Source organism: Hydra vulgaris, chromosome 12 (genome assembly GCF_038396675.1).
Source record: "Hydra vulgaris chromosome 12, alternate assembly HydraT2T_AEP".
NCBI classification, from domain to species: Eukaryota; Metazoa; Cnidaria; class Hydrozoa; order Anthoathecata; family Hydridae; genus Hydra; species Hydra vulgaris.
Genome location: NC_088931.1, coordinates 44,934,360 through 45,006,448, shown reverse-complemented (window position 1 = coordinate 45,006,448; position 72,089 = coordinate 44,934,360). Strand labels below are relative to the sequence as shown.

General features: G+C 28.8%; 5 protein-coding genes across 11 annotated transcripts in view; 2 read left to right on the top strand and 3 right to left on the bottom strand.

The window, feature by feature from the left end:
• LOC100215163 (dTTP/UTP pyrophosphatase) overlaps positions 1-14,143 on the bottom strand; it is a 129,486-nt gene extending 115,343 nt beyond the window's left edge. For all 5 annotated transcript variants that reach the window (XM_065813412.1, XM_065813410.1, XM_065813409.1 and 2 more), the window contains exons 1-2: positions 14,020-14,143; positions 13,788-13,922 (exon numbers count right to left, since the gene is read on the bottom strand). In XM_065813412.1, the coding sequence (XP_065669484.1) occupies positions 13,788-13,922; positions 14,020-14,109 (225 nt within the window). In that variant the 5' untranslated portion in view covers positions 14,110-14,143. The remainder of the gene's footprint in view (positions 1-13,787; positions 13,923-14,019) is intronic.
• A 9,184-nt stretch (positions 14,144-23,327) lies between these two features.
• On the bottom strand, positions 23,328-30,028 carry LOC136088765 (uncharacterized). Its single transcript, XM_065813408.1, has 5 exons — positions 29,647-30,028; positions 29,167-29,275; positions 26,649-26,772; positions 26,445-26,543; positions 23,328-23,794 (listed from the first exon to the last, which is right to left on the bottom strand). Exons 1-5 carry the CDS (start codon positions 29,889-29,891, stop codon positions 23,430-23,432), a joined length of 942 nt encoding a protein of 313 aa, XP_065669480.1. The 5' UTR covers positions 29,892-30,028; the 3' UTR covers positions 23,328-23,429.
• Positions 30,029-43,179: 13,151 nt separating this feature from the next.
• Positions 43,180-44,093, top strand: LOC136087784 (uncharacterized). Its single transcript, XM_065811268.1, has 3 exons — positions 43,180-43,257; positions 43,288-43,444; positions 43,577-44,093. Exons 1-3 carry the CDS (start codon positions 43,195-43,197, stop codon positions 43,873-43,875), a joined length of 519 nt encoding a protein of 172 aa, XP_065667340.1. The 5' UTR covers positions 43,180-43,194; the 3' UTR covers positions 43,876-44,093.
• Positions 44,094-48,206: 4,113 nt separating this feature from the next.
• Positions 48,207-50,963, bottom strand: LOC136088764 (uncharacterized). 2 transcript variants are annotated; one of them, XM_065813407.1, is made up of 4 exons: positions 50,337-50,957; positions 50,102-50,226; positions 49,666-49,915; positions 48,207-49,583 (listed from the first exon to the last, which is right to left on the bottom strand). In XM_065813407.1, the coding sequence occupies exons 3-4, from the start codon at positions 49,718-49,720 to the stop codon at positions 48,436-48,438; spliced, it is 1,203 nt and encodes a 400-aa protein (XP_065669479.1). In that variant the 5' UTR covers positions 49,721-49,915; positions 50,102-50,226; positions 50,337-50,957; the 3' UTR covers positions 48,207-48,435. The 2 variants fall into 2 exon arrangements, with proteins under 2 accessions (XP_065669479.1, XP_065669478.1); XM_065813406.1 differs by having other exon boundaries at positions 50,102-50,963.
• A 4,384-nt stretch (positions 50,964-55,347) lies between these two features.
• Positions 55,348-57,455, top strand: LOC136087783 (uncharacterized). Of its 2 annotated transcripts, none has more exons than XM_065811267.1 (4): positions 55,348-55,786; positions 56,078-56,444; positions 56,746-56,875; positions 57,179-57,455. In XM_065811267.1, the coding sequence occupies exons 2-4, from the start codon at positions 56,335-56,337 to the stop codon at positions 57,185-57,187; spliced, it is 249 nt and encodes an 82-aa protein (XP_065667339.1). In that variant the 5' UTR covers positions 55,348-55,786; positions 56,078-56,334; the 3' UTR covers positions 57,188-57,455. The 2 variants fall into 2 exon arrangements, with proteins under 2 accessions (XP_065667339.1, XP_065667338.1); XM_065811266.1 differs by having other exon boundaries at positions 55,375-55,786; positions 56,746-56,879.
• The last annotated feature ends 14,634 nt before the right edge of the window (positions 57,456-72,089 follow it).

The window sequence follows — 72,089 nt, the reverse complement described above, 5'->3', positions numbered from 1 at the left end:
ACATCTTCGTCAAATAATTTCAATATTGATGGCTCCAAAACTTCATTTAGCATGGTAATGTAGCGCTCTGCATTCATCCTACCCTCACATAAAAATATTTCACCTACGCCACTGGAGGCCATGCAACCCCAGATCATTGTGCCACCACCGCCAAATTTGACTGTAGGGATGATACATTCCGGCTCAAATGTTTCGCCTGGTCGTTGTCTTACAAAGGTGCCTCCAGGTTGCCCGAAAATCTAGGTCAAAAAAGTAAAGGAATACAAATTTGATATTATAAATTTTAACATGTAAAATTTCAGGTACTTAAAGGAATAATTTCGAAATGATATTTTTATTTTATTTTTTGGTTACACCGTAAGTCATAATGATGCCTTACCTCTATATTTGATTCGTCTGACCAAATAATTTTGGCCCAATCTTCTGATGACCAATTTTGGTGCTGTTTAGCCCATTCTAAAAGAAGTTTCTTATGGTGCTCAGTCAGCAATGGTTTTCGGCGAGCCCTTCTTCCATGTAAATTACCTTCTTTTAAGTATCTTCTAACACTTGGAGCAGAAATTTGAATTTTTCTGTGCTCCCACAGATCGCTAACCAAGTCTTTAGAAGATTTGGTCCGATTTCGAAGTGAAATCCTGTTGAGGAAACGATGGTTTCTAGGAGAAAGTATACGTTTTCTTCCCGTTTTTGGTCTATTTTCGTATGAACCAGTTTCACTAAATCTATTTATAGCATTTTGCACTGCTTTCCTTGAACATTTCATAATTTTTGAAATTTCCACTTGGGAATGTCCTTGTTTATGGAGTATCACAATTTGGCTTCTTTCACTCACAGAAAGTTCGCGTGTTTTACTCATAATGAAAATAAATAAAGAACGATAAAAAAAATCACTACTTTTAAACAATAGATAATGAGCGGCTGACAATAGTTACGTTTAAGATAAGAATGAAATGAATATCTTAATTCGACAGAATTTATACTAAGTGAGTATGTAGACAAGTTAAGACAAGTCTAATCATGCCCAGACAAGCAAATTCAACATGCATTAAATGATTTACTAATGCTTAAACGTAAAAAACAAATAAAATACCATTTAAAAAAAAATTCATCATGTATATCTAATTTTTTAAACACAAATATATTTAAACAAATAGGTGCTCCATACATTTGAGCATAGCTGTATATATATATATATATATATATATATATATATATATATATATATATATATATATATATATATATATATAATATATATATATATATATATATATATATATATATAGTAATGGGACTATTTTATTGTCAAATAAAATCCATTTAGGTTCAGTTTTTTTAATTTTAGGATCATTTAAAGGCTGGACGAAAGTTGCACAAATTCTGAAATATGTTAATTCAAGTTTTTTTTTTACTTTCTGTGGTGTACGGTGTACTTGGACTCAACAAATTTTAAGTTTCAGTTCTGAAAAATAAAAAAATAATTGTTCAGCAAAATCTTTGACATTTTTGACTGATTTTGAAGTAATGGGGAAAAGAAAAGACCTGAGCCCTAGATAAAAAGGACAAACCTGTATTTTGTTGAAGAATAGTAGCCTCAAACAAAAGGAGCTATGAAATTGAAGATTTCAATACAAACAGTTGGTGCAGTGAAAAGGAAGCTGGATGAGGGTAGAAACGTTGAAGCTGGATGAGTTGGAAAATGCGGTTGTAAAAGAATTACTACCCCTAGACTTAAGAGAAAGATCAAAGTAATGGCCCTCAAATGGCAAATCAAAGTCCCTCAGAGATAGATAAGTTCTTGCAAGAAGATAACTATGGAATCAGGACATTAATGTAAACTGTAAAATAGTGAATAATTGATTGTTGGAGCAGGAACTGAAGGCATTGAGACCAAGGAAAAAGCCAAGACTCGCGAACAAAATGAAGTATGCCAGGTATGGATGGGTCGCTGAGCTTGAAAGTTGGACGCAAGAAGATTGATCCAAAGTAATCATTAATTTAGCTTTCTGTTAGATCTCTGATAAAATTAATTTCATCATATTTTTTGACTAATATTCATAGATGTTAACTTGTTAATCATGACTAATAATATAATGTTTGTACAATAATTTCTTTGAAACTTATCAGGCACTTTTTTTGTTCAGGTAGTATTCTTTGATGATCATGGTATGTGGAGCAATATCCATCATGGTATGTGGAGCGGTATCCATGGAACAAGCTGTCTACATATTATGGAAATGACGAACAAGAGAAAGTATATAGAGGTGTTGGAGAAACGTTTGGCTCCTCAAGTCAAAGACTGGTTCATTGATAAGGACTTTATATTTCAACAGGATTGTGTTCCTTTGCAGTACGTCAATGATATGGTTACAAGAAAATGGATTTCCTGTACTCGAATGGCCTGGGAATTCACCAGATATGAACCCAATTGAGAATTTATGTTTTATATTTATTTATTAAAAGTTTCAATAAATACAAAAGCACAGCTTGTAGAGAAGTTAATCCATGTCTGATTCCACAGCAAAACAATTATTAAGTTAACAGGTGATGCGGGAGTTATCGGATAAATCCTAATTTCATTATTTGAGCATAATAATTAGTTTTTGTGGTTTTATGCATAGGCATAAACGTTTTATAAAATATAAACTTTATTATTTGAAACACAATTATTTAAAATGAGGTTGAACGATATTATTATTTAAAATGAGGTTGAAATGCAGCTGAACGAGAATCTTTTCGAAAGCGACTAAAAATGTTTTTTGTAAATAAACCTAATATAAAAAAAAAAAATCGTAAATCATTTTGAAAAGGAAGGATTTGCTCGAAGTACAATATATGATAACCTAAAAAGACTTGAAACTGTTCAATCGTTTTCTGATAGAAAGCACCCTGGTCGTCCAACATCCTGGACTAGAGAAAAGAAAGCCGAATTAACGAGACTTGTCAACAATTGAAAAGGGGTCAGTCAGAGAAAAATAGGTATTAAATTCAGTGTAAATCAATCGACAATTGGTCGTCAGTTTAAAAAAATGAATATTAAATATAGAAAACATGAAAAGACTCAAAAATACACTATAGAACAACAAATAAAGGCAAAGAAAAAAAGCAGGAAACTAGTTAACCAACCCTATAACACAAAATCGCTTCTAGTCATCGATGTCGAAAAATACTTTTGTTTTGCAGGGGACAACATGCCCAGAAATTCTGGATACTACACAAACAACAAAAAGACATGCCCAGAAAGTGTTCGTTTTATAGGAAAAGAGAAATTTCCAAAAAAATTATTAATGTGGGTAGCCATATCTGACCGTGGTATGTCCGAGCCATTGTTTTGCACTTCCAAGGCTGTAGCGATCAATTCATCAATCTATATTAATGAATGTTTAGAAAAACGACTTCTTCCATTTATTCACAAGTATCATGAAGACTTTAACTATTTATTTTGGCCAGATTTAGCAAGTTCTCATTATTCTAAAGATTCTCTAAACTGGATGGACCAATATGTCTATTATGTTGATAAAGAACCCAATCTCCCAAATGTGCCTCAAGCACAACCAATTGAAAATTTTTGGGGACATTTGGCACAGAAGGTTTACGAGGGAGATTGGCAAGCTTCAACAGAGCAAGTTTTGTTTGATCGCATTAAACTAAAACTACAAGAAATTGATTTAAACTTTTTACAGTCGCATATGAAAGGTGTCAGAGCAAAATTGAGATCAATTGCAGATGGTAGTGTTTTTTCATATAAAAAATAATATATTTTTATTAAAAGATAAATGCTTTATTTAAAAAAAATATAATAGTAGTTTTTTTTTTTTATTTATAAATAAGTTATTGACGTTTTTATTTTGTCTTATAACTTCACCCGTTATGCCATGATTTAATCATAGGCATGCCCAAGAGCATTAAATATATAAAAGCATGTATATATATATATATATATACATATATATATATATATATATATATATATATATATATATATATATATATATATATATATATATATATATATATATATATATATATATATATATATATATATATATATATATATATATATATATATATATATATATGTATGTATAATATATAAGAAATGTAGTATTTCGCACATTAAGAATTTTAATGTGCGAAATACTACATTTGGCATAATTTTATCCATAAAGAAAAACAAAACAAAAATTAAGTTTTTAGCTCAAGGGGAAGGTTATTTAGGTGAATTTACTTTTACATAATAATTTATAATAAATAAATTATGATTAAAAATTGATTTTATTCTAGTCAATTTTTATTTGTTTTAACAAAAGCATGGCTTTTTAATTCAACAGTCAATATATAATTAAAGTAGAAACCAAGTTTAAAAGTTGTTTTCAACCAAGAAATTCATCTAAAACACAGGTTTGAATTTGTATATAAAACTTATTTACAAGTTTTATTATTTCATTATTAATTGTTTTTTGATTATTAATTGTGTACTATAATCCTGATTCAATCAACTGTACAATTTTTGTAGATTTTTTCATTATTAATTGTATACTATAATCCTGATACAATCAACTGTACAATTTTTGTACATTTTTTCATTATTAGTTGTGTACTAGAATCCTGATTCAATCAACTACAACTAAATGCGTCTAATGCGGATTTTTTAAATGAAATAAATTGATTTTAGAAAATGTCTTTAGACATAAATTGTCAAGCTAATTCACTCAGAATAGATATTGATGATGCCTCAAAAGCTACAAGTAAGAGAAGACAATTTTATTTGCTAGGGTCCCCTTTACAGAGTCTTGCCCCTAGACTTCCAATAAATGGAGAAATTCTCAGAATGTATTAGTAGCTTAATCTCGAAAAAAGCAATAGGTAAATCTGTAATTAATTACCAAAAGCATTACATTTTTTACATGTATAATCTTAACTTTTTGTGTTTTTTTTTTAATTTTTTCAGCACAACACAGATCAACATCAAAATTTGTTTTCCAGTTGCTTTCGGGAAGACGTACTTAAAATGCACCAGGTTCGCTGATGGAATGTGCAGAGAGAACTCTAAGCAGATAATTACTGGTGTCTGTATTCTAAGAGAGCTTGTCAATTTATGGGAGCAGGCTGGGTTTAACGATGTTTTCATTGTGACGGAGCAAACAATCAAGACTAGAATCACCAAGAAAGTCAATGAATACCACCCTTTAAAAATGCTAAAAACACTAGAACTACCAGAGGGGAGCTACAAAAAGAAGGTGACTTTCAAGCACAGATAGTGACAATCAAACTGAGTGCGACGAACTATATTTACCTCCAGCTATAGTCCAGAGAAAACAGAAAAGGTTTCAGAGTGACATCAAAGTTTTCCTTCAGTTAAGTATGGAAGATGTTCTTAACAATTGGATTCCAATTATGACCAGATTTGGGATTGGAGTCAGGCCGTGTATATGTCTTTTGTCTTCTCTTTCCAAGACAGTTAATATTGGTGCAGTTAATATTGATACTATATTGATATCAAGATCAACTCTAAACAGGAAAACTTATAATGTTGTGGAGTCTGAGGCACAGATAATTAGAGAGGAAAACATAGATAAAAAAAGAGGTTGAAAAATTAAGGTACATTTCGATACCAAGATTTTGAAGAAATACAATTGGGAAAAAGGAATATTTAAATATGAGGATAGAATTGCTATTGGTGCATCTTCTTTCTTCTTGACATCTTAAAAATTGAAAACTCCAAAGGAAGTGATCAAGCTATTGCAATTCAGACAATGCTTGAATACTATGAAATGTCGGATCAGATTATCAGATTGTGTTCTAACACAACATCCAGTAACACTGGTAAAAATAAAGGTGCCATAAGCATTATTATTTCCTATGCCCTTAAAAGACCCGTTCTCTAATTAATGTGCAGACATCACATTTATGAAAGGCACGCGGTACGCGGTTCATGTGATGGAAAAAATTTTTGGTCCAACATGATCGCAGATTTACGAAGATGTAAACAAACTTGAGAGAATTGTAAAGTTTGACTAGTCTCAAGATGCTTTCAGGCGCGGCTCTTTACTGTTCAAACTTGCCTTAGATACTATAGAGTTTTGTATCACAGCTCTTCATAAGAATACTTTTCAGAGAGGTGATTACAAGTATTTTTGTGAGCTTCAGACATTTTTTCTTGGAGCTGAGTTATTTAACTTTTCATTTAAACAGCCTAGAGCTCACATCATGAAGCAAGATTTATGGTTGACTGTATATATTTACTGGTTATTCAGATGACTCAAATGTACCACCCTGCTGATTCCAAGACAGTTGGAAACAAATACAATAAACCATCTGAAAGCTGCAACTGACTACATTGTATTTTTTCATAGACTCTTCTTTCTAAAAAGCCCTAATGCTTCTCAAGCACATTCAAATGATTTAATGGCATTCAATATTGCTTTTCAGCTACAAACAGTAGACGAGTTTAAAGAATTTGCAGCAATAAGAAAGATTCTTTACCAAAGTCTTATATAAGACCAACATGTTAAACAAGCTGCTTCCTATGATATCCCCGAGTTAAAAGATCTAATTAAAACGAGGCCTGAAACTAAGGTTGAAATTATTCCAACATCAAAATTAGAAGATTTTATCAATAAGCAGTCCTACCTTTTGTTAATTCAAGATTTAATTGAGAGTACACACAATGAAGACTTCAGGATACTCCCCAGGTATTTTGTTCAATAACACAAAATATAAATGTGATTTTTAGTTGATAATAATATTAATGATTATTAATATATAAGTAATACTTTTTATAATATTATGTATTTGTAATTTAGGTAGTTCAGAGGAAACAGCAAAAGATTTCAAAGAACGCAACAAAGAAAGATCTTAAAACTATTTAGTTAAATGTTATTTGTATTAATAATATTGGTTTATGTTATATTACAATATTATTTTTTTGTTTTAGATTTTGCTAATTTTTTATATGTTATAGAGTTTATAAAAATTTTTCAACTTTTCTAAATGTAGCAATATTTTATGAACCAAATGAGGTATCATCCTGAAATTTTATACATAGACTATCTTAAAGCCTACAAGTTTTGCCTTTCTCAATCCCTAACTCAAATAGTCAACTTTCCAACTCGCTTTCCAGACAACCCGAATCATTTACCTTCTCTACTCGACTTATGTCTTGTTTCTGATCCTAGTCAGTGCTCAGTTTCTCCACATTCACCCTTAGGTGCTTCTGATCACAGTTTGATCTCTCTAAAACTAATATCTCATTCTTCTTCATCACGTGAATCCCCTTATTATCGTACCTCTTACAACTACAGTAAAGCTGACTGGGATTCTTTCCATGATTTTTTTCGTGATGGGCTTTGGGTAGAAATCTTTCGTCTTCCTGTCAACAAATGTGCTTCTCACATAACTTCGTGGATTCAGGCTGGCATAAAATCTTTTGTTCCATCTCAACGATTCCAGGTCTCACTCTCCTCCATGGTTTTCCTATCACTGTCCTGCTGCGATTGCCAATCGAAACCGTTACTTCCATATTTATCAGCAAAACAATTCTCCAGAAAACAGGCATAAGTCACATATAACATGCTCTAAAGAGCTAGCGTCTCTTGTGCCATACTCTCAAATTTACTCTTGCGTTACTCGCCATTCAATAAAGTCTTACCCTTTTTCTGTGACTGTGCCTAAGTGCTCCAAAAATGCTTAATTGTCTAATTTTTTTCCTCGAACATCAGCTCTTTGGAAATTGCTTCCTTCATCTTGCTTTCCTGATTCATATAATTTGCAATCCTTTAAGCCGTCCATCAATCATTTCCTTGCTCTACTATCTTTATCTTTTCTCTTCCAGTAACTTCCAACTTTAATTAGTGGTTGCTTGTAGCCTTGTTGGAAGCAAAGATGTGTAAAAAAAAAATTTACCACATGGTGAATACAAATTTCATTTTGAAAATTTTTTTGACCACCATAATTACATGTAAATTAGATAATAAAGGCATATATTTTGCAGTATTTGGACAGTCAAAAAGGTGATGTCACCTTGATAATTTTTTTTAGGCATTATTATAACTTACAATATAGGTATCAAACATCACTATTAATAAAAAATATATTACTGCATTTTTCAACTTTTCTAAATGCAGCCTTTTAAGTAAAGCTTATAATATATGCTGAGTCAGCATAAAATTTATTGCTTATTTATAATAAAATTTATGACAAAGTTAGCTATATCTTAATTTTATGTTGTAAAAAGATATTGTTAAAGTCTTTCTGTAGGTAATAATAAATTTATAATATATTTATATTTTTTCGTGTCTAGGGTAGGCTCAAAGTATGGGGAGAGGGAGGAGGGTGTAGGGGAACCAGGCCTTTCTTTCCCCTTCTCTCACCTCCAAAAAAAAAAAATTATATTTTCCAAATTAAATATTTTTCCAAAATTGAAAATTTTTTTTGTTAAAAATGTTACTTTTAAGCATTTTAGAGGCCATTGGAGCAATAACTAGAAACATTATTTTTATTTATTTATATAATTATCCAATAATCATGTATAAAAGTCATATAATATGGCACATCCAACTATATGTATATTATAATAAAATGTATAAATAATTTACCATAAACTAAATAATGTTAATGGTATGTCTAAAAAATATTTATTTTGTAAAATATTTCAAAACTAGATTTTTTGAATAAAACTGAAAGTTGGAAAATATGGGAAAGTGTTCTATTGGATTAGAATGAAATGTTGACTGTCACAAGCAAGGTTTAACAAGAAGACAAGGTCTTTTAAACATATCAACATTTTCAAGTGATGAAAAACTTAAGTTATTATGGAGAGCTGGTTTATTTGATTGTGGAAAATTGTTTAAAACACTTTGTTATTATCATAGAGAACACTTTGGAGTTGCATTTGAAAGAAAATTTAAGAAATGCTGTAATCTATTTAAAAAACATGGAAATTAAAAGAAAAACAGAAAAGGTAATTTTGATATTATTTTGATGATTACAATGATTTAAATAGTAATTAAATAAACTAAAGAAATAATAAGACAACTAAATGCTTTTATAAGAAGAAAATTCAAATATTTTTATAAATTTAAAATCTAATTGTTTTATAAATTAATAAAAATACTAATATGTTCCTTACAATGATGCTAAGTTGATACTAGTTTTTAGAAATGATTATTTCTTTTTTTTATAGGAAATGTGAAGATATCGCTATCAATAGCAATAACTTTTAAAACACAAGATATTCGTGTTGTACCTGGGTGGAAATTATGCAGTAATTGTTACAAAAGGGTACAGAGTATAAAAAAAAATTAGAATCAAATGATCAATGCTATAGCAGGGTTGAGTCTGAACATGAACAATGTTCAGCTCTAAATGAAAGTCTCAAATCTATAGGTAAGTCACCTATTAAGCTTATTAAATCAGTGGTAAAACACCAATGGTTACCAGCTGCCAAAAGAAAATTTGATCAAATAAATAAAGCAACAACAAACAAAATAAATGGAGTTTGTAATATTGATCCACTAACTTCTTCAATCTAAACTCACTTTTAAATGAATTAAAAGATAAACTAAAAAATGTGACATCATACTCTGCAAAAATACAGATATTAACATAAACTCCAGAATCCACTAACTTCTTCATCTAAACTCACTTTTAAATGAATTAAAAGATAAACTAAAAAATGTGACATCATACTCTGCAAACATACAGATATTAACATAAACTCCAGAATCATGGTCACTCCCAAAATCTGCAGGATTTTTTAATGTATCTATTTACCTTATACGAGAGTCTAGAAAAGCTAAAAAAAAAACATGGAATTTTGTATAAACCATCATTAAAAAAAGGAAAGTCGCTTTTCCATGAAACCATTGATCTAGTTCATAGCTTTTATCAAAGTAACAAGTACACACGAATGATGCCTGGAAAAAAAAATTTTGTCAGCATAGGGTACAGGCAACACATGCAAAAAAGACAAATATTGATTAATTTAAAAGAACTTCATGAAGCATTTAAATCTGAACACTCTAATTTAAATGTTGGATTTTCAAAGTTTTGCAGACTTCGTCCAATATGGTGTGTAACCACAAACTCGTCTGGCACTCACAGTGTTTGTTTCTGTATCTATCATCAGAATGTTAAATTGTAAACTGATGCTCTTAAAATTGACAAAGACTATAGAGATTTAATGGAAATGATTGTTTGCATTCGGGATAATCTAGAATGTTACATCGATGTCTGCTATGTCCTGGAATTACTGCTTTAAAAAAAATTCTTAACAGGAAAATTTGACAACAGTGATAAAGAAATAACAATTAACAAATGGCAAGGTACCAATAGAACTACAATGATCAATCAAAAAACAATATTGAAGATGTTATTGACCTTATATGCAATAAAATAGATAAACTTACATCTCATTCACATATAGGTGAAAGTCAGGCCAGGTACCTTAAAGACTGTAAAGAGTTTTTAAATCATAATGAGTTTATAATATTGGGTGACTTTGCAGAGAACTTTCAATGCATAGCTACAACTGGAATAAAACAAAATGTACACCTTATCCTATTATTACATACTACAAATCAAATGGTAAACTGATATTTTGCTTTTTTTCTGATGAGGTTGAGCATGATGTATACTTTGTATATAAAATACAACAGCTCATTATAAATTACATTAAAGCAAATATTCTACAAATTAGTAATATTGAATACTTCACTGATGGATGTGCAGCACATTATAAAATCTTTAGGAACTTTATTAATCTTTGCCATCACAAAGAAGACTTTGATATTGATGCTGAATGGTTTTTTTTTGCCACAAGCAATGGTAAATCTGCTTGTAATGGTATTGGGGACACAGTAAAAATACTAACTGCACAAGCAAGTTTAAAAAGGACAATGATTTGACAGATTTTAGATGTAGATAAGATGTTTGAATTTTGTGTAACCAATATAAAAAACATTCAATATATTTTAATTTAAAAAACAGAAATAAATGAAGTTCGATCATTACAACCAAGGTTTATTATGGGAAGAACCTTGCCAAGAATAAGATGCTTCCAACATTTTATACCAATTAATAATTGTACAATTTCTTTTAAAAAGGATGAGTCAACAAACTGATTTTCAGACATTAAACATTGTGCAGATACCAAATGAGCTGGCTGTGCAGCAGGGTAATTATTATCATATGGATTATGTAGCTTGCAATTATGACAATTTTTGGTGGATTGGAATTATAATCAAAAAAGATGAAAGATAAGGAGATTATAAAATTCAATTTATGCATCCACGTGGTCCCAGCCCAAGTTTTTTTTAGCCCGCACGGGAAGATATGTGTTGGGTCCCATCAAATCATGCTTATGTACCATTGATCCGCCATCTAAAACAAACGGTAACATATATAAAATTTCAGAAACAGAGTTAGAAATAATTATTGAAAAATATAATAAAGATTTATAGAAAAATTTCTAATGCATTATTATTTTTATATTTGTTTGTTATTCTTTCAAACTTAGTTAAGATTTGGCTACAAAATTCTCCTAGTCACGTATCTTTATGTTCTTAACACAAAAAAAACAAGGGAAGGGGGGATAGTAAAATGCTTAATTGTCCCCCTCCCCTTTAGACCATGGGGGACCAATTGTCCTTCTCCCCATTAGCCCTCCACAAGTGCAAAAAAATAAGTAAAGTATAAATTTATTGTTGCCCTCAAAAAGATTTCAACAATATCTTTTTACAACATAATTTTAAGATATAGCTAACTTTGTCATAAATAAGTTAGCAATAAATTTTATGTTGACTCAGCATATATATAAACTTTACTTAAAAGGCTGCATTAAGGAAAGTTGAAAAATGCAGTAATATATTTTTTATTAATAGCGATGTTTGATACAGTTTTTTTGAGGCATTTTTATAACTTACATTTTGTAAGTTATAAAAATTCCTCAAAAAAAATTATCAAGGTGACATCACCATTTTGACCATCGCAATACCCCAAAATATATTCCTTTATTATCTAATTTGCATGTAATTATGGTGGTCAAAAAAATTTTCAATTTGAAATTTGTATCCGCCATGTGGAAGATTGTCTATGTACAAAATTTCAGGGTGATACTTCATTTGGTTCATAAAACATTGCTATTTAACAGCAAAATAGTATTTTATAAAAAATGATAGTCAGCATAAATAAGAAAATTGAACCCTGAACATCTCAAGAACCGTAAGGGGTCGGAGGTTCTAAATTTTAGATTCTCTTAATTTTTATAAACCCTATAACAAATAAAAAAAAATTAGCAAAATCCAAAACATGGGGTGACATTTTTTTTTTTTCTGCTGATTTGACATGGAATTACCCTATAAATAAGCTTGCTCAGCTGAAGATCTTGCAGTCAAATGGTATGACTGTTGTTAATTGTGTAAAAGAAATAGTATGCAATGGTTTGCAAGAAGTGTACTATTTGAAAACCTGTGAAATATGGCAACAATGGAGCACAATTCAGGAGAGAAGACTGATCAAAAATAAGGACACAATAGTAAAGAGAACTGTAAAATAAGAAATTAATGGGACTGTTGAAGAGCTTGTCTTCACATATTCAATATTAGCTACCAGTTTAATAATTATTGCATGCTGAAGTCTAGCCCTTCAGGAGAGCACTGCAATAATAGTTGTTGACTTTTCAGAAAACTATATGTGTAAGTTGGAGCGAGCTGTACAGTCATTGCACTTAAGTTTATCCAAGAATCAAAGAACCAATTATCCCTACACACCAGTATTGTATACTTGAAGGAAGAAATTGTAGCATTTTGCACAGTGTCAGATTGCACCATGAATGAGCCCGATGCAATATGAGCCTATTTGCTGCCAGTTCTGCATCATCTAAAAGAACATCATCCCACACTTACAACAATACATTTTTGGAGTGATAGGCCGACAACACAGTATATGAACAAGCATCATATGCTATTAACTTGCCATTACTTGTATGATGAATGATTTATAGGCGGCAGCTGGAATTACTTTGAAGCTGGCCATGGAAAAGCACAGCAGAAGTGATCGGAGGCACTCCGATCATACAGCTGATCTATTAGCCGACCATGGTGTCATGATAACTTCAGCTGCAAATTTTGTTGAAGCTTTACACTTTCTTTCTTTTTCACCAATATCTTCTTTCAGGGAAGAAGATTTTGATGCTATAGCTAAAATAATATCTGAAGTAGTGAAACCTTTTCAGGAACAATGAAGCTACATCAATTGCAATTCATTGAGAAAGAAACTGTTTCTGTTCAGAATTTTTCATGCTTTTGCCAGATTTCGAGCACATGTACTTGCCATAAAACACAGAGGGTTCAGTTTAATCTACTGAAAGTGTTTGCAGAAAATGAACATCTTGCTGAGATTTAATCCTATCTGCTCAATACAGCAGTAGATAATGTACAACTAATTACAGACAGACAATCTTAAATAGTTAGTCAGCCACATGATCTGATAAATGTTGATGGTGCTTTAAATGTAGAGCAACATCCAATGACAGCTGGACTTATTATGCTCAAAGTGCATGACTGGTGTATTAATTAATCAATAATAAGCATTACATGAGTAAGCGTTATATGAGCATTTATTGTAACACTTTATGATGATTCTATTTTCATTAATAAAAAAAATTTACAACTAGTAGCTATCTTGTTCAATTTTAAAAAGAAATGTTTAGGTGATATGCATTAGTTTAAGTATAAATTTAAAATATTAAGTATAAATATAAAAAACAAAATACAAAACTAAAATACCCCATTTAATCTTTTCTCAACACTTAAAGCTTTCTGTTTTGCACATTCCATAACAAATTCTTTTGGGTGTTTAAATTTCTTTTTATCAAGACTAGTTTCATCAAAAGTAGATGGTGTCACTGTAAATTCCAAACCCTGACAAAACATAGTAACAAAGTAAGAAGCATGTAATAAAGCAAAAAATGATGATAAAAAAAAATAACACAAAAACAATACAAAATTTTTCATTTACCACATGATTTAATATAGTTTTTCGTCTTGGAGAAGCACTTGCTAAATGTATTTCAAAATCTTTTAACAAATGTTTTACAACATGAATCATGTTAACTTTTTATTTATTTAATACACTCTAGAAATATTTAATTAATAATTATAATTATGCATAACATATGTGCTATAGTATACTAGTATGGTCTACTAAACTGTTAATATGTAGAAGTACAAATAATAGCGCGGTCATAATTATTCTGCCATTAGGTGTTGACATAATTAATCAAACTCTACCATTGTGTGGCTTGTGAGTCAATAATTGCATGGAATTAATGAAGTCACACAATAAATGGTTTAATTTTCTGGTTTGTTGGTTTCACAAGAAAATAATAAATAAACCCTTTTATTTGTGTTTAAAGTGTTTTTTAAAGTCGTTTTGAAATCTAATAAAAAATTCATTTTAAATTGAAATTTACTTATTGACATTTTATTATATATCCCATTTTAAACCATTTTTGAGGCAACTAAACTTTATATAACTTTAAGATCAGGGGAATAATTTTTTTCAAATGTAAAACCAGATTTTAAATATAGTAATAGTATTTGAGTTGTTAATAGGATATAAATTTTATTAAAATTACTATTGGCAACTGACTATTTAAATGATACATTCTGGTATGTTAACACATGTCAGAATAATATTCCACACCTGAGAAAAACCATAATTTTGATTAAAAAAACATGTTTCAGACAAAACATGCCAGAACAAACCTAAACATTTGTACAACTTGATCCATAGCACTAAATCCCTTGATATAGTTTTTTCTTAATAATTTACTAATGCCAAATATTATTAGGTATTCTGTTATTTCAAGCTTTATATCATTAAGCTAAATATTATTAGGTATTCTGTTACAAGCTAAATATTATTAGGTATTCTGTTATTACAAGCCTTATTACAAGCTGAATAGCTTGATGAAAATACTTAGCATCACTTGAAACATATACGCTGATATCTCTTTCTACATTTGATTCTTTCAATATGTGATTTAAATTGTATGTGTCGTGAATTATATAATTCAGGGGCGTACCCTCATAGTCGTCCTCATAGTCATAGCACAAGACAACTCGTTTTCTCCAAGGGCGATTGAAATTTTAAAAAAAATGCCTGTCAGTAATCCGGCAGGACGACCAGACAGTTTGTTACTTACAAAACAGGTCCGAAGTTACTTACAAAACAGCAACCCTTAATTCAGCACGGATTAAGGGTTGCTGTTTTGTAACAAAATCCAGATCAAAATGCAAAAAAACTGTTTTTAGAACAGCAACAATGCCTTTTCGGTACTCAACGCCGTTAATGCATGTTCTGGAAAATACACGAATTTTGCGTTTTTATAAAAAGGTTATGTTTGACTGCATTTTTTTAGCCCAAATAATTTATTTTTTTTAATTATTTTTTTTTCCCCGAGCGCTTTAATTTGTCTAAAATCAAACAAAGTTAACTTTTTTTTAAATTACTAAAGTTTAGATATAAAATTTTTCTTTATGGTTGATGAACCATATTTTGGTATAAAATGGTGCTGCGCTCAATGAAGATAAAACATTAAATTTAGAAAACAACTTTTTCAAACAAGTTTTAAGTTATATGTTTAATTTCTAACCAGTCATATGTCTGCAAACATAATAAAGGTCGAAAAAAATTAGTTATTTCAAGTTTAAAATCTGTTTTTTCCATTTTATATGAAAGTTTTTATTAATTTGAGTGTGAAGAACACACAAATTGACATGCGACCAGTTAGACTTTTAAAGTTAAACCTCTTAATGTTTATTTAAAAGTCTAAGCTCAAAATTTAAACATTACTTTGATATGAGCCACCCCTATTTTATAATGCCATAAAACTATTTTACTAAAATTCCGGTCTTTAAATTACCATAGATTAATGTAAACATGTAAAATAGCGGGCAGAATATAAATTTACTTAACCAAATTTAGAATACAAGTAAGCAACAGATTTATAATAAAATTAACTCAATTTTTTGTTATGTCAGAGCTGTCAATTGCTGATCTTTTAACTTGCGGTTTCTCTAAAGTTGCAGTATATATAGGTTTAATTGAAAAACATAGAATCAAACATTTAGTAAATGAAAATTATAAAGTTTTTAGATCAAGAGTGCTAAATCATCAATACAAAATTTATATTGAAAAAAATCCTACATTTCACTTTAGCTATGAACAAATAAAAAGAAAAAGCCGGGCTATTGTTAAACATTTAAAAAACTTAGGGAAGACCAGGTCAAAATTGTCTTTGAAAAATATTTTGCTTACCTTTTCCAAAGAAAGATTTAATAATTTAGGAAGCTCAAAAATGCTTCGTAGCCTTTTTAACTGTCAAGGATGAATAGCTAACAAAAGATTAAAATTAGTGTTAGAAATATTTCCTGCCAAATGTAAAAGGTTCAAATATAAAGAAGAAAAAAGAGCAATGTATAGGCAGAAAAAACTTTCAATCGCAACTCATAAAGCACTGAACAAACTAGAGCAGGATTTTAATAAAACATTTTCCTCCACATTCACAAAGGCTATGAAAATCAATATACCTAATCCACAAAATAAAAAACACAGATATGATGCAAATAAAATAAAAAATGGTATTGAAAATCAATGAAAAGAAACCTCAACAGATAGGTATTTATATACGAAAGCTCAGCAGATAAGTATTCATAAACACCTGAGTATTTAGATCTATACATAATAAATATTGTTTGTACATACTGTATATACTACACAAGTGTGTATGTGCTTGCTGCACCAGAGAGAGAGAGAGAGAGAGAGAGAGAGAGAGAGAGAGAGAGAGAGAGAGAGAGAGAGAGAGAGAGAGAGAGAGAGAGAGAGAGAGAGAGAGAGAGAGTACTCTCTCTCACTTTGTTTTACATGTATAATATATGTATATAACAAAAAGTATAATAAAAAATTAACTTTTTTACGGCATTTGGTGTTTCTGTATCATTAAGCAATAGAGATAAGCTCCGCCTAACCCATAGTTTTGAAACACAAAAAATTGCGAAAAAAAGAAGAATATTAAAACTATCAGCTATAAAAAATGTAAGTCAAGTACAAGCAAATGAGTTGGTTAAAAAAAGAATAGTATAACATCAAAACAGATTTGAATTAAGTCAATATTTATAATTACAATGCATCATTATGTTAAATTTAGGACTGGCATAAGTCATTAGTTCATCCAGTGATCCCTGGGTGAAGTAGTATGTAGGGATTTTTTTACATAAACCAAATAAAGAATCTAATAAAACCTAATAAATATCAAATAGAGGAAAATTTAACTTACACCATTATAGTTCTTACCAGCTCAAATGATCATTAATTATAAATGATGTATGAATTTTTTATAATTTGGACATTTAATTAATGTGTATTAATTAAATGCAACAGAGGGCCTTGGTATTATAATTTCAAGTTGTATATTTCAATATATATATATATATATATATATATATTTATATATATATATATATATATATATATATATATATATATATATATATATATATATATATATATACATACATATAGTCATACACACATACTTTAAAACTCTATTCACATCTAGAAGGAACCTACGAGATGTGGAAACACTCACAGAGCTCGTTTAACAATCCATATGACAAATGTGTTCTAAGTACAGAGAAGTACTAGCCATTCCTTATGTAGTTATGTTATATACCTTCTAGCATACTACAGAGAAGGATTAAGGATTGAAAGGTGCATATAGTGAGGCTTATACAAAGTTTTTTTTTTTCTACCACTAATTTAGGGAGAGAAAAAAGCAAAAAACCCTGTCGGTTCTGTTGAGAAATATTCCTGGAAACAAGTTGAGTGTTTGGATGTAATTTCATCCTACCGTAATGGTTTTAAAATAAACTTTTCTGAACTAGCACGTAAATTTTCTGTGACAAACAAAAAAGGTAATGGTTTTAAATGTCTGCGATATAGTATATTTACAAAAATAATAAACCAATAATAAAAGTATTATACTAATAAACTAGTTTTACCATTTTAACAGTAATAAGTACCAATAAAAAACAAGAATTTTAAACAAAATAATTTTTAGGTATTACACCCGCAAACAGAGGCCAAGTACTGAAAAGACTTTTAGAATCTATGAACTGTGATCTAAAAAGACTAAATCTAAAAAGGAAAATGTCAGACAAAACATACCCTGATGGCACTAATATTAATAATATACAGTAGAGAAGAAAAAAACGGAGATATTTATTACCTTACCTTCACTTATCATTAATAAGTTAACTTTTCAAATTTTATTATTCATTCATGTTTAAACTCATTTATAGGTTAAACATGCCATACATCAGAGATATATCTTTGCCATGCGAACCAACTAATAAAAAAATAAAGCAGCAACTCAAAAAAAAATAGACGATGGAACATATAATTCAGGGGAAAAGATTGTACCCCAAATATATGAAAAAGTATTTATATCATCTGAAAATCAAACAATTACAAAAAAAGAGGTTCATATTGAAAGCAGAAAAATTTCCTTGAAAGATATAAGACTAAATATGTTCAAAGACCATGAGATTTTTATGAAAGTTCAAAACGATAATGAACTAGAAGCACTTTCTCAAAGGCAAATTGTTGATGCTCTTGAATTCAGGAATATAAAGATGAATATGACACCCTAACTAAAAAAGAGCTGATAAATATACTTAAAACTTATGAAAGAACAAGGAATTTAATGTTTTGGTATGATTGCTCCAGTATATCTAATCACACTCACTTTCTTGTTACTGTTAGCGTAATGTATGATACAGCCATATTTTTAAGTAGCTTTGAATATAAACAAAAGTATGGAGAGAATATAAATGTTCAATCAGAGGTCGAAAAGCCTTATTTATACATACTTGGTAGATGTCCTTCCAATGACCAGCAACTTTTGTATAGCGATGACAGGATTAATGACATTTTGCAATTGAGCGATCCCTTAGAATTCAAGGGAACACCTATTTTAGATGTTGCACAAATATTCAAAGGTGACAATCCAGCAGCACAACTGGAAGCTGGTCATCAGAAGGGTGGTAATTATTTTTGTTGGGCATGCAACATGCATGCAGATCTTTCTAATAATATATCTATATCACTAAGCTTCCCATACACTTCCTTAAAAAATCGTATAGACCATATAAATGCAAGTAACACCTCACAGCTGGCAGTAAGCCAAGGAAAAACAAAATTATATTCATGTCTAAAAAAAAATCAGATTGAACGAGAGCTTTATGAAAGAAATATTCAATTTCCATTAAATACGTCTGTCAAAAAATTAAAGGAGCTATTGGCAAATGATGGAGTGCAAGGATTGCCTGCCCTTCTTTTTAAAAAACCAGGTTTTTCTTTAACACAACTAAATCTTTTACACTATAAAATTTTAAATAATGAACCAATGCATGATATTTCAAACCATATTAAAAATATATTTGATGAATTGCCATATTTAGTAGAAAAAAAAGATAAAAAAAATTGTAGAAAATATAATTGAAAGCTCTTTCAATGGCATTGAAGCAAAAAATGCTGCCAACTATTGAAAAAGTTGATTAATAGTTACTAACTGTTCCTAGAACATTACAAGGTTGGTCACTTTGTTTTTAAATTTTTACTAACTTGAAATACAAAACATCCTTTATATGCCAGAAGAATCTAGATCAACATACAGTATTCTTCGTTTAATAAATACCACATTTGTGCATGCAATAATTATAAAAGAACATTTAGAAGCAAATCTAAAAAATAGCAAGCGAAAATTCTTTGGTGCATACTATCACTCAATCACATCCCATGCTCCACTACAGTATAGATTGTTTGCAGGTCGTACGTCTAATGTGGAAAAAGAAGAAGCAATGTTTCAAAATTTGAAACTGTCTACAAAAACATCTTCTAATCATCATTCAGATAATGTTATTTTTAATGCAATAATCCGCAACCAAGCAAAAAAATATTTAAAGGAAGGAAAAAAGTTATGTGATGGCGTTTCAATACTTCACAAATTCTACCAACTATTACATAGTCTATTTAATGACACAAAAATATCAATTACTTGGATTGAAAAGAATAGCAATGAATATCAAAAACTTTTAGAAAAATCAGCTGACTATTTAGTAGAAGGCATTAATGTATGGTGGAAAGAAGTTGAAGATGGAGTAGTATTCTTTGATATAAACTACCCCAATAATTCGAAAAAAATATTTTCCCATTTTCGTTCCTCCTCAATGCAACAACAGTCAGAGTACTTAGAAAAATGCTGAAAACATTGTTTGGAAAACAAACACAAAATTCCTGCTTATAAAATCACAGTTAATGCATGTTTTTTATTTAGACACACTTCAATATTTTCATATTTTTAACACTGGGAATATATCTAGAAATAATATTATACCACTAGATATAATTTTGATTTGATAATATCAAAGTTTTTCAAATTAGTATTAAAAACAGTTATATAAATAATACTATTATTCTTAATGACAACATCTAATGTTATTATTATTTTATTAAAAAAGAACTTAAATATTATAAAAAATATGTTTATAATGTGTTTACAACATTACCATTATGTAGTACATAGCCATTGTATGTACAGTCAAGTACACAATCATTGTGCCATAATTTTAGCAGTATGCATACCATATTATGCATATTAACGTTATTATATAATATATAATAACGTTATTATAGTTATAACTAGTAGTTATAACTACTAGTTATAACTACACATATAATATTTGTATATATATACGCAGTGGCTACGGGTACGTCTAGACGTATTCCTAACAAAAAAAGTTAAAGATACGTCCAAACTTTCGGACGCGGTAGGAAGGTTTAGACGTATTCTTAACTAAAAAAGTTAAAGATACGTCCAAACTTTCGGACGCGGTAGGAAGGTTTAGACGTATTCCTAACAAAAAAAGTTAAAGATACGTCCAAACTTCCGGACGCGGAAGGAAGGTTTAGACATATTACTTACAGAAAATGTTAAAGATACGTCCAAACAATCGGGCGCGGTAGAAATGTTTAGACCTATTCCTAGCAAAATAAAGATAAAGGTAATTCGAAACTTTTGGACATATAGAAAAATCTAGATGAATTACTAAGAAAAAAAAAATTAGAACAGGTTCAAACTTTCTGACCTGAATTTTAGCAATGAACCGTAGCGTAGTAGGCAACCATTGCGTAGAGGTTAAGCATTTGGACCCCGACCGCAAAGCCGTTCGATACGGTTGGAAATGGAGAGCTAATCTATTAAATGCTATTCTATATGGGGCGGTGGTCTGTGAAAAGATCATTAGGACTAATAAAGTAAATAATAAAAAAAAAAACTTAAGCCATTTTAACGAGAATTAAGAAAAACATTCGGCGATGGATGGATAAATACCGTATCCATATAATATATCCGAATACATCTAATTACCGAAGCCATAAAACAGATTCGGGTAATTCCGTGTCAAAACAACAACAAAAAATCAAAAAAAAAATAACCCACTATCTCTAAATGACTTAATTTTTGCAACAAAAATACTTAACTACGCTAAAAAGAATTCCCCAAAGTTGTTTTAAACAAATATTTTAGAAGTTATGCTAGTTTGAAATTCAAAACTTAGTAACATTTTTACTTATTACGATCCCCTAGCAACGTCCTTAGTAACAAGTAAATGTCGATACATACGTTGTTACCTTAACTATATTATTTCATAATTTGAAATTTTCCACATATTATTAGATGCTAAACCATAAAATTATACTAAGAAATAATATTTTTTTATATTTATTAATAAATCAATAAGGGTAAATCGGCGTTTTTAACAAAATTTAAAAGTAAACATGCTTACTTTAAGAAGGATTACAGAAAAGGTTATGATCTATATATTTCCAAACTTTATATTCCTAAAGTATATACAAATATATAAAAAAAAAACTGAGCTGTTTTTTTGACTTACTAATCTAAAAAATTTAATTTTTATTTTTGATTGAAAGTATATTGAGACAAAAAATTAATAGATATTTATGTTTAGACACAACCAGAAAGTAAGAGTTCTCACTTATGTGTAAAACTACAATATGCATATTTAATAAACTCAATTAAAAATATTTAAATATTAAAAACAGGTATTTTCACTCAGAGCTAGTCAAAAAAATAAGAGGTATTCCCTGAGGTGTAAAGCAGCAATATCCATGACAATATCCATAAACTCAGTTTAAAATATCAAAACGAATTAACTCTTTGAATTCCGTGTTTTTATGAATTGACAAATCTTTATACAAATTAGTGAACTATAAATATTTTTTTGTTTATCTTTGAACTGTAAAACAAAACAAAATTTGGTAATTTTTTTTAACAAATGAAAAATATTGTCATAAACATATCATAGACATACACAAACTGTCGATTCTAAGTAATAATTGATAAAAAGAAGCAAGCAAATATCTTTCAAGATTCAAGGGCCATGTTGGTAAATAAATTAAAATTCCACATCAACTTTGCACAGCAACTTGCATCTCACAATTTTTAAACTTGTAAGTCAAACTAGGCACAGTGTCATCACTGCAGTATCTTATCTTAACTTCATTTTGACATACAGGAATAAATTCATGAAAGTCTCTAGTTCCTGGTAATGTTTTTACATTTTTAAATCGTTAAGATTGTAATAATCTTGTTTCTACTAAACTTTCACTTGAAATAAAAATAAAGTTTATACCTATGATGTTGTTAGTGCAATATGTAATCATATCATGTGAGTTCAATATTGGATTTGTAGAAATTCTCTGCAAACTAGCATTAGCTACAAGCCGTTTAACAGTTCCTCCTATACTATTACAAGGTTGCTTTCCATGGCTGATTGCAAAGAAAACCCATTTTGCATCTATTCCGAAGTCTGATTTATGCTAACATAGTTATAACAAATATAAATTTCTGAGGGGCTACAATAATATTTTCTTTTGTCAAAGAAAACATAAAATTTCAGTTTAAAACAGTCGTATTACTGTCAAATTGTCGATAAAATTTTTGAAAGTATTTTTAAATTTATTTAAAAAAAATCTTAGTGTATTGTCAGCACATGTATACTATATTTCTAATATATTTTATCACTTTATGTAAATTAAATCGACTGCTAAGCTTTGCTACTATTACTAAAAACCTAAACCCAAACCCCCAACGACCTTGTTACGTCACATTTAGAATAAAAATTATAAACTACTAAAATTATTAAAACTACTAAAACCTTGTTGAGATAAAACAACTAAACTGAATAAGTATTAATTATTCCATAGATATTTTATAAATAGCCATTATAAATATACATAAATAAGAAAACTTTTTTTAATATTACAAAATAATTTTAATAAATTTAAGATTCAGCATTCAACAGACAAGTACCACAGTACCAATTTTTATTTATCTTGGATGTTACTTTTACACAATTAAAGTGATACCATTCAAGGCAACTGCTACACTCAATCGATTCTGTAGGAGCATTGAGAAGACAAATTGGACAATTCCAAACTTTCATTTTTTTGCGTTTTAAAAAAGAAGCTCTTAAAACCTTCCACGCTTGTGCTGTAAGAAATGGCTTTAGAATTTCAAAAACTACTATCTCATTCATTAGAGATGATGGAAGATCCTTAGCATCTAAATTAAGATCTACAGTATCAGCAGGTGTAACAACTGTAACATCATTAGGTCTTCCTCCTTTCAGCAAATGCCGCAACAAAACTAAAAAATAAGGAAAGAAGGAATTAGAATTTAAATTCATCATCTCTTGTAAAAAAAACACTATGAAGTTTGTCAGAGTATTTTTAAACGGTGATCTTGTTATTAAACTTAAACAATGCAATTATAGGTATTTCTTAAATTTGTAGATTTTTTTAAAGGTTTCCAAAAGCAAATTCATAATCATTGTCATATTAAAATCTGAACATTGACAATACATTGAAAAGAAAATCTAAATGTTGATGAAAAAATGTAAATAGATACATCCATAAATATTGAATTCTAAACTTTAAAAAAAAAAGACAGAATACAAATTATAAATATAACAGTTTACACTCTGAATCTAAGCACTAATAAACACAGTAATTTGAAACTTTCCATAAACTAAAGACTTACAAAATACCAAATAAGTTAACATTATTATCGCATAACACATTTTGCTATCTTCTTTCATAGATCTTACAAAATCATCCAACATGTCAAAAATTTCACTCACAATTGTAATGTTCTGACAAGTCAGAAAAGTCTGCATCAAACCTCAAAAGCAACTTGGCATGGTAAATTATGCATTTTCTCAATAGCTTGCTGATCAGATATAGAATATGATGCACCAGCACCCTGCCTTAATTTACCAAGAACTTCCTCTAAATGATCGGTTAAAAAATCACCAAGCTTAATAAACTGATTATCTTTACTTGTTTCAAGTAAAAAACTAGTGAAGTCTTTAAAACCTTTTAATGTGTGTAATATTGCATCTGATGTTGTCAAAGTAAAAGTTTTTATTATTTTTTACCATTAATTGCTCCCATATTTTCACACATTTGTTTAATTTTCAATAAATGTTGCAAGCGAGTATCTTTAGCACTTCAAATCACAGCTTGCAAAGGATGATGTAATCTTACATCATCAGAAAATCTTTGCACATTTATAATTTTCCATGCATTTACGTATGCAGAAAAACAATAGTAACTTTAACTTTTTCCTGATTTATTACTGGAAATCAGAATCTAAATAAGATACTGGTACCATACTGACAATAAATGTAGATCCTGCAAATAGACATTTAACCAATACAGCAAAGAGTGTTTTAGCAAGCATTTCTGGGTCACTCTTAGCATGACCATAGATTTTTCACCATGATATGTAATAGTTGCCTTAACATAAACCTCATCAACCAATAAAAAGCATGAACTCTATTTGTCTTCCAAACTGTGATGTGTTTTGGAAATTAACAATAAAGTATAAAGTTTACTTGCTTTTGAGATCAATTTTGTCAAAGATCAAACACAAGGTAGCTGAAAGTCATTTTTCTAATGCTTATATAATGCTCAGGATACAATCATATATTCAAAGGGTTGAACAATATTATCTGGTGAGTACAAAGGTCTTCCAACAGTGGTAGTGTTAAAAAAATCAGCCTCCATCTTTCTGCTCGATTGCGACGCCTAGAGTTAAGACTTAAAGCCTTGGTGAAATAATACAAATTATCTGCAACCTTTATTTTTTTTTAATTTTAGTTATCAACTTTTTTGAAAAATTGCGTTTCAATTAATGAGTTTTTTCAACTATGTTACAGTTTGTTTTGTCTATATATAGTTTGCAATTTAATTGGTCCAAATATAGTTGGCCAGTTAACAACTTTTGTTGGAGAGAGAACTCATAATTTTAAACTATATAATAGATCAGTCTTTGTGAAACTATTGTCTTTCTCTACCGTGACTTATATACTGATAAATAGTGACTTATTCTCTATTTTAAAGTAGTGATAAATCTGTGAAAGTAAGTTTAAATATAAATTTTTAGTTTGATATGCATTTTATATTATTTCCTTCAAACAGTATACTCCCATATTATTGAAGAATACTACACTATTTCCAAGAGTAGAGATAAAAATAGTCAAAACCTGAAACAAAAAACAATAATTACTCAAATATGAATGAATCATGACACAAATTCTCAAAATAATGATAAAGAATACAAAGTTACTTTGCAATGCCACAAAAAAACAAAGGTACTGTTACCTAAATAATGTTGATTATAATTTTTTTTTACTAACTGTTGACTAATGATCAATAAAGTAAATTTCAATTAATAAAAATTTACTAAATTTAAACCATATTTCAACAGTATGAATTCTAAACTAACGTCATGTCGTAGTGTAGAATGTCAAGGTAGAACTAAAGAAAATAAAAAAAGAATATAATTAAAAGTTGTTTAAACATGCAAACAAATCATAATACCAGCTAATAAAAAATGCTTTCAATTAAAAAACTTAATTAAAGCCTTTTTTTAGTTAAAATCATTTTAAATTCAATTTATTTTCATTACCATATTATTTAACTTGCTTCATAAACTTATTTTATATTAAGAGCAAAACATTGTAGAAGAAAAAAAATAGATATTCATTTTTAATAATCTATTACTGCTCTGTTCTTTAAGAAGTTCTTCAAGAAGAATGCTCATCCTAACAGTCCATCAATATATGTTCATAAATATCTTCTTAACTTTAAAAAACTTATTATTTAACTTCTTAATTTTTTACCTTAAATTTAAAGCATCATTCAAAAAAAAAAAGTCAATGCTCTCATAATGAAATCAATATTTGTGTCCTTATTGCATATTAATTGTTTAACAAAAAATTATTTATACTAACCATTACATTCTTGAAAGACTGCAATAAGTGATTTTAAATCTGTGGTACCTTTCTGTTTTGCAGCTAAGTTATGAAGATCTTTGAGAGTAACTTTTTTACCTAAGAAAAAAAGTAACATTATAAAAATTTTAATGTAGAGGGTAAACATAAGTATGATAAGTATGAATTCCAATGCAACTTTTATATAAAAGTGTTAAAGAAAACCTGTTTCCTTCATAACTTGATCTTTAATAAGCCACTTGCTTCCGTGCATACTCAAAAGACGACAAACATCTTCTTTTTCATCCACGTTTAATTTTCTTATTTTTGGCAGATTGTTAAACAATTCCTACAAGTAGAGAAATTGTAAAATATCTAATATATAAACAGTTTTTACTTTTATCATTCAGTTTTTATAAAATATCTTATTTTGGGGAATAATTATATATATATATATATATATATATATATATATATATATATATATATATATATATATATATATATATAAAATTATTTTTAAAATTAATACAATGTTTTATTCTTGACATGTTTCGTAAAGTTTATTTACATTTTCAAAAGATTATTTACAATAATAAAAAACTCAGAAAAAAATATTCAAAAATAGAAATCTTTAGAGAGAAATATTAACGGACAAAAAATTATACATAATTAACCAATATATTTATTACAAAATTACTCGGTAAATAACCAATCAAAATAACCAACTGTCAAAAAATAAATAAATAACAAACTGACAGTAAAATTAAATAGATAAGTTTGCAGCATAATGTAAAGTTTGTTTATTAAGTTGCGGACTTTCCCATTTAAAATGGAGGGTTTCTTTTATCTTTAATTTGTGTTTGGTTGGGGCATTATCCAAAATCTCAAAAGAATCACAGTTAGCCAAATTTTTGCAATTAAGAGATAAATTTAAGTGTTTAAATATATGGAATTGTTTATCAATTTTAAGGTGCTCATTTATTCTAGTTGCCAAGTGTCTGAAGGTTTCTCCAATATAACTGGCATAACAGCCAGCGCAAGAAAATTTGTAGACATGAGATTTAAGCAGTTTAGGAAGTGACTCTATTATTATTATCTGTGTATCCAAATACATATATAGGTTTTACTAAAATCTCTGGAGTACCTGAAATAAAATAATGTTAAGATTATCATTATCACTATCAGTATAATGTCAAAAATAATTGTGGGTAGCCAATTTCAGATGAGCTAAAACCAAGTTAATTTTTTTTTATGTTTAATTACCTTTATAGTATTTTACAAATTAAACCCATTCTTAAAATAGTTCGCTGAGTTTTAAGTATCATGAAAAATAATAACAATAATAATAATAAAGTAAAAAAAAAGTTAAAACATTTGTTTTTTAATTTTTTTTAAACTTCATACTTACAAAATCAATTTAATAACTGTCAATAACTGCTCCTTTACAGCATGATTTTTTTATAAAGGATATGTGGATGACATAATTGCTATTTTTAATTCTGAATATGAAGCTCGAGAATTTTTCAAACACCTCAATAAACAACATAAAAATCTGAAATTTACTATGGAAAAAGAAACAAGATAAGCAGATTGCTTTTTTAGATGTATTTAAAAAATCCAATTCGTTTTCGACTTCAGTTTATCACAAAAAAATGTATACAGGTCTTTTACAAAATTTTTTTAGTTTTATTCCGTCTTGCTACAAATTTGGACTTGTTTGTTGTTTGATTGATCGTACATGTAAAATTAATAATTCTTGGGTTGGTTTTGATAAAGATATTAAGAATCTATCATTAGTTTTACAAAATAATAAATTTCCACAAAAAATTATTTACTATGAAATAAATCCTATATTAATAAGAAAATGAACCCATCTGTTACTAACATTGTTAATAGCTTAAATATAAGATACTTTAAGCTTCCATACTTTGGAATGTACTCTAATTACACTAAAATGAAAATTTCAAAAATTGTTCATAAATATTGCAGGGATAAAAAGAGTCACTTTCTAAACTGCTTAAATCTCATGTTGTCTATAAATTTCTTGTGCTGGCTGTAATGCCAGTTATATTGGAGAAACCTTCAGACACTTGGCAACTAGAATAAATGAGCACCTTAAAATTGATCAACAATCTCATATATTTAAACACTTAAATTTATGTCTTGATTGCAAAAATTTGGCTAACTGTGATTCTTTTGAGATTTTGGATAATGCCCCAACCAAACACAAATTAAAGATAAAAGAAACCCTCCACTTTAAATGAGAAAGTCCGCAACTTAATAAACAAATTTACATTATGCTGTAAACTTATCTGTTTAATTTTACTGTCAGTTTGTTATTTTTTTTTTTTTTTTTTGACAGTTGGTTATTTTGATTGGTTATTTACCAAGTTATTTTTTAATAAATATTTTGGTTAATTATGTATAATTTTTTGTCCGTTAATATTTCTCTGTAAAGACTTCTTTTTTTGAATATTTTTTTCAGATTTTTTTATTATTGTAAAATAATCTTTTGAAAATGTAAATAAACTTTACGAAACATGTCAAGAATAAAACATTGTATTAATTTTAAAAGTAATTATATATATATATATATATATATATATATATATATATATATATATATATATATATATATATATGTAAAAAAATATAGAAATGTTTAGCAAAACAGTTAACAGAGAATAGCTTCCAAATAGCAAATAAAAATAATTCAAACTAAGATAAGTAAAATACTGACTTTGTCAACGACATGGTTGTGCTTCAATACCAACTTTTGTATGCATAATTGTGAACCGTTGTCGGATACATTTATCCAGATTCCATATGGGCAATCTATCTGGAATGTGCTATCAATAAGAAAGAAATAAAAAATATATAATACAGTCATTTATGACATAATCTTTTTATGACATAAAAAGTTTAAAAACCAAAGTTAAAAGCTTCACTGGTCTACTTAATATAAACATATTCATTTCGAAAAGATGAGGATTTTTCAAACAGTTAAACTTTTTTATATAATAAATTTTTAAACGCTTTGATTTATTTAAATTATTAAAATAAATCAAAAAAAAAATTAAATAATTAGGAGAATTAACTTTTTTTTTCAAATTTAAGTTTCATTTTTGAGCCTGTCCACATTCTATTATCTGATTGCTTTAACATATATAAGATAATATTTATATTACTCGTACTTTAGATTTTTTTAAATAACATATACCTTTGATTTGGACGCTTTCCTTTTGATCGACTTTTAAAATTTTTCCCTCCATGATAGCAAGCATAATGCATGCTATAAAACAACAAATCGTCGTTTAAGGTTCGCTTAATGCCTTTTTTTCTTGCAGATGCAATAGATCTGCTTTCTCGTTTATATAAAGAAACGCTAAATTCTATTTCATAGTTCTTAATGGCTACTTCTAATTCTTTTAAAGAGTTAAACCTGTCACCAACATTTAAAGCCATTGTTAACGCGAATCTATGATTATTAAGGAATTTATAAAGATTAAAATTCAATAAAATGTCCCTCTGCGTCCGAAAGTTTGGAGGTATCTCTAACTTTTTTTATTAAAGATACGTCTAGACGTACCCGTAGCCACTGCGATATATATATATATATATATATATATATATATATATATATATATATATATATATATATATATATATATATATATATATATATATATATATATATATATATATATATATATATATAAATATATACATATATATATATATATATATATATATATATATATATATATATATATATATATACATATATATAGTATTAGTATGTATATGTGATGATATATAGTATATACATATGTATATATGATATATAGCATTATTTAATAACATTATTAATTTTATATTATATAAGGATTTATTATTGTTATCAAAAATGAATTTTTATTTATGATATAAAAAAATATATTACTTCTAATAATTAAGTAAAGTTAAACAAAAAATATATATATATATTTAACAAAATATTGCGTTTCTTTACTACATATTTTTTTACTACATCGCAAAAGATATGTTAAGTTTTAAACAATATCTTAACAAATGTTGCAGACCGGAAAAAAAGTATGTTTGTTATCACCGAGAACAAACAAGACAAAAAAGTTCGAGAACTGGCATTAACGGCTTTGAGTAGGTAAGTACATGTTTCCATAGCGTGAAGTTAGGTCCCGTAAACTGTCCCGCAATTGTCCCCAGACTGTCCAGTACTGATTTAACATAATTAATTTTAGCATTTATATTTTAATTATATTAATTAATATTAATTAATATTTTAAAGGGTTAAACACGTTTTCTCTTGTTTCACATCGTGAACGATTAAATATTAAGTACAAAAATGGAAAAACAAGTATTATCGTTTGTTAAGTTTTCCGGAGATGATAATGATTTAAATTTATTAGAAAAAACAACATTGAGTGGAGGAGGTATAAAATACTATTAATGAATTACTAAAATCATATTTATAAAAAGATTTGTTGATACACGCATCAGTTTTATTGTTTGTTTGCTCAAACATTATATTGTTTGTTTACTGTTTAATAAATCATATTATTTAATAAGAGGGAATTTGGATAACTGCAGAGACATACGACGAAGTACTTGTTTTGATCAGAAACTACGAAACTGATACTGTGTCAAAGTTTTCATGCTACACAGCTGCTAAAAACTTTAACAATATAGGTATAACATTTTTGAAGAACTAACTTGAGCATGCAATTACTAAATTTTATTCTTTTTAATTTTAAGATCTATTATTAATGACATATTGTTGTTACTATCTTTAAAGATTCTTCTGCAAAACACCACAGAATAAGATGGGAAGATGATTCAATATCATTTAATGGTACTCCCTTCATGGTTTAGGCTGTAAAGTGCTTGATTGCATGCATGGCAAAGATAGGAAGGTCTCTTTTAGAGAAAAATATAAAATGCACTCAAATGAGAAAAAGGTTTGTTTTTTTCTATATTTCAAATATAGAAAAAATGTATTTCTATATTTCAAATATAGAAAAAAACAAACCTTTTTCTCATTTGAGTGCATTTTGTATTTTTCTTTAAAAGAGACCTTCCTATCTTTGCCATGCATGCAATCAAGCACTTTACAGCCTAAACCATGAAGGGAGTAGAATTAGGTACGTAGAATTACGCGTTTTACGGAACCGATATTTGTGCTAAAATTCTGTGCCACGTTTTTTGAAGTTTGCTTTTCGCTATCGAGGGAGAAACGTCTTTTGAGGATTTTTATTTAGAGTTACATATTAGTATAGATATTTTTTAATAACTAGAGTAATTAAATTTATAAATTTTTACCTTTTGATTACAGTAAAAACTTTTTAAAGTAGATTTTTAAATGACAAAAACTTAGTTATACTTTGTGCATTCAGTAAATGTTTAAGAAATGCTTGTTTTTTTTGCAATACTATTCTCGATGTTAAGTTTACACAATTTCATTGCACCTGCCAAATTTCATTGATTTATTTCATGCAGCACATACTCTATTTTGTGCATCACTTTTGGTACTTAAATTTTTATTTTCCGCTTTTATTTTGAGACATGGGGAGGGGGAGGGGCGGATGAAGAGGAACTTCAATCTGCTTTTAAAATTATAATAATTAGTTCATATTTAACTAAAAAGAAAAATGAATAAAAACAAAAAAATAAAAATTTTTGTGTTAATCGAACTTTTTTATGTATTTAGAATATATCATATATTAGTAATATACTAATATTTGTCTAAAAATATATAGACATATATAATATATTTATAGTATATTAAATTTAATATACTATTTAAAGTATATTATATTTATAATATATTATATATTTAATATATACTATAACATATACTATATTATAGTATATATTAAATATATACTATAATATAATATATACTTAATACATACTATATCAATAATAAGTATGAATGATATGATTCCGATACAGCAATGACAGTCTTGCACAATAGCAGAGTAGAAAAACTTAAAAAAAAACACAGAAAGGCTATTACTATTTTTTACTGGACTAGAAAAGATAATGATTCTGAAGCTGTTGATTATTATATGAAAAAGTTCCAGCTAGTTGCTGACATTGTATCCTGTGAGCTGATGTTTTCCTAATGTGAATATTTAAATGTAATTAAAATAATAAACTTTAATATAAAAACATCTTTTACCAAAACTCAAAATACATCACATAATGCTTAGTTTAGTTATAGATGGTTCCCCCTCTGACGTGAAAAATAGTAAAACCATGTAGTAAGATAATAAAATGCATGTCCAATTATCAAAAAATAATTGGCAACATTCACGTCATGTCTATTGTTAACAATGAATAATAAAAAGTTTCATTAAAGGAATTTAATATCTTAATCATTAACTAAAAGCCAAGATGTAAACTAATTAAAATAATATTATAAAACATTTTTTGTTTTTAAATTTTTTTTCAGGTCAGAGGGGGAACCATCTATAACTAAAACTTAGCATTATGTGATGTATTTTGAATTTTGGTAAAATATGTTTCTGTATTAAAGTTTATTATTTTAATTACATTTAAATATTTTTTCGAATCTCATTAAAAAAATTTTTTTTTTAGGTTGTAAAAGAGGAGGGTGGGGGGGGGTGATGACACGCCCCTTTTCCCATCTATACCACTTGAAACAAAGGGTGCGCTGCTAGTGATGTTGTAAAGTAGTAAAATATAATTTTTGATTTGATACTAGATTTCTTTTTAATTATAAAGATAAATATTTATAAAAAAAAAAGAGTCATTTTTGATATTAGGGTGTTTGAAACCATCACCCTTACATCCACCCAAAGACAATGAAACTTCTACATTTGACTGTGGTCTGATAGCTAATTACAAAACATCTTGTATATAAAAATTTACATTTTCATTAAAAAAACACTTTTATATATATAATATAGTTAGTCTTTATTGCCGGTATGAACGGTGGTTTTGTGCCCCCTCTTGCCCCCGGATGGTCCTGTAATCTAGAGACCTTTATAAATTTGTAGATAACTCTTGTATCTATCTTTTGATACCAAGATATAAACTTTTGGATAAGAATTGATTAAGTTATAATAGTTTTAGTTTATAAAAACTTTATTTTGACCACAGTTTCTTCAACAAATCCTAATATCAAAAAATCAGTACTTAAAACATCATAACATTTTGTAGGGTGGTTCGATTTTAAAAATTTTTTCACTTTTGGAATATTGAGATGAAGCTCTTTTTAATGATATATAACAACCCAGAATTTGATGAATTTAAAAATTTCATGTAACAAATATTATTTGTTACACAGTATATTTAACATGTATATACTGTGTAACAAATATTATTTGTTACACAGTATATTTAACATGTTTAAATTATTTAACTGTGCAACATGTTGTTATACAGTTATGTTAAAATTTATATATCTAAATATATAATTTTTCAATTTGTTTGTATACTTATCTTATTAGGTATTGGATCACACTTTTTCCAAAAATTATGTAATGGTCCAAGACACCAAGAAATTTAAATGTAGTTGTCAAATAAAAATTAAAAAAATTTATCAGTTCCCAGGTTTTAGTGTAAGATTTTATTTCATTTTTTTATGTGTTTTATTTTCATTTAAGTTTATAATACTATTATGTAGTAAGGTGTCCCTTAAAAAAAACTTTTGAAAAGAGTATCACCCCCTAAATGTATTCTATATTTAGTTATTTTTTTTCAAATTTTATTTAAAAGTTAATAGTTTACAGTAGTTTAAAAAATAAACTTATTAATATCAATACACACAATGTGACATTTAGGTTTGTGTGTGTTGTCTATACAGACAAACACAAACATAAATATCGTACAAAAAATAAACAGGTTTAATTTTAACTGTAAAAATGACCAACAAAAAATCATAAGTATTAAAAGGAATATATTTAAATTTATTTATTATATTATATTATAGGCCTTGTCATATAATAATATTTAAAAAAAACTAAAATTTGCAAATGTTAGAAAAATTGGTTTCCCCATTTCAATATAAGATTTTTTTTATGTCAACACTTGTGTTCTTTTTAAAGACATGGTGTTATTATCAAGATAATTCCATAGTGAGGTGGCTCTAAAAAAAATATTATTGATATTCTTATGGTTAGAGCCTTATGGTGGTAGCATCAATTTATTGCAACATCAAAGTGGTAATGGTAAATTTTTTTATAAATATAACTTTATAAATTCAGAGTTTAAACCATTAAGGGACTTAAAAAACAAAATCATTTTAATATTTCATCCAAAAACATTTTTTTATCATTATTCCACTAATACATGATATAATATATCATGTCTCAAAAAAAATTTTTTTAGGAAACAACATTTTTTAGACATGTGCTCTCACCCCTAGAATATGTTCTTAAAACTACTTATTTAATACTTTAAAATAAACTTTGCTTTAGATTACCGAGTATACTAAATGTATTAAAGATGCTATGGCAAGAAACAAAACTGTTGGAAAAAGAATGTTTTTAGTTTTCTTTCCTTCAGAAAATTCTCATACTGGTCACTTTACTGGAGATGTAAGATTTGTCTTGATTGTTAATTTAATACTGTAAAGCGTCTTTTTAGTCGAAACTGTACCACATCCTGCTAAGTTTTTTTACATTCAGTTGTTTTATATTAATAGCAGTAAGCTATCTGTAGTAAATGTCATTTGTAAATATAAATTACATTGTAAATATAAAATAAATTCTATTGTAAATAAACAAAATAATTAAATTGTAAATATAAAATAAATTCTAGATTCAATTTGATTTAACATGTAGTAATTTATTTCACTATATTATCTAAAATTTATAATAAAGTAAAACTTTTTAAAGTTTAGTATAAACTTATTTTTATTTCAGTTTATATAATTAACTATTTATAACGTACCAAAAATTTGAGGAAACAGGTCAAAAATATCAACACTTATGATCTATCTAATTATAATAGCTATCAGTTTTGATTCCTGCGTCGTTATGTAAAATGGTTACTTTGACTCCAGTCTAAAATATGATAGGGCTTCAAGGGCTTTAAATCCCATAACTTTTTTCTTATTGTAGTCCATAAGCCTATCCGCATTTTTTGATTGCCTGATAACAACAGCCCAGACACAACTAGTTATTCTAAGTTAGTATCGTTTTAGGTTTCCCTTCCTTTTTTATTACATACAATATTATATTGCTAGTAAATAGTAACTGAGCTGGACTGGGTGCTTAAAATGTGGTTAATATCAATGTTGCAACAATCCAAGGTTTTTGTATAAGATAAATATTTAATAAATTATATAAGATAAATAATGTAAAAAGTAATAAAGAATATTTGGCATGATTGATTTGTGTCTCACGCTCTATTATTATGTCTTGTTTATAGAATAATTGTTACCAATTATTGACGCTGTTTATATAGAGTTAATTGTTTAAGTTTTGTATATATAGATAATTATTGACAAGAGTCACAAGTTGTATTTTCAAGTGCCTTTGTCAAAATAATATATATAGTGAACAATAGTTGTAACAGTAGAAAGTTTTTAGAATGCCATGAAAATAATATTAGTTCAAAACAAAATGTCTTTTAACTTCGACGATTAACAAAATACATAACTATGCTAATCGTGAGACGTTTCATTTTACTGTTTATTATTCATTTTACAGTTTTATGTAAATATAAATTATATATTTTAGTAGTAACATAAAATTGCTACTACTAAATATTTTTCTCTTTTTATTACTTTTTGTAAACGCAAAAATAATTGATAATAATTAACTTCATAACATACATTTTATAGAATTTTCTTATCATTTTTTAATTCAATTTTTTATCTAATTTTTGGAATTTTATGCCATTTGTTCAGGCCGCAGGTATATCCCAGCCAATTGATAAAAGATTAAAAAAAGAAAAAAAGAATTTGCATCTTCTGGATTCATTAAAAGTGTAGATGAAATGCGGAGAAAATTAGAGATCATTGTTACTAAAGAAATATTCCAAAATAGTTTGTGTCTAAGCAGATCAAATAAAAGGTTCTTACCATCTAATAAAATTATTCGTAATTATATGCTAGATGCAATACAAAAGAATCGGCATTCCAATATTGACCAAGAGTGTCTTATTAAAAAAATGGAGCAATGGAAGTTCAAAATTCTGGCCAAAGATTTTTATCTTCAACCAAAAGGAATAACAATCAAACGTATGTCGTTAATATTATATCAATATAAGTTCACATGTAAACATCTTTATTTTTTCTTTAGAAAATGTAATTGAATATTGGTATACAAGTATATGTGTGTGTCTATATATATATATATATATATATATATATATATATATATATATATATATATATATATATATATATATATATATATATATATATATATATATATATATATATATATATATATATATAATATATATATATATATATATATATATATATATATATTTAAACAACTTTAAAAAGTATTCTACACAATAGAGTGCTCAATGTTCTTAAAAGAACAGAGCAATTATATATTAGTAGAAAATCACTTAACAAAAAATTTTTCTATTTAACACTGTTTCATCAACAAAGATTCATCAGAAATGGATGATCAAATTAATAAAACTTCAATTTATACCAAAAATTAAATTATAGGAAGTTGCAAATGTCCTAACAACTGTAAATTTTCACACATTTGTGGAATTTGCTGACACTATTATAAAAAGAATTCTTTAGAAATGATTACTTATGCTATTTTTTTAAATGTTTTTTTAAAAAGGGTAGTTAATGTAAATATTATTTGAACTCATTTATTTTTATAGTTTTTTAGGAGAAACTTATTTTCATGCCTACATTTAGAAATTATATTATAAAAATAAATGAGTTCAAATAATATATACATTAACTACCCTTTTTAAAAAAACATTTAAAAAAATAGCATAAGTAATCATTTCTAAAGAATTCTTTTTGTAATAGTGTCAGCGAATTCCACAAATGTGTGAAAATTTACAGTTGTAAAGACATTTGCAACTTCCTGTAATTTAATTTTTGGTATAAATTGAAGTTTTATTAATTTGATCGTCCATTTCTGATGAATCTTTGTTGATGAAACACAGTGTTAAATGGAAAAAAATTTTGTTAAGTGATTTTTTACTAATATATATATATATATATAGAACCCTTAGATGTTGTCCGAAAGTTTTTTCGATATTTTGTTGACAAAAAGTAAAAATTAAAATGCAAGACCGGAATTTTTTTTTTTTAATAATGATAGACTGCCTGCCCCAACCAAACCCTCAGTCGATGTAGCAGCACTCCCTTGCGGGTCAGGCTATTTGTCAGTCGATGTAGCAGCACTCCCTTGCGAGTCAGGCTATTTGTCAGTCGATGTAGCAGCACTCCCTTGCGAGTCAGGCTATTTGTCAGTCGATGTAGCAGCACTCCCTTGCGAGTCAGGCTATAAGATAGTCGATGTAGCAACACTCCGCGCATGATTTACAGTAAAAAAAATAAAAAAAAAAACATTTTATTAAAAAAAATAAAAATAAAAACATTTTATTAAAAAAAATAAAAATAAAAACATTGTTTATATTGTTAAAAACATTCAAAATGTTATAAAAACATTCAGAATGTTTTTAAAAACATTCTGGTCAATTAAATTTGCGTTTTTGTGGTTTTTTTAAAAAACGATTAATTTGTAATTAAATTAATGGTTTTTACTTTCGTCCAACACGGAAATGTTGGACGAAAGTCAAAAGTAATTAAAAGTGACGTATGTGTTGGCGTAAGAATCACTTTTTTCCTTCCGCTCTTCCTAAAGCCAACAAACTATAGAACTATATATATATATATATATATATATATATATATATATATATATATATATATATATATATATATATATATATATATATATATATATATATATATATATATCATGATTTCTTGCTGAAAAACTATAATGTTGCTATTGCTTATTTTAGTGTGATAATGGGGAAAAAGCCAGATATTAATGATTTTGTCAAGGGGGCAAATTGTAACATTGAATGCTGAGCGTTATTCTCAGCGTGATATTGCAAAGAAACTGAAGATTTCTAGAGGTGCCATTGAGAATGTTTTAAAATCTGGAGGTGTTTCACGACGTTCCAACTGCAAGGGAGTACGAAAAACAAATCATTGTGATGATCGTTATTTGAAGAGCATTGTTGTGTCTAGTCCGCATACTTCTTCTGCACGCGTTGCAAGCCTGGCTAGTGACAGGGGTATTCAAGTGAGTGCTAGGACTGTTAGGAGACGTCTGTCAAATGACTTTGGTCTTGTAGCTCGCAGACCAGCGAAGAAACCTCTAATCACGAAACAACAACTCCTCCAGCAATTGAAGTTTTGCCGTGCGATGAAAGACAAATCAAGGGAGTGATGGGAGAGAGTCATGTTCTCAGATGAAAGTACCTTTCAGCAGCTACGAGGCCCTGGTTACAATTATGTCAGACGTCCTGCCTCTCAGCGATTCAATCCCAAATACACCATCAAAACTGTCAAACATTCACCAAGCGTCATAATCTGGGGTGGCATCACAGCAAGTGGTCGGTGTGGACTTCACATCTTCGATAAAGGGGGAAAGGTCAATGCCAAAAAGTACTTGGAGGTTCTTGAAAGTAAGCTTCAAATCCACATGAACATCTCAGGAGCAACAATTATGCAACAAGACTCAGCCCCTTGTCACACCGCAAAGATTGTCCAAAAGTGGTTTTCAGACAACAACATTGAACTTCTTTCCATCAAGATTGGCCATCAAATTCACCTGATCTAAATGTGATTGAAAATTGTTGGCAAATTATGAAAAGGAAAATTGCTGCACATCGTCCTACATCAGAAATAACACCGGAATACTGTAGAACACTTGTTCATAGCATGCCTGATCGCATTAATGCTGTGCTTAAAAATAAAGGATATCCTGTGAATTACTGACTTTTATTCATCGTTTGAGCTAGAACTTTATTCAGTGTATTGTAAGGTTAAAATTGCATTTGATAATATGCCTGCTAGACCTTGTTGCTCGAGTAAACTGTGTATTTTCCATAAATTTTGCTGCTGGCTTTATTTCAATGGCCACTAGTGTATATATATTTATATATATGCATATATTGCATATATGTGTATATATGAATTTAAAAGAAAATAACTTTTGAATATATTAAGAGTGCTCGATAGTTACGCTAGAGCTCCACTCTCTCCAGGTTTTTTTACTTTTGTCCTTCTTTCCTTATAACTTATAACTCTCAACATAGTAATACTCAATCATCTGCATCATTTTTTTGACTTGACAGTTCACCTCAGATTTGTGGATAAGACTAGCCTTCTTTTCTTGTCTTTTAGAGTCACACCCTACTTCCACCTGGTCTTTTCTGTCCTTTCCAAGCTCTGAACATTATCAACGTTTATTGGTAGTGTTTCACTGTTATACATTATAACACTCTGAACAGATGAGGTGTAAAACTTTCCTTTAATCTTCAATGATGGCCTAGGCACACCTTATCCAGGGTTCCCAGAGTCCTGGAATGTCCTGGAATTTGCCTTGTGTCCTGAAAAGTTCTGAAATTTTTTATTTTTTCACAAAAGTCTTGGAAAAGTCCTGGAATTTCTAACAATTTTTGGCAAATCTCCTGGAAAAGTTTGAAAATTGTCCTGAAAAGTCCTGGAATTTTGATTTTTTTTTTCCTGTGGGAACCTTGTTATCTGAACTTGGCCAATTGTACTAGATGTGTTGATAACAAAATTTATTAACACAACTTTCCTCCGCTGTTTATTTTAATCTCTTTTTTTGTTTATATATATATATATATATATATATATATATATATATATATATATATATGTATATATATATATATATATATATATATATATATATATATATATATATATATATATATATATATATATATATATATATATATATATATATATATATATATATATATACAATGGAAAATGTATGTCAAACAAAATCTCAACTTTAAAAAAAATTTTTCTATATATTTCTTTAAAGGTTTGTAAGAAATTAGTACAAAATATATTTAACACTAGAGGCCTTTCAATGTTTCATCAGTAGTGTTAGTTTAAGTGCTGTTATGTACAAATTTATTTATTTTTTGTTACAAAAGTATTTTTTAATCAATTAATGTATTGTTGCTATTAGTTACCATTGTCTAATATTTTTTAAAACATGAAGTGTTAGTTAAAAGTATCATGCTTTTGTTTATGCAAATGACTTTCATAAGATAATAAATTTTAATCACTTTTAAGTTCCAGAAATACAAAAAGCTGGAAAAATGGTTCCATTATTTTATAAATAATAAATGACATTCTTGCTGCTACAAGTAATGTGACTTTTAATGTTCCAAATAGTACTGTTGGATGTTACGAAATTATTTACCTCTTGTAGGTAAAATAAACAAATTTTGCAACGACTATCATTACATTTGAAAATTCCTATCTTTTTGTTATTAGATGTTGTGGAATTAAATTTAGCGGAAGTAAGTTGTCTCAGTAAATTTGGTGGTTGTTTGTAAGCTATTACAGGATTTATGTTAGAAAATATTTTTTGTATTCTTTCACTGGTGGATAAACTGAGTAGAAGTTTGGTTTTAGTTAATATAGGTTGGCAATTTAGGTTGCTGTAAAATGTAGTGACTAAAGGAACGATTTCATTAGGTTTCTTTTGTTGAGCTGGTCCTTGTAGTTTTGCATTATGAAATGCTTTTTCAATAACAATGTCAAAGAATTACATTCTTTCAGCCATAATTTAAGCTCTGCTAAACGCAGGTTTTCGGTGATATAATCAGATGTAAATACAATTATTCTTTTTGCAAGACTGTAAGGGATGTTCTTTTTGGTGTTGTAAGGATGATGACTGTTAAAATAAGATAATCGTGTGTGTTTGTTTCTTTATAAAATATGTCAGTTTTGATATATTTGTTATTTTGAAGAATAACAGAAATGTCTAAAAAATTAATTATATTATAAATATTTTCTTTTTCAACTAATTCAATGCCATTGTCAATTGTGAAGGTAATTGAATTGTTTAACTCGGCGAGTGACAATTTAAATTTGTTTATATCTAAGTGTTTAGGCCATATGTTAAAACCATCATCAACATATATAAAGTAGAACTGTTCAATAGTATGAACCTCGTCATTCGAAAAAAATCTTGGTAGAATTTTTGGAAAAAGTATTGTTTCTTCTAAGAAACCTATCGAAAGACATGCATAGTCTGGTGCAAAGTCTGTACCCATGACTGTACCTGTGATTTGGTGAAACAATTGATTATCAAAGAGGAAATTATTGTTTTTTAAAATAAATGATGCTGATTCTATAATGAAATTGGTAGTAATTCGTTCAGGTGTTAGATTTTTATGTTTTTCAACCCAAAATTTTAATGCTTCTAAACCAAGGTTGTGGGGAATTGTAGTGTAAAGGTTAACAATGTCACATGTTAGTATAATACTATCTAGCTCTACTTTTCTAGGAATTTCTTAAGAAGTCCCAATCATCTTTTATATAAGTTTTTTGCTTCCGTACAATAGGAGATAGAGTTACGTGCAGAAATTGGCTTAAATGTGACGTAGGTGAGTCAATTCCTGCAATAATAGGTCGACCCTTTAAATCAATTGGTGGTTGCATTTCAATAACTAGAGAATTAGACTCTTGAACTTTTTTGATTATTTCTTTACATTTGTGAATTTTGGGAACTACATAAAAATTGCTTGATTTCCATTCAAATTTTGTAATGTATTCTATCTCGTTTTGTGTTAAGCATTTATGTTTATCAACCATTTTTAAAAGATTTTTGAAAACTAGTTTATCAGAGTTTAAGTTTGTTTTTTCATACGTGATTGAAGATGATAGATGATCTTGATAAACAAGCTTATCGCTGTAATATGTAGAGTCCATCACAGTTAAACTGCTACCTTTATCAGCTATTTTAATAACAATGTCTTTCATTTCTCTCAGCTCTTTAAGAGCTGTTCTTTCTTGTGATGAAATATTATCAACTGATAGATTTTTAATGGGATCAACTTGTTCGATTTTCGAAATTGTTTCATTAAGTTCTGGAAGAGTTGATTTAACATTATAATTTGATTTCTTCTTTAAAATGCTAATATCATTATTATGGGTTTCATAAAATTTTTCTTTTAGTTTAAGCTTTCGAGTGAATTGTCTTATATCTGAATTAATGTGTAAAAAATTACCTTTAGTTGTTGGGCAGAATTTAGGACCTTTTATCAGAAGTGATATTTGGAAAGTGGTCAGGTGTTTGGTGGATAGGTTGATGACCTTAGGTTGTATTTTCTTGGGATTGTGCTTGTCCAGTTTTTTGAAGGTGCGCTATTTAACAATTGGTATAATAATAATTTATAATATTATTTGATGAAGAATTAAAGTTTGCCGAATTGATATTTTCTTTCTCTTTTTCTTTTTGATGGTTAAATTTAGAGCTTCTTGAATTGAAATATAGACGATCTTTATCGAAAGGTAATTTAGTAGAAACAATCTTTTTTTTCCATTTTTTATCAATTCGTTCTTTATCTTCATTTTTGCATTCTTCGTATCGCAATAACAATCTATCTTTTAAAGCTTCATTTGTTGCATGATTATTAATAAAGTTGGTAACTTCTACATCGACATTGTTAAGTGAAGTAAGAAAATTATCTTTACGTATTGTAAGTATTTCGCATTCTGAAAATGCAAAGATTATTGAAATTACTCTTTTGGATGCAACATATAAAACAACCAAATATTCTTTACCTCTTTTTGGTAAAGACGAATGTGGATTACCAAACTGTGGGTACCTTTGTTTGCGAAAGAGAGTCAACAATGAATATTTGGATGGCTCTTGAAAAGATAAAAGAGTGGAATCGAAATTGGAATCCTGCTTATGCTATGGTTGACTGTTGTGCTGAAGAGATTAATGCTATTGAATTTTTACATCCAGGTATTTTATGATTTTTCTGCAATCATGGGTTAAAGAAGGGGGAAACTCTGTGAAATTTTAACACATTAGGTGTAAACTCTGAGTATGTATTAAGTTAGTTATGATTTATGTTTTAAAGTTTGCACTACTTAGAGTGCCAAGTTCTCATATGTGACTTTCATTGGGAACAAGCATGGGAGCGTTGGTTTAGCAAAGTTAGCAATGGTGGCAGTGAAATTAAAATAGAAATGCTCAGCAAGTTAAGGTGGATTGCCAGAGCTCAATCATTTGAAGATTTAAATACAGTACTGGCAAATTTAAGAAACAGTGATCCATATAAAAATCCTATCCACAAAAATATGGTTAATTGGTTAGAAAAACAGTGGTTGCCGCAAATTAAGGTTTTAATTTTTAATGCGTTTATTAAATTTTACTATTTAGTTTTTTTATAAATTATATAAAAATCCTTGACTAAACATTTACTTCTATTTACCTGTATTAGAGATGGGCATATTTTTATTGTAAGGATAGATTAATGGTAAGTATTAATACTAACAATTGTGTCAAAAGGCAAAATGAAACCTTTAAACATTCCTACTTAAAAAAGCTTCAAAATTCATCATTGACTTCAATGCTAACAGTACTTATTGAAGAACATTTTCCAGATTTATACAATGTTACTTTTTCAATTTTTGTTATTAAAGTAGAATAAGTTAATTTTAATAAAAGATCTTCCTTTGAATTAGTTACCATTATTAAAAAGTTTTTTTTTAATTTTTTTATTGACAGCATTCAACTATTTACATTTGGCAATTATTTATATATTTTATTTCTATTAAATTAAAACTATTTTTTACAGATTGTTTGTAATTTTTTAACTTTGTAGTGAGTTCATTAAGTTATTGGTCAAAAATTACTCGAAAGTATTTTTATATCTAGATACTGTGAGATTAATACAAAATCTAGTGGACAATATTGCTAGTATAGCTCTTATCTTCCATCTTTTTGCATCATAGGCCAAGACACTTTGTAAAAAATTGCTTGGAAAAAATGTCTTTAGCACAACATATTGACTCATCTGGACTTTTAGTCAGAGAACCTTGCATGTTTACATGTCTTTTACAAACTGGTGAGTTTTATGATAATTCTTTTAGTGATTCTTTTACTATGCCTAATTGCACTTGCCAGGATTGGAAAACAACAGGATATCTTTGCAAGCATTTTTTTGCCATTTTTAATAAATACCCAGTGTGGAATTGGTACACTTTATCAAAATTATACATAACTCACCCTTTTTGAACTTAGATTCAGAAATTGCATTTTCCAAAAAACCTATTTCTCCTGCTCTAAATCAGCAAAAAACATGATTTTTTTTCAGGGCGACATGGGGTATGTGCAGAAAAATGCAGATCATTAAAAAATTTTACAATAGTTACAAATAAATAAAAAGAAAAGTAACCCTTAGAAACGGTAGAAGTGGAGACATGTGAAAATCTAGAAACAGAAAAAGATGAATTTAGTGTTGCATGGAATATGTTTAATAACAACAACTTGTTAAATTTGCCACTTGAAACAGCTATGGAAACAGTGCAGGAAGAACATCGTATTGATTGGTTTACCCTTGACAATAACCGATTCATTTTGCCACAAGCTGAAATTACTATTATTAAGAACAATGACATGCTAACAAATTTAAGTATTAATGCTGCCCAGTTTATTCTTCAAAATCAATTTCATGTTAAATCAGGTTTTCAAGATACAATCTTAGGGGGAAAATACTTGTTCAAAGAGGAGAAGGTTCATGCAAGTATTGCATACTGGTCAATATCATTGGATCACTGTATCAAACGTTAATTGTCCTGTGGACACCATTTGCTATTACAATAGTCTTTTCTTTATAAATATCATACATATGTTCTTTATAAATACCATATATATATATATATATATATATATATATATATATATATATATATATATATATATATATATATATATATATACACACACACACAAACACACATATTCTTTATAAATATTGTATAAATATTCTTTAAAAGGCAGAATCTTGCAAGTTATATACTCGGACAAATAAGCAAAAAGTGTAATAAAGTGGGCTAATAATAAATGGGGTTGTGGGAACTTTTTGATAACAATATAAAAGTAGGGATTTTAATTATTAAGGAAGAAAATTTTAAAAAAATCTTATGATCAACTTAAACACCATTTTTAATGCACAATTAAAAAAAAGTATAAAGATTTAGAGGAAAAACAAATTATCTTATACAATGCCAAATACACAACCCTCATTTATTAAGCTTTTTCTTTACAAACTATTTTCATATTATAATTATAATATGAAAATAGTTTGTAAAAAAAAAGCTTAATAAATGAGGGTTGTGTATTTGGCACCTCAAATTATGCAGTTTTAGTATAACATCAACCAAATAACAAAAAAATGATTTGTGAGTATTAAAGACATTTATGTAGAACCATTTGGTTATATTTGCAACCACTAAAGAAGTCATTCTAATAGTCTTGTTTATATTCTTCAAGCGGGGATCAAACTTGCAACCTTTGGATTGCAGGTCCAATGCACTAACCAGTACGTCAACCAATGAAAGCAATTCGATGCAAACCTGATGTTGAATGAATGCTCCACAGATATAAATGTTGGAATGTCGCTTCACTGATACATAAGTCATATTTGTGAGAGTATTCAAACCTGACTTTGAGACACACAGTTTAAAGTGTGAATTTTTTTAAGATTTCAATAGAGACCAATTTACATACCATTTTTATATTTAAGGAAGTCCTAACAAAACCACATGTTTTATTTCAGAACACTGTCAAAGGGAACAGCATTAATGAGGCAGACCTTTGTTTGCAACATTAAAGTACACGTAAAAGGTATATCATTTACACTTAATAACCTTCCATTAAAGTAAAGGTGATACTATATGTTATATGTCATTGTACAGAGTTAGTGTTTCAGTGACTAATTTTGGATTTATATTTTAGATATTAAGTTTATAGCTGATGGTGTTTAAAAAGCATATATGTAAGTAAAAGTGTTATACCACAATTTAATTGCAGCAATTATGATTTTTAATTTGAGAGTGTTCAAAGTTTTCTTTTTTTGTATATAAGTTCCATAATAACTCCATGATAATAATTTTAATAATGTTATTTTATATTTTTGTTTTTTAAATTCTTAATCAACTCTGAAACGAGCATCCAATGTCAAAAATGGCTTTTATTACTAAAAGAAAAGTTAACTAATTCAAAATACGAGAAGGCATCTAGAAATTACATACGAAAAAATGCTGAAAAGTCAACTCAAGAAGGATAAATTTTATGACCGTGTTTTTATGCATGCTTTGCATCTGTTATTGATAAATATTATTTTGAAATATATTCTTATCTTGTAACTCATTTTAACTTACCGTTAAGAATTATGAAAATCTTAAAAAATTTTAAGCTTTATTTCGATCTGAGTAACCAACTTTTGTGTAATTTTTTCAAGTTTTGTCTTTATAGACCACATCTATATACATATATACTATATACATATACATACATATATACATATACATCACATATAGTTTAAAGGATATAGTCTCTTAATTTCCTTATTTTATACTTTTTTTAGGTCTCCTTTATAAAGCTAAATAGTAAGCAATAATTAGGAAACAAAATATATTTATAAATTGATCATGTAAAGAAAATTAAAAAACAAGGCGAAACAGTATAAATTTTCACTTCCAAAACTAAAGCAAAACTTTAAAAAATTAACTAATCTGTCTATCTAATAACAATAGATATGATACTTTAAATTAAAGTTTACATAAATAATTAGTAGCATATACTATTTTTTTTTTACAATGACGCGGAATTAATAGCGTCTTCAAATAGCTTCTGACAGTTTCTGATAAGACTTAGCTAGTCATTTCATTAAATTGATTTGGTTGGTGTTTTACCAGGTTTTAGAAAGTTTGAATGTATGTTCACGCTCAATACCCTGCTGGACTTACTATCTTTAGATAAACTCTCGGAACAATTTTTTTTTTGAATAATTTTCAATATTTGATTAATTTAACTTCTAATTAAATTTAACTTCTAAAAAATATAACTTCTAATAAATTTAACTTCTAAAAAAATTAAATTATCAACTAAAAATTTAAATAGTACAATATTTTTTAAGGACAAAATGGCACCTGTAGCCGATGCCAAAAACACATATATATTGAAATACCCCGGCCAACGTATCTAACAATCTACACAGTTTTAACAAAATCTTTTTGGCATACAGGTAGAGTTCCCTTAAAAACACATACCCCCTTAAACACTACATGTATAAACTTTCAGCTCTGGGTTCTACTAATTTCAATGAAATTATTAAACAATGATTGAATCAGTATCTATAAACATCCTAGATTACAAACTAATTAAAAATTTACCTCTTTTACTATTTTAAAATCCTAAAAAAGTGAATACATTGTGAATATTTTATTTTTAAAATGGTTGAATTTATGCATAATGACCCCTTACTGTATAAAATTTTAATTTTAAGCTTGCAATTCTCTTATTTCTATAATGTTAGATTTGTTCTAATCCACCATTATAATATAAACTAATTTACAAACACTTGAAAATATTTATTTTGCATTTTATTTGCAGTGCTATGTGTGTAGTTTTTAAGAGGTCACCAGCTGTAAAATAGGAAATCTAGCTTTTAATACAATAACAATGTATATTTTGAATAAACGGAAGTAAGAAAAAAAAATAAGAAATGTATTTAATACAATAATAGTAAACTATTTGAATAACATAAAATGACCATAAAAAATCATATATATATACTTCTTAACACAATAACAATGTATATTTGGAATAGCATAAAATAGTTCTGAAAAAGAGACATGTAATAAACAAACATTTTATCTAAAAAACATAAATGAGTCATTAAAATTTGAAATGTTTGACTCAGAACAAAAATATTGTGTTTTTATTTACGATTTGGATGATGATGATGCAGATGCAGGAAGAATCATTGCCGGTTTCTTGTTATCAATGCGACAAGCCATTTTACTACATACAGATTTAAGAATAGAATGACATTGCGAACACTCCTTTAAAGATTTTGCAAGACATTCTTTTACACAAGAGCATTGCAGTTTGCAACGATAAAACAGTTCTTTTTCTTGGAGCTTATGTTTCTCTTTCTCCTCTGAATCACAAATTTTCTTCTGTTTTTCTCCTTCAAGAGAAGCCACTTTTGAAAGCACATCTTGAGCCTCCATAGATCTGTGCACATTAGTGACCCTTGTTGCTTTTGTTTGATTAACCTCCTTGGGTTTAACCCGGTTTACAGAAAGTAAACCAGGCACTTCTGCTAAATTAAGGCTTTTTTCATATGATTCCTCAATAAATGATTGGGACATTTCATACATTGATTTCCAATATTCGGCTGAACCATACCGTCCTTTCGTTTGCGCTACTTTTGACTGAGATCTTGAAGTTGTTGCTAAGGGTCCATCTTTTGATGTCACACTTCTTGTTTTCTTAGGAGTAGCAGATATTAGAGAAACATCATCAGTTTTATCAATAAGGAGAGCTGCTTGTTCAAACTTATCCTGTTGCATATCATCAACATTAAGACCATTCTTACTTATACCAACTCTCTTAGCAGCTGATACGATATTGGCAGCAGATGCCCAATTGTTCCACATTGTTCCTAGGATATTTATGAATCTTTCTCGGTTTATTGTCTGGAAAGAGGAATAGAGTTCATCTCGCGTGTTATTATAATAGCGATTGAGCTGTTGATTAGGTGCTTGGTCAAGTAGCTGTGTAACTCCAGTAGTATCAGGCGGAGACACAAATAAATTAATTTGCTTTTCACGCAAAAAATTAAGAACTTTAAAGTCAAAACGTGATAAATGACCATCTGATAGAAGCACAACTGGGCGCTCTATACCTTGCTCGGTGAGATGTTTATCAAGCTTGTTATACGCAGCCAATAATGAACAGTTGTCTTGCGAACCACTTTCTGTCGTTGAGATAATCAAATTTTTGATGTTACTGACAGCTTTTTGTGGTGTCATCTGGCTCGTTATGCCTTTGCCAGCAAATATTACCTGACACAATGAAACCACTCCTAAAAATATAAATATTATATTTCACTTTTTAAAAATATAATACTATAAAAGCAACAATTTTAGTTGTTAAAATTGACTCACCTGATATTGAAACAAATGGGTTTATAGTTATGCTCTCTCTGTTTTCGCGAATCATTTTTTTACATGTCTCTCCTTTGCCAGCATAAACTAACTCAGCAGTTGTACCATCTACACCGTAGTTGATAAACTGTGGTGTTTCATCATGATTGAAAACTCTTTCTGTTGCAATATCACCGACCCATACACCTTTTTTTTATTTTTTTATAGTTCTTCATTATTCTACAAGCAATCAGTTCGTCAGCCAAGGCATCTAGGTTAAAAAAAGTTATAAAATTAATAATAAAATCAAGTTACAAAAGTTATCAACGTACAAAACATATAAACTTATTCAAGTATAAAAACCAAGTTGTAGAATGAAAACACTTAAGAATGAAATTAACAATAAATCTTTTTATATTCAGATAAATTAAAAAAAATGTGATACCAAAATTTTTACCTAGATGAGCTGTAGCCATCTACCTAGTACAATTTAGGGCTCTGTTCATTTTAACTCGGCCTTGCCTCTTAATGACAATATCATCATGTTCAGCATGCCATTTTCTCCAAAATGATTTCCCAAGTCTAAATAATTGGAAAAAAATGCTCAGTATTTTACATCTATTTAATATCTACTGTACCCTTCTACCTGTTGGGATGTAGAGAAAATCAATGTAAAGGATTAACTTCCTTACTTTCTATTTTGTAGTGTCATTTTTCCACTTGGTGATAGTTTTAAAAACTTTCTTCCACCTTTTCCATTTTTGTTCAAATGATCTCTGATTTTCAGCACATCCAAAATAATTTCAGAAACTTCTTTCTTAGAGAGTCCCTGGTGGGCTCTGTTTTTGTTTCTGATGAAACAAACTATTTCCTTCTCATCATCTGGATGTAACACTCTCAAATGTTCCTTTTTTACATTCTTGACTTTTCCATCTAACCTTCTGTCTATTGTACCACGATCTTTAATTAAAGGAAACTTACCTGTTTTTAATGCTGCCTGTCCTCGTTTTTTATTTTCTGTGCACCAATCTACTGCCTCTGATATTTGATTTTCTTTAGCTCTTATGTCCTTTCTGTAAACTGTTGCTTCAGCTCGAGTTTCTGGCTTTGTTTTTGTTCTACTTCTTTTTCTACCAGCAGAAATCTTAAAGTTAAACTGCGGTTTTCCCATACTATTATTTAATTTAAACACTAAAAATAAAGAAGATACATACTTAATTAATGATTACGAGCACAAAATAAACAGAAAGGTACCAGTTATAGCCATTTAAACATTTCATGGTTAAAGAAGATCAGTATAAACATTTTCTCCGTTCCCGGCTATTCTAAGTGAGCCCGTGAAGAAATATTTTACCTAATGCAATGTAGTATTTAAGGGGGAAATCATGTAGTTTTTAAGGGACTTTACTAGCTCAAATGCTATTTTTTGTTGGACTAAGTTAGTCAGCCTCCTTGTATATCATACTACACGGATTTATGACATAATAAAAAAAAAGTTACAATTTTCAGAAATTTTTCATCCATATAAATACAATTATGTTCCTTGTAGTTTTTAAGGGGAATCTGTGAAAAAATTAGAAAATTCACAGTGCTAATTCTCACCAAATATGGCAAACCAAGGATAATGACTTCCAGGGAAGAAAAACCCTATATTAGGTATTTTCAAATTGAAAATAAAATTTTCAAATAGTTGACCTGTAACAATTGTACCCCATTTTAAAAATTTGCGTAGTTTTTAAGGGAACTCTACCTGTACTTAATTTTGAAGGGTTGTTCTGTGACTGAGCAAAACAGATTTTTCATATGATTTTTTATTAGGCCAAAAAGTAAGACTAAATTTTGTGACTTCCTTGACGTATTTCAGAACTGGAGTAGATTAAATCTAGATAAATAGATAAATTAAGGCAATAAAATGCTATCATACTAATTATTTCATCTTTATACCACGTTTAGTTTTTTACATAATATGTAATATAAAGGATTTAAAAGACTTTTTCTTAGAAAAGGGATTCTATAAAACCCTTTATCTTTATAAAAGTTTATTAAAACTAAAATAATAAACACTCTTTTGTACATGATTTTTTCAAGTATTTTTAAAATATAGATAAAACAGAGATAGGGCGGTAATTACTAATGTCAGTTTTGTCACCATCTTTGAATATAGGAGTAACTTTAGCAATTTTCAATTGATCAGGAAAAACCTCTTGATCAATTGATGATTTAAAAACTTTAGCTTGTTTGGGACCAATTTCAACAAAAAACTGATTAAATTCAGGAGCTATATTTTGAGAATCATATATATTGCATGGGGAAGCACAGAAAAAAGTAAATTGCAACGTATTTATCTACGTCAGAAACGCGCAATCCGTATAATCAATTTTGCAAATCGCTTCTCTCATTTGAAGCATTGTTTTATTGAAATGAGAATTATATATACGAATTAAATGTATTAATATATTTTATGCTTTGTATATATATGGATAAATAATTTATCCTTAGACGTTTTTAAAGCCAATCAGTAAATATATTTTGAGAAATAAAAATTTTTTAAATCAGCCTTTTTGTCAAACAAACTTTAATCAATTTTGTATTACCTATCGAGCGCCACACCTCTGGAATAAAATTGTTTTGCCGAATTTTAATTTTGATGTACCTATTACTTTTTGCTTTTTTAAAAATAAACTAAAAAACCTCATTCTTTCATTAGATAATATATTGAGTTATTATCAGCAGTAAAAGTTAAAAATATATTTTTTAACTTTTATATATATATTTTAGTGTACTTTTTTAATGTCTCTTTGCATGTCTACGTTTATAAAAGTTTATTACTACTTATTTTATATATTTCACTTATAATTTTTACTGTTAATTTATATGTTGGTTTACGCTAGTATAAAACTCTGATGAGAAGATACTCGTGATCTTTAATCAGATATATAGATTATTTATCTTGCACTTTTGTAAAAGCTTATTAATTTTTTTTCTTTTTTTAATCCTTTTCTTGTTATATACTTTTTTAAGGTTCTGACGACAAGATCCTCACGATCTTCTTTCAGATACCTAGTTTATATTTGTTATATTTTTTATCATTGTAAGTTTATATTATTATTATCGATTATATAAAGTTGTATAACGACCAACAAATGTAAACAAACAAACAAAAAAAACAAAAAACAAATTTAACAAGAAGGCCTCTCCGTTTCCGACCCACCGATAACGTTTATGTGCTTCAAGCGAGGATCTAACTTGCAAGCCTTAGATTACGAGTGCGATGCACTAACCACTACATCATGTCTGCTATAAATCAATTGTTTCACTAATTTTTTTTAAAGGAAAACCGTAAACAAAATTACTACCGAAAATTATTTAAAAAATCTACCAATTTGTTTTAAATCGTGCATTCTTTTCGTGAGCAGAGTGTTACCTATGTACCGTTATAACCTGAATGCGCGAAAGTTCAAATTTGAAAATAAAAAAGGAAATAAAATATGCATCATCAAAATAAAATTACGGTTAACGTAAAAGTTGGACTACAGTTGAGCAACAGTGCACTGCGTTTTTAAATGTGGAAAAAGTTTTAAGAGTGCAATAAGTTATACTTGTGCAAACATAGATGGGTTCCACTATTTTGCAAATATCGAAGAAAATATCATCCAAAGAGACTTTTTTCTTCAAGTCCTCGATGACGTCAGTAATAACCGATCTGAAGGTTCGGGCTGAGAACACTAGAACTACGGGAAATTTCACATACCTAGAACTCCCATAAGGTCATTTTGACCCAATATGTATAAATCTTTTAACAAAATGGAATTATATATGCAATTTTAAAATAACCAAGTTCTGGATATACTCTTTGACATAACAGGGCCTACGACACTTATTCATTTTATTATAAAATATTTTATAAGGAGAAGAATTAAACTTTATTGATTTTTTAAAGGTAGAGCTACGTTGTGAACAACAGTTAACTCCAATTTATTGTATTGAAGATCATTTTGATCCTGTTTGGGGAAATATTCATTAATTAAAAATATCTTATTTTATAGGATAAACACAAATACTTTAAGTGTGACATAACAAAAGCTTAGGGAAGGGGTGTAATATTTTGAGACACTTTGCGACAAAAGGGGAAAAGGGCTCTAAAAAGTTGTTTTTAGGTGTTACGTAATTTGCAAATAACCTCTAACAAAGCAAAACTGATTTTTTCCACATAACCTTGACCATTTAAATACATAAAATTTTAACGTATGTATAGCGCAATTGTTTTATGTGGTTTTTGGGCTGCATTTACTTTTGCAGATTTTCTATATGTAAGATGAGAGTCTTATTAAAAAACAATGGTAAAAAAATAAACATTTTGTTTTTGTAATTGAAATTATTATTAACCAAATATATTAATAAATGACTTTTTGTTAGCTGCTAAATCGTAACTATGTTCTAACTTTAGGTGTAAACAAATCAAGTAAGATTTATAAAGCAATTATGATTTTTTAAATCTAAAAAATATAAAAAGCATATTTTACTTATCTAGTATAACAATATTTATAAGTAAATTTATTTTAATATACTGAGCTAAACATCCTTCACATAAGTAAATCTGTTCAAATATGTAGAATTAAACTCGAAGAAACAATTGTTGGTTAAACCCTTATAATATATTTTATCGTAATTATATTATTAATATATAATATCATTATTTATATCTCTTAATATAAAAATATTATTAGATATAAAATAAATACGTAATTTCATCAACTTGATGTCATACATTGTTTTTCCTTTGCATTTCATGTTAAAATCTGATCCCATTGGACAAGAAAAATTATCATAAATACTTTTGAATTGTTGATCTACTGCTATTTGGATATTGATAATGCCTAAGAAGTAACCCTAGGCTGATTCTGAGATAAAAAGAAATGGGAGATTTTTGCAACAAATTGTTATTCCATTCATTGAATTAAAAATTTAACATTAAATTACATTATAATTCAAATTTTTAGTTAGTTTTACTAAATAAAACTAACTAAAAATTTGAATTATTAGTAATTCTAAGATTTTAGGATTTCTACATTTAGCACTAATACTAGTTCTTAAAACATAACAAAAACAGTTTTAATATCGCTAAGGAGTGTAGAAAAGAACTAGATGTCGTGTAAATTTTTTTTTTATAAAAAAAATGTCACCCTAATATATATATATATATATATATATATATATATATATATATATATATATATATATATATATATATATATATATATATATATATATATATATATATATATATATATATATAATAAAAGCTATATGCGTAATATGTGTAAATCTATATGCCGAATAACTTTTTGTTTTTTTTCAGTGAAATCACCAATATTGCTTAATTTTCCATCAAAAACGTCTACAACATATTATGCTTCAAATGGTAATTTGTTTGTCTTTAGTTTATTGTATATTGTACATTATAGTTGTCTTTAGTTTCTAAATCTCTATTAAGAAGTATTTATGCAATCATTATCTTTTTTCAAAGTTTTTTATGTTGTTCTCATGGAGTTATTAGGTTACTTTGAGACCTTAATTATTTTCAGATCATGTGATATTGATTGGTGATTTATCACCAATTAATTTTTGTTTTTTTATCTCATTTATTTGCTTTTAAACATTAGGGTCTTTTATTGAAGTTATTTTTTAAGTCTGTATGTATGTACTAAATGTTTTACTAAACCTTTTTTTTAACTTTTTTTATCATCTTTTTTTAAGTTGATAGTCGGGATTTTTTATTTATTTATAGATATCGTTAGTTCAAAAGTTGCCCAAAAACAAACTTCTCTGCAAGAGAATACCCCCTCAAAATCAAGATTGTTATCTAATTCCACTTCGGGATCTGAAACTTCATCAAACTCTTGTCACTCACCATCATCTAACGTTTTCTCTGTATCACAATCATTATCTTCTTCTCATCCTGATTCCCATTTTAACTTAAAAGAATTGTCTTTGCTTTGCGAACAATCAACATCCTCTTCAAATATAAGAAAGTCTAGTCAAGATGCAAGCGGAAATTTAAGTCAGTGTTTAAACCCAGCTCCACCTCGTAGAAGAGATTGTAAAAAATTTAGAAGAAGTGATTTACCTATGAATACTGCTGGTAATTAGGATTCATCTTTATTTGTTTTATATTTGTTTATAATTTTTATCTTATAACTTTCCATAATATTGTATATTATTGTATATATATATATACATATATATATATATATATATATATATATATATATATATATATATATATATATATATATATATATATATATATATATATATATATATATATATATATATATATATAGATATATAGATGTATAGATGTATAGATATAGATATATAGATATAGATATAGATATAAATATAGATAGATAGATATATTTATATATAATAGATTTTCAGTACACAATAATCAAGCTGGTTACAAAAGTTATTGACATAAGTCAGCAAAACATTTCTCAGCAACCAACTGCTCACGTTGTTAATGAACTTGATAATGGTGGATGAAGATGTTGCTAAGAATATTGTGAGTATATTGTAATCCAACTTGTTTTAAGTATATCTTGTTTTTGAATACTACGAAAAAAATACGGAATAGAATTATGTTAATAATATTTTATGAATTAATGATATATTTAAATAAAAGTGAACATGTATAATAAAATAAACCTTTTATTTATATATTGTATTGATTATATTGATACGTTGCGAGAAATTGGTGGTATTCGACTAAAAGATCTTGTTAAGAATATAATGGAAAGGTATATTAAGCTTTTTAAGTATATCAATCTAAATAAGAAAATCTTTATAAATTATAGTTACTTCTTATTGCCGAAAATGCAAAAGAAAAAAAAGTGTGTAATTTATTAAAAAAATTTTATCGTAACTGACCAAATTCTAAACAGAGTTTTATCAAAACAACCTTTAAATGTTAAAGTTTGGTCAAAAATGCCAAAATAAAACATTTTAATAATATTTGCTTGCTCATTTATAGGTTACTTATTTTTTTTGAACTTTTTTTTCTCACAGCAATAATTTAGTATGATAAAAATTACTATTTAGTATGATGTCATACAAAGTTATGAGCGCATTTAATATGAAAGGCAAAAATCGTAACGAGTATGTAAGGCATAGAAAAGTGGATAAAACGGAGAAACAAAGTTTTCAGCAACTGAAGTTATACGAGCTGATAGTGAGTAAGTTTTAATTTTGTAATCTTAAAAAAAAAGATTTTTTGTTTGTCTTTTTATTGGATAAATTTTATTTTCTAATAGAGTTCTAATTTATTTGTTTTTCTTCAAGTTTTTGTGAGTTTGACACAAAACACAAATCCTATTTTTATTGTTACTTTGCAACATGGCCAAAGTTTAAAATCATAAATTTTAATATAATTATTTGTTATCAATATTACAAGTATTAATTTTAATTAATAATAAATATAATCAAAGATATTATAGATAATTGAATTTATATTAACCAAACTATGCATTTTTAGCCTTGGTAATGTCTTTGAAAGAAAACACGTTGAACGATAATAATTTTGAAATACAGAAAATTCTGAGATACGCACCAGACAAGGTGAATGTAGAAGATGGCGGGCGAAAACAAAATTAAAGCACAACCAATGATGTCCCAAAAAACTGCAGCAACAAGAGAATAACTAACTTTTTATTTTTAAATTTATTATGTGAAAATTCCCTCGGAATACTTCTTAATGAACGAAATTACTCTACCACGTTGTAATGTTTTTGTAAATAGACGTTTTTAAACAATTTCTTGTCATTTTGTTGTCGAACCTGTTGTTTATTGAACGCTAACCTTCAGCTAAGTAGATCTACTCAAACGTTTAACAAGCGTTAGAATAACGTTAAGCAACTTTTGAATGGTGTTAATCCAATGTTGTTCGATGTCAAAACGTCAAGATAAAATGTTATAATTTTTATCTTGACGAAAAACGTCAAGATAAAAATTATAACATTTCGTTTTAGCGTCTAAATTACAACGTTAGCTAACGTTAGCAAAACTGAGGTCGTCCTCCTTTCCATTTGCAATATTAACCCAATGCCAAACCAACCTAAAAAGCCACGTTAGAATGTTGTAATACCAACGTTGCTCGATGTTAATACAACATTAATTAATGTTGCAAAAACATCGAGGAACATAACTTATCGGTCTTCGGCCAAATTATAACATTAGCTAACGTTGGCAAATCTGACGTCGTCCATTCTTTCCATTTCCAACGTTAATCCAACCAAAAAAACAACGTCATTTAACGTTGTATCAACGTGTTGTGCCCGCTGGGTATATATATACAGTTGTGGACAAAATAATAGTAGTGGCTAGTAAAACAATGATTTGTGATAATAGTTTTGTGATAATGTAAATTTAAATATAAATTAATAAATTTAGGCATAACAGTAATACAAACACTGAATAATGAAATGGGAGTAAAAAATGTTAGTAACAAATTACTTTAGGGATGTCCCGAATTTTATATACGAACATATCTAGATTTGTAGGTTAAAATAACATATCTGTTGCTTGCTATCAATTTATTTATATTAGGTTTTTGTTTATTTGGTTTTAGTAAGACTAATTAATTTTAGTGATTATTTTTAGTGTTAATTTAATAAAATATATAAAATAATCGTATAAATTTATTTTATAAATAAAAATTATGGGTCGTGCAAAGCATTGTAGTGCAGAAAAGAGACAACTAATTATTAAATTAAAACAAGAAGGGAAAACATACAAATTTATTCAAGAGACATTTAGTTGTTCTCCTATGATGATTAGAAATGCTCTAAAGTGGAACAATGTAGGCGAAACAAGGGGCCGAAAACAAAAAACGACTGAACATGAAGACAGATTGATAAAACGTGCTGCTGTTGCCGATCCTTTTGTAACTTCCCACCATATTAAAGAAGATTTAAATTTAAGCGTTTCTACGAGAACAGTACGTAGGTGGTTAGTGCAAAGTAAGTTAGTCGCCAGAAGCCCAAGAAAACTCCCCTTTTGAAAAAAAGGCATGTGGTAGCAAGATTACATTTTGCAAAAACGCATGCAGATTGGCCTGTTTCAAAATGGCGTAATATTTTGTGGTCTGATGAAAACAAAATTGTTTTATTTGGGTCAAGTGGACGTAGGATGTATGTAAGGAGACCTAACTCTTCATACAGACCGCAATACATCATAAAAACTGTAAAACATGGCGGAGCAAAAGTAAATATTTGGGGTTGTTTTTCTTATTACTATTAATATATAAGATTAATGGTATTATGGACCAAGACATATACCTTCAAATATTACAAAATACCATGTTGCCCTATCCAAAAGAAGATATGCCCCTAAGATGGGTTTATATGCAGGACAACGATCCAAAGCATACCAGTTGCAGGGTAAAAAGTTGGTTCATCGAGAATAGGGTTGCAGTTATGGATTGGCCTGCACAGTCACCGGATCTCAATCCGATCGAAAACCTTTGGACGGATGTAAAAGAGGTAGTTTATAGTCAAAAATCAAAAAATCAGCAGAAGTTATGTCAAGTTGTCCAGAATGCTTGGAACAACATTCCTTTAGAACGTTGTTAAAATTTGATTAACTCAATGCCGAATAGATGCAAAGCTGTGATAAAAAACCGGGGGCATGCGATTAAATATTAGTTTTTTACTATTGTTTAGTTAAATTTATATCATTTTTTGTTAATAAAATAAATTATTTGCAATATAACATTAAATAAATAATACTACTATTATTATGTCCAACATGTTTTTTATACTTATATAATTATTATAAATAAAAGCAAAAATTTAAAATTTTCTACTAATTAGTTTATCATCTCACACCTATTTAATTAATAATCCAGTATTACAATTTCATTTTCAGTAAATGTTTAAAGATCAATTAGCACTATTGTACACTAACATAATTTATATATTTTTTCTTCAACAACTTGCTTCTCTATCAGTAGGTTTATCAGGAAGAATGCCTTGACATCAAAAAGTTTGAATTATAGAAAAAATACAAATTTAAGTTTTTGTATTTTATGTTTAAGCAACAAAAATTTACTAAAACATGAATTGGAAAAAGTTGAAAAATGTTTATTTTAGATTGAGTTTTTCCAATAATATCGCAACTTCAAATTTTTTTTGAAGTTGAAGTTTGAATAAACAAATTAATACGTTTTAACAAATAAAAGGATCTGAAAGAAAATGAAAAAATTGTTACGAAATCTTATTGCAGTATATACAGTATAACAGATTCTATCTGTTGACCAGCCTTGCACCCCTTCTTCATCTATTAGGCTGGCGCAGATGTATTTTTAATACATTGTTTCCAGTTTAGGATGTTGAATGCTGGATCTTCTTGACTCAATGCATGGGTTTGCTTGTGTCACTGTTTTTATGACTAGGCAACTCATTCTATTATCTCCTTACGAGGGTACAGCTCTAAAACTCAGTTTTATGGTTCTGAGGCCGGCTGGTAGTCAGGTTTCCCGAACTCTGTGGTAGCTCTCAGAGAGGCTGATTCCATCAACAGCTGAAAAATATCAAAGTATTAACAGTGCCATGTTGCACATGGATGGTGTCCCTGTTTGTACTTTTGGTGTGCATTGCGGAGGCCACATTTGGAGCCCTTTGTTACGGCTTAGGGTTTATTAGTAGTAATGAGGCAATTGCTTGGGCTATTAAACGGTGTTCTGAGTACTATCTATGCTTTGAGTCAAGTTCTTCAAACTAATTTAAAAATGAATAAAGTACCAAAAACTATAAAACACAAAAAACCATCATCATCACCAAGTTCTCTAAACCTATCATTCACTAATATTCGTGGTCTTCGAAGTAACTTTTCTTCTGTTGAGTCTTATCTCTTGCAAAGTTCACCAGACCTACTTGCTCTTTGTGAGACTAATTTGAGTTCGGCTGTCTCATCTTGTGATCTTAGTGTTGATGGTTATCTTCCTCTGATTCGTAAAGACTCCAATAGTCACATGCTTGGCCTGGGCATTTACATTCGTAAGAATTCACCCGTTTGTCGTGAAACTAGGTTTGAATCCACAGACTATTCTTTCATGTGCTTTCGTTTAGCACCACTTCACTCTATTGCCTTTCTCTTTGTTCTATATCGCTCTCCTTCATCTCAAGACTGCACTCTTTTTGATGTTATTTCTGATCATATTGACCAAGCCCTCTCTCTTTATCCATCAGCTAATATAGTTGTTGTCGGTGACTTTAATGCTCACCACTCTGAATGGCTTGGCTCTAGTGTCAGTGACTCTTCAGGCATTAAAGCCCACAACTTTTGCCTTTCTCAATCCCTAACTCAAATAGACAACTTTCCAACTTGCTTTCCTGACAACCCGAATCATCTACCTTCTCTACTCCACTTATGTCTTGTTTCTGATCCTAGTCAGTGCTTAGTTTCTCCACATTCACCCTTAGGTGCTTCTGATCACAGTTTGATCTCTTTAAAACTAATATCTCATTCTTCTTCATCACCTGAATACCCCTATTATCGAACCTCTTACAACTACAGTAAAGCTGGCTGGGATTCTCTCCGTGATTTTCTTCGTGATGGCCCTTGGGTAGAAATCTTTCAACTTCCTGTCGACAAATGTGCTTCTTACATAACTTCGTGGATTCAGGCTGGCATGGAATCTTTTATTCCCTCTCGACGATTCCAGGTCAAGCCTCACTCTCCTCCATGGTTTTCCTCACACTGTGCTGCTGCGATTGCCAATCGAAACCGTCACTTCCATATTTATCAGCAAAACAATTCTCCAGAAAACAGACGTCTGTTTATTACTGCTAGAAACAACTGTAAAAAGGTTTTATCTAACACCAAAACCCGCTATTCTCAGGTCATGAAATCTCGTATCTCATCTCAAAAATTAGGCTCTCGTGACTTCTGGAGAATCTTTAATAATATCAATAATAAGAGCAAATCTATAATTCCACCTCTCTTGTATGGTTCAAAGACAAAGCCGAACTGTTTGCTGAAAACTTTTCATCAATATCATCTCTTGATTCCACTAATTGCGTTCTACCTGATATTGCCAACAAACAGGTTGATCCATTGCTTGACATTCATATCACTCCAGCATCTGTATATAAAGTGATCTCCTGCCTAGACTCTTCTACAGCTTGTGGCCCAGACAACATACCTGTTATTGTCTTGCAGAAGTGTTCTCCGGAGCTGTCGTCTATACTCTCAAAACTATTCAACAAGTGCTTATCAGAGTCTTGTTTTCCAGCCTGCTGGAAAGCCGCATCTATTATCCCTATCTTCAAAAATTCTGGGGAGCGATCTGATTCGTCTAACTACCGTCCCATAAGTCTTCTTCCTATCATAAGCAAGGTTTTTGAATCTTTAATTAACAAATACTTAATTTCTCATCTTGAATCTAATAACTTACTTTCTGACCATCAATATGGATTTCGATCTTCTCGTTCTACAGCTGATTTGCTAACAGTAATAACTGACAGGTTTTATCGTGCATTAGATGAAGGTTGAGAGGTTAAGGCCATCGCTCTTGACATTTCAAAAGCGTTTGATAAAGTTTGGCATGCTGGTCTTCTCCATAAGTTTTCTTCTTATGGTGTATCCGGCAACATCTTTAAGATCATTGAATCCTTCCTTTCCAATCGTAGCATAAAAGTTATCCTCGATGGACAACACTCTTCTTCTTATTCTGTAACTTCAGGGGTTCCTCAAGGTTCTATCCTTGGCCCTATACTCTTTTTAATTTACATTAACGATCTTCCAGATATTCTCACATCTAAGGTGGCATTGTTTGCTGATGATACTACCATTTATTCTTGTCGTGATAAGAAACCAACACCCTCTGATTGCCTGGAGGGGGCATTTGAGCTTGAAAAGGATCTCACTTCTGCTACAGCATGGGGCTCACAGTGGCTGGTGAACTTTAATTCAGATAAAACTCAATTTTTTTCAGCCAATCGTTATCGCAATAATTTAGATCTTCCTATATTTATGAACGGTGATGTACTCGATGAGTCACCTACTCTTCATCTTCTAGGATTAACTCTTACTTCTAATCTTTCTTGGAAACCATATATCAAATCGGTTGCAAAATTAGCATCTGCTAAGGTTGCATCTCTTTATCGAGCTCGCCACTTTCTTACTCTGGATTCAATTCTCTATCTCTATAAATCTCAAATCCGGCCTTGTATGGAATACTGTTGCCATATATGGGGCGGATCTTCTAATGATGTCCTTTCTCTTTTAGACAAGGTGCAAAAACGCATTGTAAACATAGTTGGACCTGCTCTTGCAGCCAACCTCCAACCATTATCACATCGTCGTAATGTTGCTTCTCTTTCTCTTTTCTACAAATACTATAATGGGCACTGCTCTAAAGAGCTAGCGTCTCTTGTGCCATCTACTAAAATTCATTCTCGTGTTACTCGTCATTCAATTAAGTGTCATCCTTTTTCTGTGACTGTTCCTAAGTGATCCAAAAAGGCTTATTCGTCTAGTTTTTTTCCTCTAACATCAGTTCTTTGGAATTCGCTTCCTTCATCTTGCTTTCCTGATTCATTTAATTTGCAATCTTTTAAATCGTCCGTCAATCGTTATCTCGCTGTACAACCTTCATCTTATCTCTTACAGTAACTTCCAACTTTAATTAGTGGCTGCTTGCAGCCTTGTTGGAAGCGAAGATGTTTAAAAAAAAAAAAAAAATATTAAACAGACTTCTTATGCTTTTTACAGTAAAATTTTTTTTTAGTTTTTAATAAGATATCTCCTTATGATGCTTGCATTGCAAGACAGATAATATATAAGGAATTAGTAAATTATGAAGAATATTCTTTTGTTTTGAAAAAAATGTAGATCCATTATATGAAACTTGTTAGTTGTACTTCTTTTAGTGAGATTTTATATCTTATTTAGAATCTTATATCCCCATTTAAATGTGACTTTTGTTGGGAACTAAAATAATAATTTTGAGAAAAAGTAAAAAAAAAAAATTTTGTAGACGAAAGAGGTTTTCAAAATAAACATTCTAAGAAATTATTTAAAAAAATTAGCAACCAAATATCATCAACTCCATCATAGGGTAAATCAGCTGATCAAATAAGATTAGCTGATCTTTGGTGTTGATACTCACAAAGTTTTGAGAGAATGTTTTCTGAAAAAAGTTGTAACTCATTTAGCTCCAAGATTGTGTTTAAGCATTTGCCTAATATGTCCGGAGACATACAAACACTTAAGCAAGTCAGAATTCATGTATCTTCTTTGTAAAAATACTTTTTCAAAGCACATAAACTTTATCAATCCAAGATGTGGTATAATATTGATGTTATTTTAAGAATAACTTTAAATGAAAATATTAAAAAACTATTAGACCATGAGAAATTTTTTCTTTTGTGTTTGATAAGATGAAAATCAAGAATGTTCTTGTATTCAATACAACTGAAAAAGTTGACCTAACTAAAATGGGATTTTTAAATGGCACTTTTGATGAGTTTAAAAATAAAACTGAAAGTTTGGCTTAATAGTCAATAGAATAGTAATTGTTTATTAGAGGGATGTTTTCATCCTTCTGATATGCATTTTGATCTTTTGCTTTTAGTAACTTTAAAGAGATTCCAAAGAACTACTAACATATTCTAAATAAAAAATATTTTTCAAATTTAAATTTTACTCTATGGTAGTAGATAATGTTTATACAAATTGTTAATTCTTTATAACTCATCTTGCTAAGAATTACAAAAATGTCAAGGATAGTAGTGTTTATTCGAGTTATTTGATGTTTAAGTTAATATTTCAATTTTTTTTTTTTATACTTTTTGAGGATTTTTTTATCTTCATAAATTTTGTTGTTGTTTAACAACAATATTTTAGACAAAATTATTTTTGTTTATAAATTAAAGTATTATTGAAAAAAAGTTTAAGAAAAAAGTATTTTTATAAATATTTTTAGTTCGCATAACCATGAAGTTTTTTTGATGTCTCTCATTCAATCAAAACTACTCTAAATAAAAAACTCCAACTCCTTATTTTAAAGAGAACCATTCGAGTGTGACTTTATTAGCTTTCTCGACCATAACCTTTATTGAAAAGTGCATTGATCCAAATATTTTAGAGCAGTTTAAAATAGCTGACGAATATTTAGGTTCGAAAAGTAATCTTGAATACTTCCAGCTGTATCATTTTTGGAAAAGAGCCTTATCTGAAACATATAAGACCATAATTTTACCTGATGAAATACAATAGGGTAATAAAAATTTGTAGCAAGAACTTGTAATTTAAAAAACGTTTAAGTTATAACTGATATGGAAATGTCTGATTGCAATATTGCAGCGGTAATAGAACCAAAACCAGCTTGTTTCAGTTTGAAAATAGAAGCAGAATTCATAAATCTAAACGAAAGTATTTTAATATGGCCAAAACAACCAGTCCAAATCCAAGCGCAAAATAGAACGTTTACTCTCGAGTCTCTAATAAAAAGGGGGGGGGGGGGGAGGGACGTTTTTTTACTTTGGGGTGGGTGGGAAATATTTCCCACCCACCCCAAACTTAAGAAGACCCCCCCCCCCCCTTGTTTATTATTTTTACTTATAATCATCAAAAAAAAACAAGTGAAAACCGGCTTGAAAGATTAAAAAATAATTATTTCAGTTATTTTTACATTGACGGCTACAAAAATTCATTTCCAATGTATTTTTACTTTTTGAGTATGCTATAATAACTTTTGTTAAACTCACGGTAGGTGTGGAAACGACCCTAGTGTTTTAGTAAATAACTTATTTTTTTATTTAATAAAATAAGGCTTTAGTAAGCATGATTTAATAATAAATTATAAAAATAACAAAACTAACAAAACAAAAATTGCATAAGTTGAGCAAAAAAAAAATACAAAGTTACTTAATTACAAACAAAACAAGCAATTTTAATTAACTCACAGTTTGAAAATTCTGAATGTAATATTAACGAAATACCCGGAAAAAGATATTTTGGGAGGTATTTCAAGACACATGTAATTGTCCGTTGCAAGTGATTTTGAAATCTTTCAAAATCCTCAATTTTAATTAGGCCACCAACAAGACTGACTACAACATGTGAATGCATAATTTGTCAAAATAGCAAACTAAAGTCTTTTAAAAAATCTTTTGAGCAACTCCAAGAGTATGGTAAACCTCATGAGACAGTTGAGAAGCGTTGTGTCAAATGCTTGTCAGTTCTTGGTAAGAGCTTTTAACATCAGTGAACTCCAGGAACTTGTCATGAAAATTAGATTGATGACTAAATCTGATCCTATTGTAGCTGAGCTAGTGACTTCAACGTTGTGGCAGGTAACGTTGTGGCAGGCAAGGATTATTCTTTAAATAGTGCCCTTCGACTTAGTTAGCCAAGACAAAAATCTTTCCCATTAAGTAGAGATAAATTTATTAACTATGGCATTAAAAGATTTTGTCTAACATAGACTGTTGTTTAAAAGTTGATCTTTTTCAACAGGATTTTCAGCTCCACAACAACGGTTTAAGGTACCTTTGCCAAACCAAAACATGTTGCAAGTTCAGCAAAATACAGGTCTTTCCAACAATGGGATGAGAAAGTAAAGATATGAATCGTGTCAGGATTTTGGAACCTGACTTTTAACAAAAATTTGCTCAAACAGGTCAAAGGTCAATGACCATTTTACAGTGACAAGTATTCAGTTCAGTGAAAGCAAACCACAAGTCAAGTTGTTAACTTTCGTGATCTCAACAAGCTCAGTAAAATATTCATATCAGCAAGAAAACATTCTGACTCCGCTGTTGTGAAACTTAGAGTAGATGGAGGAGGAAAAATTTCTGAAACCCTCATTATGGTTCAAGATGAAGATGAGTCTCAAAACTCACTTTAGATAGCTGTCAGAATGATGACACTTACATTATCAAAAACTATCAGTGTCAAGCAACTAATGCTGGAAGCAACTTCTCAAGAAACTTCAGAGACCTACGCCAATGTCAAGTCCATTTTTGATCTCATCAAAGTTCAAGAAAAGTGAGCTAAAGATTCCCTGGTTGTCAACAAATCTCCTCAACTGTCTGAGAATTTTGGTAGTATAAGAAGCAAGCATATCGAGTTTGCCAGCTCAGGTGGCGATTTGAGTAAATCAAAAGTCTTCCAAAACGTGGCGCATCTACCACTGTTAGAGCTTCCAGACCAAAAGCTTATATTAGAAGCTATTCCACCTATGGAGCTACATTTCTTGCTAGGTGTTGTGAATCATCTAGAGAAAAATCTGGTTGATCTTTGGCCTGGTGAAAGAGATAACCATTAGCACTGCATATTCTACTTCAGCCCTATCATGGTGGTAGCAATGATTGTATGAAGCTATTAAGTGGTTTGGGCAAACTGCAACAGATTGCTAATTCTGCTAATTTTAATCAGGCCATTGATTTCATTCAAACTCTTTCTCATCTTAGATTATTGCATGTTTTGGCATCCAGCTGTGTTCAGACTTTGAATCAAAAAATTTGAAAGTCAGAAACAACCACATCAAACCCCCAATTTCTATCACACCAAAAGTACATGCTCTTTTTTACCACGTACCACACAGTTCATCAAAATCAATTATTGAAAAAGCAACAGAAGCTCTATATTCAAACTTCAAAACTTACTAAGAGAGATACAAAAGAGATATTACACATGTGACTGCATAATTTGCTGATGTAGAATATTCACAACAACTTTTAAGATGTTTTGTTGATTATAACAGTAAGAAGGTTTAAGAATAACTACAGAACTGTTTGAGAATGATTTTGTTAGTCATTGCTGATGTTTTTACGTGTGACGCATTAAACAATATTTGTCATAAACTTAAAGAAAACAAAGTGTGAAAATAAAATTTTTGGAGTTTTTGTAGCAGCTTTTTAATCTATTACAAATCACTCAACTTAGGTGAGTTTTTAGTAGTTTTTAATAAAAATACTTTTAAGTTTCCAAGGCCTAAGAACCAATTATAATTTAATGATTTTTTTTGAGGGAAAAAAGTTTTGACCCTCATTTTGTGGAAAAACTAAACCTACCATCAGTGCCGCCGAGAGGATGAGTTGTAATAAATACATTACACCGTGTGCCTGGATGAATCTAAACCTCTATGAAAACATCCCAAAAAAGTTGTGTAATTCAGTATTTGTGTAACTCTTTTACATATATACATTAGTTATGAAAATTATAAAAATGAAAAACATTTGTTGGGAAATTTTTGAGAAATGGCTCTTTAAAACTCCCCAAATTAAAAAAAGCCATAAAAACAGGATAAAAACTTTCTTATCTAGAGTGTTGAATTTTAAAAATATACATTTTTTTCCCTCCATTTTATTATATTTTTTCCAGAAATTTACTTCTTTTAATTCATTGTTATAGCTCCGAGTTTCAATAACAAAGCATTTTAAGCCCTAAATAGCAAAAAATGAGCTATTATTTAATAGTTTTATTTTAAATATATATATTTTTAATTAAAACATCTAAACAATTAATTAAATATATAAAATATTATTAGGTTACTAAATATAACTAAAAAATTATTTTATAATTATCAAACATTATTTATGAGCTAATTGCAATGCCTTCAAAAATACACAATGAAAACCGTGCACAAGTTTGTGCGATTTGCTTTTGCACAAGGGGAAAAAAAGCAAACCGACAAATTACTAATACACAAGAGGTTGAACTCAAGGCTCATTTGGTGTCAAACTATTCATAATTTAAATATAAAAAGGCTTTGCGCATCAATTAAATTCCGAAAAAACAAACATTCAGGGAATAATATATATATATATATATATATATATATATATATATATATATATATATATATATATATATATATATATATATATATATATATATATATATATATATATATATATATATATATATATATATATATATATATATATATATATATATATATATATATATATATATATATATATAAATATATATATATATACATAAATATATATATATATATATTTATATATATTATAATATAAATAATATTTATATTTATATGAAACCACTCCAAAGATAAGTGAAAACTAAAATTGGAAAAGTTAGCCAATATTACAAACCTAACTGATCCCAAACTGGCTGAACAGATCAGCTATAAAACTATAAAACAAAGAAAGAATCAGGCAATTCAGTCATCTCCATTACGTCCCCTTACGGTGGAAAACCTTTGATAGTATTGCCGGAAGAGAACAAGGAAACAATAGTTGAGGGATTTCTGACTGTAGAGAATGTCTCTATAATACAACAGGAAGCTAGGCTGACTGATCGTCAAGTTATTTTAGTTCTGAAAAACATGAGACTTAAATCGGGATGGAAATGTATTGTTCTTTGTATAAAGAAGGCTATGAGAGATCAGAAAAGTATCTTTGGAAAGTTATTTTCTCAGGAATTAACTACATTTCAAGACTGTAATGGGAAAAAAATAATCCGAACCTTTTTCTTCTGTTCCAATATCTTGGAGTTTGTAGAAAAACTAGCATATTATAGGTAATCATAACAATTTTGGTCGTTATTTGTTTTTTGAGATTTCATATTCATTATTTTAAACTAATTAAGGAATATTTATATTATATATTAAGGGAACAGCCTTTCTTAGAGATGGCATCAAAGTTTGGTCTTGATTTTGGAAAAAGACATCTGAAGCTAACTCTTACACTTTATGATCCAGATGATTTAACATTCATCAGACCTTCAAGCAGAGTAACCAGGAAAGGGGGCATTGGTTCAGGTTAAAATAATTTTAATTCTCACATGCTATTACTTTTAACTTATGTGTTAACTTTTATTAAGTGTTCAAAAATATTAGTTTAGGAAATCATTACAAAGATACTGGAAGGAGAAAGATTCAGATCATTGGATCAGCTCCAAAGGTTCTAGAGACATATCATAACTCCAAGATGTTCATAGAGAAGACTCAAATCAATTTTCTATTGTTTAACTTCACTGGTGACCTTAAATTCTTAAATATTGTGTCTGAAATATCCTCAAAATATCCATGCCTATACTGTGAGTCTCCAAATATAAAAAGGAAGTGAAGCCTGGCAGACAGATGCTACACTCAGAACATTCGGGAATATTAAAAACCACAAAGAGGATTGGATAACCTCCGGAGGTAAAAAGATCAAAGCAAAAGAGTATACTAATTGTATATATGGCGACTCCTTTGCTCTTTCATGAAGATGATCCTGATGACAGCTTGGTGATTCTTAAGAGTCTACCACCAGCTCTTCATCTTAAGTTGTTCCTAAATCATGTCTTGAAGGTAATGAGTGTTCTAAGGTTTTAAGACTCCTTGATAGATTGGAGAAAGTTCTTCCTATGGAGTTGTCTGGTTTTTTAGATTACATGCATGACTTTTTAAAAGCCATTGACTCTACATTTGGTGTGTCTGTAGATCCTGATTATAAGATTAAAAAGATAATGTTTTAAAAAATCTAAGGATGTCTTCTAAGTCTTTACAGAAAGAGTTTGGAGTATCTGAAACCTCTAAGCTTTATGTAATACACACACATATTGAGCAGTTCATCAACATAACAGAAAGAGGACTCGGTCAGTTTTTAGAACAGGAGTTGGAAAACTCACATTCAGTATTCTTGGAGGTTTGGGAGCGATACTTGGTAAAAGACATTTCTTTACCTGATATATGGAAAACTACTCTAAGGCTATTTTAAACTTTAATGCTAATAATATTTAGTTACGTAGTATGCAATTATATGTATTTTAAGTTTTTATATCTAAGTAAGTTGTACTTAACTGTAAATTATATTTTGCATCACCTTAAAAAAAGATTTTATACCTTTTTTTATTTTTGCGGGTTTTTAAGGGCCGTTTCTCAAAATTTTCCCAACAAATGTTTTTTATTTTTATAATTTTTATAACTAGTATATGTATGTCAAAGAATGAAATAATACATTTTTTTGGGTGTTTTCATAGAGGTTCAGTTTCCCCCAGATTCAAAGATGAAGATGTTTCATAATCATTCGGGATTAGTTTCCAAATTTTTGGTCCTAGGTAAGATAGAGATTCCAATCCATATTTTGTTGTACGAATATTGGTGGAGTTCGGCTTTCATATCTCAGATTTGATTCGAGAAACTTAAAAACTTCATTCATAAATATAGGCGCAATTTGTAATTTTACTTTGAAAATCTCAGTGACTAAACAATGCAGGCTTTTTTGGTGTATAGTTAAAGTACCGCTGTTTAGTAAGAGAGCTTGAAGATTGATGAAGATTCATAGTCTCTGTAGATAATTTTTAGAACTCTCTCATGGATTCGATTTCTGCGATCATTTAGTTTCTTACTGTGAAACATCTATATAAGTGGGCAGTATGAGGAGTTTGAAGTTATAAATGCAGAAAGTATAAGTTTACGTTGTTTGAAAGACATATATATTGCAATTTTTGAAAGTGCATTTACTTTTCTGCTGGCATATTTGCATAAAGTGCTCACACGCTCTTCAAAGGAAAGTTTGTTATTGCGTTTTACTCCGAGTAATTTAACATTTTCGGATGTTAAAATTCATTCCATTATTTTCGAACCATATTAACATTTGGTTTGCGACTTTTTGGAGGTTGATAGTTACAAAAGTAGCATCTTTTCTTGTGCAGTATGGAGTATCGTCATCTGCATATCCAGCAACTTCAACGTCAGGAAGAAAAAAAAATAAATCACATATAAAAATGTTAAATAATAGAGGTCCGATAACCGAACCTTGCGGAACTCCGTATAGCATGTCAGTGTATCAGCTGAATTCATCATTTCTTATTACTCTTTGCTTTCTATTCATTAGGTAGGAAGACATAAACATTAAACTGTTTCAACTAAAACCATAGGCATCTAGTTTGGCGATTAGCAACGAATAGGATATGCAATCAAAGACTTTAGAGAGATCAGTAAGTAATGCGCCAAAGCATCCGTTGTGATCTAAGGCTTTTCTCCATTTTACGGTCATTGCTATCAAACATTGTTGAGCACTATCCCTTTACGAAAACCGTATTGATGTCTAGATAAAACTGTTTCAAAGAAGTTAGCTATATCCTCATACACATATCTTTCATATACCTTAGATAGGTTGAATAGAATACTGATTGGCCTATAGTTGCGTTTATCTGCTTTTGAGCCTTTTTTGTGTATTGAAGTAATATAAGCGTTTTTTAATAGGTCTGAAAAAATGTTGTTTGAAATAGCGTAGTTATAGTCTTTACATATGGAATCAGAAAAAATAATAATGTTATCTTTGATTATTCTAGTTGGTATATCTCCCTTTTGTTATGCTTTAGATTTATTTAATTGAGAAATATGGTTAAATACCTTTTTGATGGTAGTATGTTGGAAAGAAAAGGGAATTGGATTTCTTATTAAATTCTTAATCGCA

Bases quoted from the DNA above. Each gene is read 5' to 3' on its own strand.
- LOC136088765 (XM_065813408.1), bottom strand. From the start codon at position 29,891: ATGGCTTTAAATGTTGGTGACAGGTTTAACTCTTTAAAAGAATTAGAA. The intron at 29,276-29,646 runs GTATATGTTATT...TCTTATTGATAG, and splicing joins GGAAAGCGTCCAAATCAAAG to CACATTCCAGATAGATTGCC. The intron at 23,795-26,444 runs GTTAGTATAAAT...CTTATTTTTTAG, and splicing joins AGTCTTTCAAGAATGTAATG to TTTTGTTGCGGCATTTGCTG.
- LOC136087784 (XM_065811268.1), top strand. From the start codon at position 43,195: ATGCAAAGATTATTGAAATTACTCTTTTGGATGCAACATATAAAACAA. The intron at 43,258-43,287 runs CTCTTTTTGGTA...AATGTGGATTAC, and splicing joins AACAACCAAATATTCTTTAC to CAAACTGTGGGTACCTTTGT. The intron at 43,445-43,576 runs GTATTTTATGAT...TGCACTACTTAG, and splicing joins TATTGAATTTTTACATCCAG to AGTGCCAAGTTCTCATATGT.
- LOC136088764 (XM_065813406.1), bottom strand. From the start codon at position 49,720: ATGATTCGCGAAAACAGAGAGAGCATAACTATAAACCCATTTGTTTCA. The intron at 49,584-49,665 runs GTGAGTCAATTT...TTATATTTTTAG, and splicing joins CCCATTTGTTTCAATATCAG to GAGTGGTTTCATTGTGTCAG.
- LOC136087783 (XM_065811266.1), top strand. From the start codon at position 56,335: ATGTATAATAAAATAAACCTTTTATTTATATATTGTATTGATTATATT. The intron at 56,445-56,745 runs GTATATTAAGCT...ATTACTATTTAG, and splicing joins GTTAAGAATATAATGGAAAG to TATGATGTCATACAAAGTTA. The intron at 56,880-57,178 runs GTAAGTTTTAAT...ATGCATTTTTAG, and splicing joins GTTATACGAGCTGATAGTGA to CCTTGGTAATGTCTTTGAAA.